At 36.4% G+C, this 63195-nt stretch overlaps 2 protein-coding genes across 4 annotated transcripts; both read left to right on the top strand.

The window, feature by feature from the left end:
* Nucleotides 1–4934: 4934 nt before the first annotated feature.
* LOC129246920 (proteasome maturation protein) lies at nt 4935–5573 on the top strand. The gene is made up of 3 exons (XM_054885665.1): nt 4935–5019; nt 5081–5301; nt 5366–5573. Exons 1-3 carry the CDS (start codon nt 5017–5019, stop codon nt 5517–5519), a joined length of 378 nt encoding a protein of 125 aa, XP_054741640.1. The 5' UTR covers nt 4935–5016; the 3' UTR covers nt 5520–5573.
* Nucleotides 5574–9138: 3565 nt separating this feature from the next.
* Nucleotides 9139–39561, top strand: LOC129246919 (lysosome-associated membrane glycoprotein 1). Of its 3 annotated transcripts, none has more exons than XM_054885663.1 (5): nt 9139–9237; nt 9384–9579; nt 34607–34987; nt 37574–37792; nt 37862–39561. In XM_054885663.1, the coding sequence occupies exons 2-5, from the start codon at nt 9516–9518 to the stop codon at nt 38197–38199; spliced, it is 1002 nt and encodes a 333-aa protein (XP_054741638.1). In that variant the 5' UTR covers nt 9139–9237; nt 9384–9515; the 3' UTR covers nt 38200–39561. The 3 variants fall into 3 exon arrangements, with proteins under 3 accessions (XP_054741638.1, XP_054741639.1, XP_054741637.1); XM_054885664.1 differs by having other exon boundaries at nt 9146–9228; XM_054885662.1 differs by having other exon boundaries at nt 9152–9579.
* Nucleotides 39562–63195: the final 23634 nt, after the last annotated feature.

Raw genomic sequence — 63195 nt, 5'->3', positions numbered from 1 at the left:
TGTAGAATGCATATAACAAAAACAAAAACAAACATATACATAATTAGTAACATTGCGTATTCTCTAGAGTATAACAAATTTTGAATTGAAAATTACTGAATAAAAAGCTAATAAAGTACCACACGAACAAAAAAAAAAACAAAAAACAAAAAACCAAACGAGAAATATTCAATGCATATTTTTAGGCAAAAGAAACTTGGAAATAAAGAGGAAATAGAAATTCGAACAGGTGAGTAAGCGGGAAGCAAAAAATTAACAAATAAGAAATACACAAAAGTTAATTAGCAAAGGGCGAGTCAAGAGTGATAGAGTACAAGAATGTGCCTTCCGAATGCACTCAATTCTATGAATATATAAACAAAAAATAAATAAAAAATCGTTAAAAATAAAATAGCGGTTTTCGGAAGGCGCCACCTTTAGCTTCTGTACACCGTGAGAATTTTTGGTGTTCTGAACTTCTGGTATTTTCCGAGAGTTTGCGTACGCCATTGTTTTCGATGGAGCTGACCCAAGGTGAAAAGATTTTTGGAGGTGTGGCCAACATCAGACCGGCATGGATGATAGGTTTAGCAGGTTTAGCAAATAACTATGGTGAAGAAGAAAAATGTGAGGAGAACTTCGGCTACCACGTCATAGGGGAATCGGCAGCCGAATTCAGCACGATCATTTCTCATTAATTCACACACTCGTCCAATTAGTCGTTGTTGAGACAGCAATAAAGTAACATTATGTTAATTTTTTTCATATATCTCTAACAACAACTTAATTTTTTCGTAAACAAACCGCTTTGCAACTTCAGTTACGTCAGCCTATTAGCTGATCCTGTCAAATTCACTGACAGCCAGAAACCGGTCTGTTTTTGCCACCGCTTCTCAATTTTTTCACAATGGTTAACCAGCTTCCAGCGATAAGACCAGCCGATTGGTTGGCGTAACAGGGTTCATGGCAAAGGTTTGCTTAGAAAAGAACTGAGATACTATATTTGTGTTCGCTCTAGAAATATACTGGTGAGTTGAAGGTATATAGGTATGTGAGGTCTCGATCGTAGTAGTTGACATTCGTTTGAAACATTAAGATCCTTTTTTATCTGACGTCAAAAATGTCTACGTTCGTCCCGAAAAAGCAGCATTTGCGAGAAGTCATTCTTCATTATTAGCTTTTAAAGAAAAGTGCAGCTGAAACGAGTCGTATATTGTTCAATATTTTTGGTAATCGCGCTCCATCAAATACAACTTGATGGTGGTTTCGATGCTTCCAAAGTGGCAATTTCGAGGTGAGTGATAAAGATCGCAAAGGGGCACCGAAAAAATTCGAAGATACTCAACTATAACAATTATTGGATGAAGACGCATGCCGAACCCTTGATGATATGTCTAAAGAGTTGGACGTTGACAGATCAACCGTCGGTAAAGGCTTGCGCGCTATGAGAATGGTCCAGAAAGCAGATAACTGGGTGCCACATCAATTGAAGGAGAAGGATATCGAGAGACGTTTGGTGACGCGGGGGATGCTTCTTCAACGCCAGAAAAGAAAAGATTTTCTGCATCGCATCGTCACTGGCGATGGAAAATGGATCTATTGTGATAACCCTAAGCGTCGAAAATGTTGGAGCCTGCCAGGTGAACAAGGTCCATCGACAGCGAAAAAACTATTCATGCTTCAAAGAGTATGTTATGCATCCGGTGGGATCAGAAAAGTGTCATCAATTATGAACTCCTTAAACCATTTGAAACCATAACTGACAATTGTTATCGACTGCAGCTAATGCGTTCGAATCGAGCTCTCAAAGAAAAGCGGTCGGTATAGGACCGTAGACATAGCTGACATGAGGTTGATTTTGCTGCATGACAGCTCCAGGCTACACGTTGCTAAATCGGTCCAGAAATATTTAGAGGGACTGAATTGGGAAATCTTGCTCCACCCGCCGTATTCCCCTTCGGATTACCATCTATTCCGATCAATGCAGTCAGGCCTTATTGGAGAGCGGTTCACTTCTTACGAGAGCATCGCAAACTGGCTCAATGAATGGATCAAGTCAAAAGAACTCTAATTTTTCGTCAGAGGAATCCGTATGCTGCCTAAAAGACGGAGTAAAGTTGCAGCTTCCAATGGCCCATACTTCACATAATATCTTACATTATTTAATTGTTTAAATAATTCGTTACTTTGGCTAAGAAAGGACGGAAACTTTTTCCCATGCATGTTTATGAATGCCTTGGTAATATTCAGATTTGTGAGATTTAAACTAACCCAACTAATGAAAACGAAGTGCCGAGTGTTAAATTATTAAAGCAGAAATTATATATATTATAAAGCCTCCAAATGCAGTTTTTTTGCGCTTTTATGTGGAAGACGCCGTGGTAAGAGAGTGTGTGGGTGTGCGTATAATTTCTTCTGTTTGGTTGTTTCCATTCTTTCGCCTGCTATTCCGTGGAGAAAACAAACAAGTGACTCTCCTTCATTTTTTTTTTTTTCGTTTATTCATAGGCTATAACGGCATAGGGAATTCGGGTCTTATTCTTGATCTTATCTTAAGTTTTTCCAACATCTTGAAGAGCCCATAGTTTTGCCCAGTTACAATAACAACCAACACAGTTCAGATCAGTTTACCAGAATACATAAAAAAATCGCTTTTTAAGCATAGTGCGTAGCATAGTGGAATGAAAGGGCTAAATAAAAAACTGAAACTAAGCCGAGGAATACCAAGTCGAGTGCAATAAATACTAGTTTTTTCAGCATAGCTGAATGAACTGAATTCCTCTTAATTAATGTTGTTTTCTTTCTCATGTTCAAGGTACGGATTGAACGGACAGGTAAAAACTTTGAAAATGGCTCAAATTTAATTTCCAAAAAAAATGATTGTAAGGTGCAACTAAATAAATTAAAACTTAATTAAATACAAGTTGCCGTTGAGATATTTGTGGTTTTGATTTTCTTTTGTTATTTCCTTTGTCAACCTAAAAACATTAGTTTTTACAATTGTTAAACAACTTTCTGGAACCTGTGATATTTTCAGCTGTACTTCCATGAAAGAAATAAAGATAAAAAAAGAGGTTGTCTGTAAAGTCGGTTTACTGAGGATAGTTTAACGTGACAACGTCATAAGAAAATATTGATGGAATGGTTGCAATTTTCAAAACAAAATTTTAATTTTATTTGTTTGATAGATATTTTGTATGGATATAGAGGAGGAGGTAAATGGAATTGAAATGGAATAGGTCAAGTTACAATTACACAAACGTGGAAAATGACGAAACATTTATCAAATTCATGAAATATATCTTCAATTTCGATTGTGCATCAGACGTTAATAAGTCAACAACACTAAGAGGCACCATCATCGATTTGCCTTTTTCAAGACACTTTACACTCGAAACACTCCCTTTCATTTCTTACTTTTTCTATCATCGTCCTATTCTCAACAGAGAAATGGTTCATTACCATGCACACATGAAGAAGGCATATGCAAATACAAGTATGTGAATTTATATGCAAATGCGCATATACATACATATATATGCTCACTCAAGTGGGACAGAGCCAGATGTCGAACGTTGCCGAACGCGGGGGCCGATTGTGCTCTTTGTCGTTCGTTCCGCGCTCTCGCTTGCAGTTCAAGCACATTAGCTTACATTTGCTTGCGTACGGAATAGATTCGTATATTTGATATGTCCATATGACTTGTATGCATCTTTACATATAGATTTGTTCTTTTTGAAAATTGCGCGAAATTGTATATGTATATGCATGTTTATATACACATATGTATTAGTATACAACATATCTTAAAGGTATATGGTAAATATTACCATACATTTTTCATATATAATAAAAATATTAATGATAATAACATTAAAACAACAGATGCTATTAACAAACTTGGTTTTATTTTAAATTCTTCAAGTAAATCAAATTAATAATAATCAATAAGAAGGCATATGCAAATACAAATACGTGAATTGATATATGTACATATGCGCATATACATACATATATACGCTCACTTAAGTAGGAGAGAGCAAGATGTCGAACGGTGCCGTTCGTTTGCTTTGTTCGTTCCGCGCTTTCGCTATCAGTTCATTCAAGGTAACGGCAATGAGCAAGGTAACGACAAATGAGCAAGGTAACACTAATGAGCAAGGTAACGACACATTTTTTCGTGCGTGCAGCCGGCTAAATCGAATTATAAGACGTTATCACGTCAATAACCCTCATCAGTCCAACTCCGGCTATGCAATACACAGTATTTTTGCGTCGAACTCCTTTCCGCGTTAAAACCATTGTACCCAAAATTAAAACATCATATGCGTGTATGTAGTAAGGACGCACAATAACCCCCATCCCCATCATTAACACTAAACTTAAATACTTAATTTTTGTTCATATTTTTGTTTCATTTGCAGACATCCGGCAACACCATACTGTTGTTATTCCACTCTTCTTCTTATTCGCGTTTAAAATTGTAAAATGATTGCATGGACAAATGAATTTGTATTTAATTTTAATAAAAGCAATTCGGATATAAGCATAAAAATAAATAAAAACACGCGTGTGAGTGTATACCTATTTGGTGAATTTTAGTGAAGTGTTAAAAAATATATAGTGTAATGTGCCAAATTATAGTGAAGCTCCCGAGGGCATTTTGAAGGCAAATAATTACAAAATTATTATTTCCCGAATAATTTGGAGTTATAAAGAGTGTTCCCTAACACCTCACTAACATCTCCACCAAGTTTCATTAATAAAAACATTATAGTTTGCCAAAAATTGCCCAATATACATTGTTCTAAATTCCAGCCATAAAATTGTCTAAAACGAGTTTTCAAATTAATTACTTATGTCAAGTTAAGTTGCGCAAATTAAGTCAAATCTAATTGAGCATTAAAACTTTTACTTTTGCCTAAGCTGGCAGCACTCTAATACGAAATGTCATACTGGTTTCTATACAAATGATTTGGCAGCACCATTCGGAATTTGTATTGTCATTCAGCACCGCAAAAATTACCAAATAACAAAATGGTAAGGAATTTATAGTTTTACGAATTTTATAGTACAAATAATTTTCTAAATATTTAAACAGGAATCTGCACCTAAAATTATTGATGCTTCACCAAATTGGGCTGCACCCGTTCACAAAAATGCATTGATGCAGACAACCTCAAAGGTGCCTGTGGATGGGACCGAAAACGTTTGGTTAATGCAAGTAGCGCGCAACAGGGAAGGACAGGGAGTGCCTCTAAAGATGGCTATGGAATTGCATGCAGCCAATCAAGTTGGCCGACTTCCTTTCCTAAATTCGAGGTGAGTGGACGGTGTTACTTCAATGGCTCAAATTAATCGCATCATTCTAATATACCACATATAGCAATATGATGCGCGATGTGCTTCTGGGTAGGGATGAAATGATTGACTTCTCTGATATACTCGGCAATCCAGAACACTTTGAATTCCACAATGAACCACATGCTACCGTGGAAAAGATGCAGGAGCGTAAATCAAACTATAACGGGATGTGGTGAAACAACATTCTCATGTGTTTTTTCATAAATATATAGATATAGCTGTAATATGCACACATTTTCTTTTATCTGGAATAGGACGTAAACAAGATTTTATACAAAATAACATTTCACAGTAAACTTAAAGCATCGCGTTGTTTACATCGAAACTAAGTCTTTCCAAAAAGGTGTTTCACTGTTCGAATATCTGCCATATATTTTGAGCCGCATAATCGACAGCGTAGATAATAGATTTTTGGAAATATGTTCGATTGAATGGACTTTCTGTACATGTAAGTCATTGTTGCTGTTGTTGTAGCAGTGTACTAGGCCCTACCAGTGTCATGTAAATTACCGATCGTCTTGTTGTTGTTGTAGCAGTATCTTCGCCCTGTCAGTGTAGTGTAGTTACCGGTCGTCTTCGTCTAGCTCATCTAACGGTAGGCCCAGGAAACTAGCTGTTTCGACGGTTTGGGTCCAGAGGTGTTAAGATGAGTGGGTTTTATAGGGCATGTGAAAAGGTGGTTAGTGTCGTGCGGGGTGCCTTCACATGCTACAGTATCCAGAACGTAATTGTGCCAAAGTTACGCGGGACTCTCGGGGAAGCTGGAGCTCTTCATCTGCGATAGGTGGTGGTTGGACTCCGATAACGGCATTCGGGGGTCGGGAGCTTAAGAAGCTGGTAAGGGTCTCCCGATGAATGTCGTTTATGGCCTGTCTGTACACTGTCTGATCCTGGAGTGGTCTGTCCGTTTTTTCCTGGATCTCGTCCACGTAATTAAGGAGATGTCTCCTGATGTGCCTGGGAGGTGGCTCAGGCACAAGCAGGTGTCTGCATGGGTGAGGCCTGCGGTAACACCCTAGCAGGAACTGCTTGCCAAGCATTTTGTTGTGCTCCTTTACAGGGAGCATGTGAGCCTCGTCGTTCAGGTGTTGGATTGAGGGCATCAGGAGACATCCTGTCGCGGTCCTAATAGTAGTATTTTGGCAGGTCTGGAGCTTCGTCCACTGCGTATCACTGGTTCCAGGCGACCAGGCAGGCACAGCCTAGTTTAGAACCGGTCGGCCTATTGCTTTGAAGGTCGACAGCAACATTTCTTTGTCTTTGCCCCAAGTGCTGCCGGCAAGCGACTTGAGGACCTTGTTGCGATTCTGTACTCTCTTTGCAATAGCGGTTGTGTGCGCTGAGAAGGAGAGCAAGCTGTCAAAGGTGACTCCCAATATTCTTGGGTTATTTACCCTCGGTATTGGGGTATCATCGACGTGCACCTGAAGTTGCAGCTTGACCTCCTTTGTCCAGGTGGTGAAAAGGGTCGCCGTAGATTTAGTGGGAGAAAGTTTTAAGTTTCTCGCAGTGAAGAAGCGAGAAAGGCGGGCGAGGTAGTCGTTTACTTTGGCGCATAGGCCATCAATGTCATTGCCCGATGGCATCGTGCAGTCGTCGGCATATGAGACCAGTGAGACTCCCTCTGGTGGCTGGGGGAGTTTCGAAATATAGAAATTAAAAAGCAAGGGTGAAAGGACACTACCCTGTGGTACTCCTTGCTTTATTTTTCTCTGTTTTGAAGTTTGGTCTCGAAATATCTCCGACGAGTGACGACCACACAGGTAGTTCGCGGTCCACCTCTTCAGCCCTGGCGGGAGTGTCGACTGTAAAATGTCATCTAGTAGGGTGGCGGGGCTGACTGTCGAAAGCCTTTTGTAGGTCCAACGCTACCGGTCGTCTTCGTCTAGCTCATTTAACGGTGGGCTCATGAAACACGCTGTTTCGTCAGGTCGGGTCCAGAGCGAGAGTAGTGTTGGGTGAGTGGGTTTAAGAGGGCTAAAGAACTAGACCTAGCCTATCTGTACTTGCAAGTTGAATATATTGGCCAATTTAAGAAAATCAAAACAAATTGGAAGAATTGTCAGGAACATTAGTTACTTGAATAACTTCGTTCCACCACAGAGAGTTCTACGTATTTAGAGCGACCCGGATTCGTTCCCACGGCAGCCGGTTCTACGTAATCGAAACGACCCAGTTTTATATCCGGCCAAGGACTGTCATTTCAGCAGCATTCCCAGTATATGTATGGAGATTGTTTATGCTGCGGCAACAACAACTCGAATGACTTGCTTTTTTATGCTGGTAGATCTTCAATCATGAAGGTGAGAATATGCCGTTACTTTGAAAGTTGTACAGTAAACGAAAGTATTCGCTGAAATTCAAATGAGGAATTATTCGCTCCCAACCGAGACACATGAAACATATAACAGCAGTAGAGTCGTAATTTTAGTTTTTTTTATATTTATTTGGTCCCTAAATATCAAATTTTGTTTAAGTTCCTCAAAGTTATCAATATTTGTTTATAGATTTTACACACTAGGGACCAAAAGTATAGACCAAATACTCGTTGTTTTTGCCCTACTGCTGCTATCAGTTTAATGATTAATTTAAGATTCAATTAATATTACAATATATTGGTGAAATATGTTGGGTGGGTGTTAATTAGTGTTATTCCAATACGAGTAGGTACTCGATACTTTATTAAAGCACTGAGTATTTTTTGTATTCAAGTCTTCATGCAAGTACTCAAGTGTGTCGAGGGGCGACCGCTTTTAAACAACTTTTTCTATCATTTGATATAGCATGCCCAGATATTCGAGTCTGGACTCTTCTGAATGGTAGTCACACACGAACTCATTGGACTACGACGGCTGCCTGCTAAGTAGAATTCCGTATTATCATTGCTAAAATTACAACTTTGGATCGTGGGTTCAAACGCATTCACTGCAGATTCCAGATTCCATTAATAAAAATTAGCCCAGAAGATGAGAAAGCTTGTTAAGGTTGAAGCTCTCAATATTCCAAGCATGTTATGATTTTTGAGAATATCGGCGAGGTCTGGTGCTTAGGTACAAAAGACGAAAAACATCCTGAAAAATGTTGGATATATAAAGCGGTACCAATTCTGGCCTTTAAGTGAAACCCGTGAGAAGAAAGGAAAGATCTTAAACACACATTTCCAGCTCTTTAAGTTATAACAAAGAGGTTTCTCTGTGTGAATTTTGGAATGAGCTCGGCACGAGAAATACCGATTACTTCTCTTCGATACTTTTAACAAGTATCAGGTGTTTTTTAAGAGCATGGTAACTTAAAATGATAATACAAAGGAAATATTTTTGAAATAAATTTTTGTTTTTTATTATAATCTGGTAATTTCATGGCATTTATTTTTTGAATATGATATCCGGCATATGTCCACCCCGGCTAAGAGAATTTAAATTTCAAAACAATGTCAAACTACAAAAATGTATATTACCGTCAATTAGACAATGGGAAAAATCAATGAAATGCATGAATTATATCTGTATAACGCATTAGTACGGATAAGTTTTTCTCTAAAGAAACTCGCTTACACGCAAAAAAAATTCTCATCTACATACGAGTTCTTTTTTGTATTGTGGTACAATACTATTATTGTATTTTATTGTAACTTCTATTAACGTTCGGTACAATTCTCTTGTGCGTGAACAAGCCCATAATTTTATTTCAGAGCGTGTTCATCACGCCAGTCCCTTGTAAACTTTTGACACTTTTTTCGTCTCCAGATGGCGCTGACTCGCTGAATCAGCTGAATCATTCGTTCCGTTCGCCAATTGTTGTTGCATTTCGCACAGCACTTAAGTACGTGAAGAAGCAGCAAGAACAAAAGACGTAGAAAATTTCTAAGAGCCTAGAGAAATTGAAGTTAGAACAGTAATAAAATTGTATTTTTACTATTGAAAATAAATACATAAAGCTACAGAATTTAGCAAATCAATTTATTACACAAGAAAGCGAACACAATTAGTATTTGGCTTAGTTTAGAGAGAATTTATTAAATTTCGTTTTCATGTAAACAGCACATATCGGAGGTATACCAAAAAAATAATCCTGCAAATCGTCGTGTTTCCACAAAAGTTACTACATAATTTCAAGTTGCTGCTGGAGTATTTATAAAGGGATAATTTGTGTAATTACGAGTGCTAACTAAAATGTTTCATAATAAATTTGTGACGTTGGCTTTCTTGCTGAGCGTTTTTAGCGCTTTAGTTTGTGGTGAGTAATTGTAATAATTATTGTAGCACTGAATGTATTTCTACCATTAATCTAAGGAATCTGCATATATTTTATAGTGAATTTCACTATATAATCTAAGTTTCAAGTAATTGCGCAAATACATTTTTCTAATTTGATTATGAGCCTGCTGTTTATGCACGAATCTACAGTATTGGCGCAGCTGCTTTTGTGTGGCTGTTCGTGGTTTTCGTTGTTTTTTTCGTCAACCATCGTCGGACCAGTTTTGCTATTGTTGCTTTTATTTTTTTCTAAACGGCTTATTTATTTATTTTTGCAATGCTTTTTTTTGTACGTGTTTTTAATTAGTCATGTAGGAACAAAAGAAAAAAGGGTTTGCGAAAGCCAGCTGTCAGCAAGTGACGATAGCGGTAATCGGGAATGTCGCTAGCCTGCACCGCCTCCACTGGTGCATGAAGTGTAGCTGCTGCTGTTATCGATAGAGGTTTTTTTTCGTTGAAATGCTGGAAGATTTATGGCGAAATGAATTAATTCAATTATAATGTTGACGGCATATTAAATGGTGCGCGTAGCAAAGATACTCTTTCATTTTATAAAGATTTACATGCAATGTAATGTAATGAGAAAGAAATTTAACAGTTGAAGGACGCTTAATCTGGTTAAATAGATAAATAGATTTTCTGTGGGGCACATGGAAAAATTTATTAAAATAAGTCAAGGGAGGTACAAATAGTTGCCTATTGGTCTTAATGATTTTTTTTTCACCGTTCAAAAGTTATTAACAAAAAAATCTTGTGTAAGGCAGCTCTTTTTTCTATCCCTAAATATGTAAAGAAAATAAACTTAACTTTTTTTTTACATAGTATACTATTATTATTATGTTTATTCTTCCCCTTATCTCATACATATCAAATCTACATCAACATAGGGGGAAAGCGTAGAGGGAATGTTTTAAGCAGTTACAATACCAGTAAGCGCTCTTATTTTTTGTTATCGCTATTTTAAAGCTAGGCAATTAGCACCTGCATATCACATACCCTCCGGAGCCAATTTCTATTTTTGCCAATTTTGTTTTGCTAGACACCAAATAACTGGATTTTTACCGTCTAATATTTATCACAGTTTGAGTGAAGTAAATAAGTGACTATATACTATGTATGTATGCATTTACGTACATAGGTACCCTGAAATCAAAACTATTTATTCTGAACTACCTCACTATCAGTTTGTTGTTTAACTGAAGTGTGGTTCCTCTTCTATTTTTTTTTCAATGACAGCGGAGGTTATTTTTTAACATGGCGGTGCCCCACGTAATGTCAATTGCTAGTCTATGTATGTATGTATCAGCCAAGTAATATTTAACGATTTAGAGAATAGTCTGCAACATTCTTATACCAGTTAACGAACTAGTTAATAATGGGGTAAAAGAAGCATTTGCTTCAGTCCATCAACTTTTATATACATATGTATTGATTTGTATGAATTGCATTGTATGAATGCATGTATGCATTCTCATTTGCAGTAATAGAATAATATTTGTACGGCATAAACTCATAATTCCTCATTTTTCAACTAGCGACCTTCTAGTCATTCTCGAACTAGTATGACTTCCAATAAGTATCAATTCATGCACTAAGAATGTTGACCAATGTGTGTGATGAGCATCAATTTGCCACTGACAAGGCGCGTGACTTTGGCATCGTTTCCGAAGTTTGATGACAGAATGTTGTGAATCCATCTTATAAAAGGTAACACTGTCGCAATTATTACAGCTCGAACTCACTTCTATCTGCAAACAAAAAAAAAAAATAAAATTTAAAGCAGATTTTTAATTTTTTTGCCAGTAATGACCTGTTTATTAGCTTTTAGTTATGTAAAATCAAGCTGAACAGATTCATCCACTGTTATGGAAAAATTAACTTAGCTCCATAAAGAAAAATAAAAGTATTTTAAAGAGTTCACTGTGTGGCAACTGATTTTTATCTACATCTATACATATGGATGTATGTACATATTTGGAGATTAAGCAGCAAGAAAGATGCTGATGTTGGAATTTATACAAGCAAACCAATTAATGAGAAAGTGGTTTCGTTTTTGTTTACACATTAATTTATTTATGTTTATGTAATTTAAGAACTAGCGACATAAACATAAAGATCTGTGTACATAAAAGTGACATTTTTGAATTAATTTGTATATTTGCGTCCATTAATATAAAAGTGTTGGCTTTATGAGCTTTGAATTTTATGATACATATTTCTGATAAAAATATTTGTCATTCCCGGGTACTGAACTTTTGACAGCACAGCATCACTTGGGAACCTGCTTTTAAAATTTAGAATCTCGTTCATCCAATTTTAAAATTAGAACGACTTTTAAGAGAAGAAGCACATTTAAAGTTGACTATAACAGAATTAATTTTTTTTTATTTGTTTTCAATTACGTGTAATTTTATTTGGATATTTGAGAAAAAATTTAAATAAATTTTATTGATATTAATTTACAAAAAAAAAAAAAATTCCATACTTAACTGGTAGAAAGTGCAAAGTCGGAACAGGGTGGTCTATCTAGCGTTTAGAATTTGATCTATAAATTGATTGTGACAGCTAAAATAGCATCCGTGATGTGTCGCAAAATTTAGTTTATTTGGCGAAATGGGCCGCTTTTTAATTGAAAGAAATTTGCCCAACGGTCTAAAGAAAGTAAAGGGTGATCATTTTAGAGGCATCGGATTTTAAATTGAAATAAAACAAAGAAAAATTCTTTGGGCAATTATTTTTAAAGACAATCTCTTTCAAATGTTGACCGCAACTGCACCGTATTTCGGCCGTCCGTAAAGACCAATTTTGAATGACTCGCTGGAGAACTTTGTAGGGTATCTCGTGAATAACTATAGTAATGTGGGCTTCTAATACCTCAATCGAAGCTGGTGTATCCATAAAGCATTTAGATTTTACCTACTGCCCCAAATAAAAGTCAAAAGGTGTGATATCATACGATCCTGGTGACCAATCCACTGGTCCCAGATAGGAGATAAATTGCTTACCGAAACGATGAAACGTTGATAAAATGTCAATGAATACTGAAAAAATTATGTATTTGTTTTGACAGTAATCACGATTGATCTGTCAAAAAAATTATATTCTAAGAAGTACCTGCAATCTAATCACCCTTTATAATAAATGCCAAAAACTCGCGAAAATGTGCTGAAAAATTTGACAGAATGGGGTATACTGTAAAGTCAGCCGCGGAATTTTTTATTATTTTTTTTAATATTCATGAGTCTTTTATTTATAGCCGAATGGAATTTCAAACGCTAGTAGCTCGTCCCGTATAAATTGTTTTTCAAAAGATCACAAAGCAACAAAAATACAATTTTGATTTAACTTCCCGAATCCCGTTCGTGCTATACCCATATAAGACCCGATTTATGTAGGGAAACATTTTGTTCGTGGTAGAAGGTCGCACGGGGAGTGGTTTTTGCTTCCCATACTGGCGATACGCTTTGTGTTTCTTATTCGTATGCTCAAATTTAAATAAGTAAACGCCAAAAGCAACGAATGTTGCCGAAAACAATTTTACCTGTGTGCCCGCGAATGAAACATCAAAAGACAATTTCCAGTGTCTCGCTTCCAAATGTCTCTGGTGTAAATCGGAACCAAGCAGTACAATTGATAATTTTTAGATAGTCCTTAACCTGCCAATGGGCACCTTTTTTAAAACCTTCGGTTGGGCACCTGGGTCTGGTTTTTTGTCGGGGATCTTTTTTAAAAGGTTATATCCATAAATCGATAGAAAATTAATTCTTAGGAAGCTACCTGGAAGCTAAAGTCGTTAGCTATAATAGAAATATGTTAAATTCAATTCAGAAATTTGTTAAAATGAAAAGGCTGGTCTGGCTAGAGCATTGTGCCTAACGTAGGGTTCATTCTTCCAAGTTTGCTGGGTTTCATACTTTATAAATGTGCGGATCGAGATATTGCTAGAGTGAATTTATAAAGTTACCAAGCAGTTTTTGAATTATCTTAATCCCAGTGCCATTTAGCAGAAAAGTTCTCTACTTTGTAGAGTCGTTTCAACAGTTTCGGATAAATTTAAAACCAAATATAGTATATTCGGGCAGGTTCTGTAATTCACTTTCGAGTGAAGTCACAGAAAACTATTTAAATTTTATGCATACATATCTATTGGTATAGATATATACGTACATACCTCTGTCCATAACCCTTTTTAAGTGCACAAATTTCTTTCCGCACATGCAAAAATATGTACATACATACATACTTTCATACTTAAGTACGTATATAAATACACATGCGATAATTATATATTATAGCTCGCCAACTACTTAAAGTCTGCGAATATTCTCGGCTTCGCTCTATGCCTCAGCCAACAAACCCTGCAATCAGCAGCAATCCTACTTATATGGACGTACGTATGTATGTATGTATGTCAAACTTGGTTGCCTTTTGGAAAATGCCTGCTCAACCATTTACTTTGTTTATTTACATACACACAAGTACGTATGCATTCCTATTTTCAATGCTTTGAGTTCTTTCGAACAATCTCTGCGGTTGTTAATCAGTTGTTAGGCCTCAATTTTCTTTGATTACATTTTCTCCGATTACATTGTATAAGTCTGTAACTACGTACACATATGTATGGATGTATGCAGCGCTTCTGATTCAACTAAAGATGAATGCAACTAGCAGCAGTCATGCAGCAGTTTAGCAAAAACAACTACACACATCCATAGTTAAAACGCCCACTGCTCGATGATGTTTTTGCTCAGATTTTCTTGAATGCACTTTGAGCTATTACATAAGGATTTTTACAATATAAATTCATATTTTTACTTGTTTATAAATAAACCGCATGCTTTTTGGACACTTTATATGTGTATGTACATACAAATATTTCACTTGTATATAGTACCTATAAATATGTATTCCATATATTTTAATCTAGTTAATAGGCAGAATTTCTTGATTTTTTGTTGCTAATCGCACTGCTATGGCTTCCATTCATCGATGCATTTTGTGCATTCAATCATTCTCAATTTAATTTAATCATTTTATGGACCAATATACTATGCATTAATTGCTGTCATTCAATTAGATCAGTTGCTGGATTCATATGAGATGATATACAAGGTGGCAGAAATTTATTCCTTCAATTTGGTTTTTGAATAACTTTTTTTTACCGAATACAAAAAAAAAACTAATTTTGAGTCACGCAAACCTTTATTTTGACCTTTCCGCGCTGCATTGCTTCCTATAGGGTGATTAAGTTTGCGGCACCTTGTACAAAATTTATCACGATATTTAGTATAAATACATATTTTTTGGGTGATTCCTTTTGCGCCACATGGATACGATTTATTTCGATATTTATACAAATACATTTTATACCGCAATGACGAGTCGATGAGCTGACTAAATCTAGTCATGCCTCGTTTAACTCCATAGTCTATAGATTTTAAAGTTATCTAGCAGAAGTTGCTAGTTGTAGTTGTAAAATTTTGCACTCAAATGGTCTATGAAATGGCACCCAAGAAAAGTGTTAAATTAGTTTGGTAGGCAGTGAATTACTCCGGGTCGTTTCGCAAAGGATGCCTAAAAGAGTTCGGAGAGACTTTGATTTGTGTACTGCCAAATATTTGGCGAAATCGAAATAAAAAGAAGTTTGAACTACGAGGCTCGATTCCTATTCCGGTTTTGCCATAACGATATAAGCGGTTATAATTTTTCTATTACATTTTTCTGTTATTGTCAAAATTGAAAAAAAAAAAATTGAGCAAAAACTCAACCTAGAAGTGAAATTGACATGCATTTTTTGTCAAACTCAAACGGAGTAAAAATATAATGAGACTCATTGTTAAACCACCAGCCGCAACTATGATAACCTAGACGTTTCCACGACAGTCGGTTCTACGTTACCGAAACGACCCGGATTTATATCCGGCAAAGGACTGTCACTCCAGCAGCATTCACCGTATGTAAGTATGGGGAATGTTTATGCTGCTACAACAACAACAACATGATGACCTGAGGATGATATTGTCGCGACGAGAGCTGGTGTAGGTTGAAACCGTCGTGCGACGCACACTTTTGAATCTTTTCAGGTTTGCCTCGCCTTTCGCTTTACAAAAATTATGACTCAACTGTAATGCTAGAGGTTAGTTGACAAATCGGCTCTTAATTACAGGTTTTGCTTAATTGCAAAAAAGGGGGAAAAGTGAAGGCTTCCAAAACTTTCAAAGCATTCTATCGGAAAATCAATTTTCCTGTGCTCACCATTCGATGAAATTCACGACAACGATAGATGTCGTCTTCGCACTAAGCAGGCAACTGTAAGCTGTTAGAATAACAAGCTTTTCAAAGCTCTTTTGCCACCAATTAATCTTGGAAGTTCTTGAGGCTCGCGAAAAGTATCTTTCATACAAATTATAGACAGTTTTCTCCCAACGCTCGAAAAGTTTCGAAGGTTTCGGCTGACATAGGCTTTTATTAAAGATTAATCCTTCATTGGTCACCCGGGTCTGGCCAGACTGGCTTTTTCCACTTTGGACGTGAATTTAAAATATTTCAATTATAGCTAACGACTTGAGCTTCCAGGTAGCTTACTAAAATTTATGGATATAACCTTTTAAAAAAGAATCCTGAAACAAGACGGAAAAGGTCAGACCCGGCTGCCCAGACCTTAAAAAAGGTGTCCAAGGGAGGCTTAAGGGAATTTCCTTTTTAGTTGATTCAACAACAAGTATCTAGCGTGGCTTCTATTTGTTGATGAATTCATATTTTGCATTTTCAAAATTGCTTTTTGTCTTCTAATATTCCCTTGTTTGAATGCTACAAATGCGCTTAGTTCTTACCGTAGCAACCCTCGCAACTTTATTATACACACATACTACCTATTAGTAAATTATACAAGTAAGTCTAGTTTCATAAATTTTTCTCCGCCACTGATTGTTACATAACTGTGTTGCGGGCTGCATTTAAAGGTCATCACTGTGGTATTGCACAACACTCGAACTCACATAATCATAGATGTATGTACGTATGGATATGTGTAATATTTAGCGGGAAATTGTTGGCATGCACAATTCGGGCCATCGAATGCCACACCCCACACAGCTGCCATGGCATTGAACTAGAACTCTGGGCGAACCACAGCTGAAATGCAGTTTTGTGGTTTGTAAGTTGGCATTAGGCTTCACACACACTAGTATATATGTATATGCATGCAGGTACAAGGTCCTTCAAGTTGGAGTTTCTTTGCAACACATATTTTGGATGGGAGTTCATTATCTGTTTATTTGACATACATACATTTATAGTAGTGGGTCCGCTCGAAGGTGCGGTAGTTTTTGATGAACCACCTATCGTTAATATCGATACAATAAAAAAATGCCGAACGTTATTGCAGGCTCTGTTGAACAATAATAACCACTGGAAATACCTTTTGGCGAAATAACGAATCCTATAGACAGGCCCGACGAGAGGGGGGGGGATCGGGTACTTTTTCCCCCGGGCCCGGAGTTTTCAGAGGGGCCCGGACTCGGGGGTAATTCCAAGAAATTTCCTGCTTGAAAAAATATAGTAAATAATACTTCTACCAGAGTTCCGTCACAGACTTTTTTTGGTGTCACCATATCGAATGTTATGATCACGATTACGAAGAATAAATATAATATGGTGATACAAAAGTGTATATTATTGAGCTCTTATTAAAATGGAACAGTTTATGCTACTGATTTATAAGTTAATTAATAACACAGTCCTGCGAGGGTGAGTTTCTAGAATGGCTGTACTTGTTTCTTGTAGTTTTTTATGCGCTGAAAACGAATAAAAAATTTTAACTTTTTGCAGCTGCGTTTTTTATTTCAGATCTGCTGAAGAGTTTTCTAAAATTCATTTTAATCGATATTTCATAATTAATTCTATCAAAAATTTTATCAATGAGTTTTTCAATGTTTAAATGTTATATTACAATAACATAATACGCATTTTGATAAATAAAAAAAATTTGAAGAGGCCCGCATCTCAAGTTTCCCCCGGGGCCCGAATACTCTCTCCACGGCCCTGCTCATAGATCTACAATTTCCATAGATGATTTCAATTATTTTTATGCAATTCTCGAGTAAAATCGGAACTTCTTTTATTAAGTTGCAGATTTTCTAATTAACATCGAATTGAGGCTGCTGTTGCTAACAAAACATTGCTAAAAACGAAACTTGAACTTAAAAGACCCTGTCCATATGCCTTTGCTTATATACTTTTATAGTGCATAGACATACATATGTATGTATGTGCATGCAATCTTCACATTTACTATATGCCAAGCGAGTGTATTATTTATCTACATATAAATATGTTCATTAGTGCTTTTGTGGGTCGAAGGCGTCAAAATTAGTATTTTTATTTATTTATTTTTATTGCGTTTTGTTTTTATAGGCGTATGTCTTTGTGTTATTGTTATTCGTTTATAGAGCTTTGTTAATCGCAATTTTTTTTTTATTTTGTATCAATTAACAGGGCAAGACTTTATTAGTAGTCGAGTTATGCTAACTCAATAATTTCCAACTATAGAATTAAAATAAGTTAAACACCTCCAGTTTATCCAGCTTCCTACCGCGATTAATATTCTAATAAAAACAATTGTTCGAAGGCGCCTTTGAAAGCTTCGGGGAATATACATTCGTAGGGAAAAAAATATTGCTCGATAATTTTGGCCTTAAGCCTGACCAGGTTATATGCGACATGCTGTTATGTTGTTGTTGTAGCAGCATAAACATTCCCCATACCTACATACGGGGAATGCTGCTGGAGTGACAGTCCTTGGCCGGATATAAATCCGGGTCGTTTCGGTAACATAGAACCGACTGTCGTGGAAACGACATACTGTTATGATTTTTGTTTACTGTAGAAAAGGGTCCTCAAGTGCAGGTGCATACTTGTAGTTGTTGCATGAGCAGACTACATGCACAACTATGTATGAAATAACAGCACTGTCGTATGGAGTACATTTTAATTGAAAAAAAGGTTATTAACCCCTTAGCCTACACGATATCTACCAATTGCGCGAGCTATAATACGCAAGAAATTCGTTCGCGCGCCGTGCCATTCAACTGTTCAGCCGTGTACCCGAACTGGCGCAAAGTGTATACTTTTCGTAACATATATATTTCAATGCAACGAAAGGAATTGTGAAATAATAAACAATGTTTAGGTACAAATAGTAATTTTAAGATGTCTAGGAAGTAATCATAATCAATTGATCACAAAGTCTTTACCACGAGTCAGACTCGTTGTTTTCGCTTATGGCACAAATTCTTTACCACGAGTCAGACTCGTGGCTATAGGCTAAAGGGTTAAGTTATTAAAAATGTTTGTCTTTCCACACTTCACCGCTAACCTCAAACTAATCTAATCTAAACTCACTAAACTCACTCTCTTGGTAATCGCGCTTGATACGCACTACATAAATTCAGTATGTTTAACTTTGGGCTAAGAAGACTTGGAAAGTAGCCGGCCGGTCAAATTCATGAAGGTCTCAAAGGCAAAGTTTCCGACAAGTAGAAAAATACATTACAAAATAAATAAATAATTGTTGCGTACACTTCTTCCACTTCCTCTGTGAATGCCCTGCCCTATGGAAGGACAGAATGTTAACCCTGGGCAAACCGCTGTTCGAGGGTCTCAAACAACTGTCTGTATTAGATGTCAACAACCTAATAAGGTTCCTAAACCGCACAGACTGGGTATAGTCATGCTGTAAATAACTGGCAATCAAGTTGGTAAAGAAGATGTGGCAACAAAACGGTGCGGAAGCGCTAGTTGGATTCTGGATGAATCACCATTCTAGCCAACCAAACAACACTTCTGTTAGAGGTTTGGCCGAGCTCCCCTCCTTTTTGTGGCGTGCGTCTTGTTGTTCCACAAATGGAGGGAGCTACAGTTTTCAGCCGACTCCGAACCTCAGATAATTTTTTTATTAGGAGCTTTTTCATGGCTGAAATACGTTCGGAGGTTTGGCATTGCCTACCGATAGGCGACCGCTATTAGGCAAATACATTACTATTGGGTAATTCACAAGGTTTTGTATGTTCTAAAGTTTTTAACATTTAAGAGGACTCAAGGACTGCTAACACTGCTTAAAGTACTCGAAAGCATAGCTAACTATTTTTTAATTGTTGTTCCCTCGACAGTCAGTTCTACGTTACCGGAACAACCCGGATTTGTATCCGGCCAAGGACTGTCACTCAGTATTCCCTGTACGTGTATGGGGAATATTTATGCTGCTACAATAACAACAGACACATTTTTTAACTGTGAAAAATCATAATAAGTCCTTTTCGGTAGTTTACGGACCCCCTAAATATACATTTAGCCGTTTAAAGATTATAACATAAAACAATACGACATTTATGATATCTTTGGGAATATTCAACCTATCCAAAAAATTAGAATGCGTTAAATATGTACGTGAATTAATCTAACAGTATAGGTATAAAATACACCGTATGTTTTTAATAACATTTTCATCCAGAAATATAGGGTGTGTTTTTAACTGCATGAAAACTATCGATATTGATAACAATGGTTTGACAGCTGAGAATGGCAAACTGACATTTGTGTTTAGTAGTATTCGGTAAGTCATCATGCATCGGCTAACGCCAATGCTTAAAAAGTGTGAAATTTTTTTGTTTTAATAAATCTGTTCGCGAAGTTCATAGAGCTCTGGCGGCAGCATTGGCGGCATTTGTTTCCAAAAATATCGATAACAATGGTTTGACAGCTGAGAATGGCAAACTGGCATTTCTGTTTAGTAGTATTCGGTAAGTCATCATGCATCGGTTAACGCCAATGCTTAAAAAGTGTGAAATTTTTTTGTTTTTAATAAATCTGTTCGCAAAGTTCATAGAGCTCTGGCGGCAGCATTGGCGGCATTTGTTTCCAAAAATGAATCAGTTAAACAGCGACGACATTTGGTTCCAACAGAAATGCGCAATTTGCCATACAGTGCACCTAATAATCGATTTGTTCTAATATTCAAGCCACCATTGACGCCATTTGGCCAGATTTATTCGAAAAAGTAGTCAAAAATGGGATTGATCGTAACTCGTAGATTCGGCGGACATATTCCAGATTTCATATTCAAAAAATTAATGCTATGCAACTATCTATCAAATTATAATACAAAATTTATTCCAACAATATTTCTGTTTTGTATTATCATTTTAAGTTCTAAAGCACTTAAAAAGACACCCGATGTATTAAAATTGAATTGACACCTAACTAAAAACTTGAAATTCATATTTAATGAAGTTAATAAAAATTTTACGATATTGATAACAAACGACAGTTTTCTGAAAAAGCGTTCATCTAGACACAGTTATTAAATAAAAATAATAACTAAATAAAAAACAAAATATTTTAGATAAATTTTGTAAAAAAAATTTTTCAGTGAAGGATCAACTTTTATAAGAAAACTTTTTTATTAATTTTTTTCTAATTAATTCTTTTTAAGTGTTTCTTGTAATTTATAATTTTTTCTCAATCGTTAAAACACAAATTTCGAAAATGATTTCAAGCCAAATATATTTAAAACTTTAACAGTAGCGGGCTGACACCTTTTTATGCAACAAATATTCTTATAGATGTATAAAAAAATAATAAAAAAATGTAATAAAACTCTATAATGACGGCATCAAAGAAGATTAATTTAAAAAGTGGGGGAATTATTCGGGATTTTTAAAATTGGAAATTATATTTCAATAATTGCTTCAGAAACAACGTCTTTCCATTTAACCGGACTGATCCATATCTAAACGTGACTGGTTACAGCTACATGGCTACTATATAAATATATTTGGATATACTCGTACTTGGCACAATGACGTTTTAAAAGTAAACATTTACATATGCATACATATATCATTTTTATAATAAACCGAACAATTAGTTTTTTCAAAGGAATTTTACTGATAAACAAGACATGCAAAATTGTTGTATTTTCCCAATCGCTAAAACTGATGAATTCATTAAACAACACAGGCAAAAAGTGCTATACGGGCGTTCGTGCCTTAATCAAGTTTCTTTTATTAATAAACAAAAGTTGATTTTCCTGAAATCTATTTAAAAAATTAGACTTTAGAAAATGTGTTCATATTCGGAAGAAGTTCCATTTTTAGCATAAAGCGCATATGGAGGTAACTTCTTTAATCTTATTCAGATTAAACTCTTTGTGTTGGAACACTACGCAGTTCAAATAATTGAAGAGATTTCTAACAAGACTCAAAACTTGGATTTAATATATGGCCACTTAAGATATGAAAATATTTTGTCGAATGGAAAGAAAATACAGGCAATACTGTTTTTTTATTTCTGTAGTATTGGAGGATTTGGTAATTGATTAATTGATATCGCGCCGATCACTGGTCGCATAGTGCCGGATTTGAATATTTGCTTCCCGAAAAAATATTGGAGTATTTGCTATAGCATGCCCCAGAAGGCACTGAGTTCATCCCAGCATGATAGGTTATCAGGTTTGGCCATTAGCTATGGTGAAAAACGAAATGGAGCGAGTAACTTCGGCTGCGTAGACTGTGTTAATGTCGTATATCACCAACACCATTTCAGTTTTTTCGTAATCAAACTATTAACATGACCCCGGTTACGTCAGCTCATCAGCTGAGTTTTTCAAAATCCTTGAGAGCCGTTAACGGTCTGATCTTGGCCAGGCCTCTAAAATCTTCATCAGGGAGTTCATCTGAGAACTGAGAGTCGGTATATAAAAGTTCATCAAAATAATTTTAAGTAAACTATAGTTGTTACGAGGGCGGGTCAATAAGCCCGTGACTTTTTGTATTTCTGACCTCTTTACTGAAAAAGAAATACTGCGCCTGTCAACAGGCATCTGTCAGTTCACTCCTGTCAGTTCACTCCTGTCAAAATTTGAACGTGCTGCGTCAGTTAGTTTGTGTTTTACAGCTACCTTTATCAGATTACCCAGTAATTCACAGTCGACGACAAACGCAATCGTGTAACAACTTCACAGGAAGGTTTGGCGTTGTTTAATCGCAATATGGAGGAGTTTTTGCGCCGTTTTGTAACCGTGGACGAAACATGGATCCATCACCACACACCAGAGACCAAACAACAGTCGAAACAGTGGGTTTCTAAGGGTTAATCGGCTTAATAAGCACACGAAATTCAGTTTTTTTCATTTTCTCAAATTACTGGGTAGTCTGATAAAGGTAGCTGTAAAACACAAACTAACTGCCGCAGCACGTTCAAATTTTGACAGGAGTCAACTGACAGATGCCTGTTGACAGGATCAGTATTTCTTTTTCAGTAAAGAGGTCAGAAATACAAAAAGTCACGGACTTATTGACCCGCCCTCGTACAAAAAAAAAAGAAGTAAAGCTTTTAATTTTATTATATTCAATATACTCGTATAATTTGTGGAAGGGTTGGAATTTTCTTGTTCTTTTCTCATATGAAATATGCAACATAGCAACATTTTCAATAAGGCTGCCGTATGATAAGGTAACATTTTTTTCGAGAAAAGAAAACACTATAAGAGAGAAATGAGGCATACTGCCACTCTTCTCTTTTTTAACGCATAAAATCTTCAGTATTATAGGATAATGTGACTTGGTTTTATTTATATATTTTTTGCTGTTTGTTATATGAGGTTCGTCGCCTTATAATCGTCGATAAAAGAAATACATTTTTATAAATTGGTGCATATGTGTTTGTACAGTAATAAAAACTTTAACACCTGTAAAATATCTGTTTACATTTTTTGGCGTTAAATATATTTATCATTCTTCGAGTCGCATTTGTGCAATGCCGAAATTGAGTGGTGAATTTTGTATGACTAACTGCATACTTAGAGTAGCACTTAAAGGTAAATGCGCATTTAGAGCTAAGCATGAATGTAGATTATCGCTACTTTTTGACACGGATCTAAACTTTTCTTCCATATTTGTCATATGCCATATCATTTACGAAACTAAAATAAACAGGCATTTACACGTTCACAAAATAATGTACAATGGCAGTCAAAATGCAAACAGCGCCACTTATTGCAATGTTGTTTTGACTATTTTTTTGTTTTTGTTTAAATGTAATTTATACTACAAAAAACCATATAATTCAAAGCTTCAAATTTTGTACAAAATTGAAGAAAATGCAAAACCTTTTCATGAAAGTTTCAAGCTTTTTAGTCAGAATGTTTAGAAAAATTCTGAGTTTGCATTTTTTTACTCTTTTGAATTTTAGTATAAAATTTTGCATTTCTGTACATACAGTTTCGATCACTGAAATAGTAGTGCCCACTAGCGAAATGTATAATTCCATTAAAATCGCAAATTATGTGATATCGATATCGATTTTTTTTTAAATTATCATCCTAGTGTATGCTTTAACTATATGCAAAATGTAACCCGTTCAACAGCAACGGTTTAACTTTTAAAAAAGCAAGCAGTGAAATAGTAGCGCAGAGCAAATAGTGTCACAAAATTTAATTTCTTGCAAAAATAATTAATTTTTTCTAACAATAAGTAAGTTTGATCACTTTATTTATTATATGTTTAGCGGGAATAGCAAAAAAAAAAAATATGTTTACAACTTTTAGTGGGACGAGGTGTGCATTGCACTGACGAGAAACGCGAAATTCTCAAAGCCCTTATTAAAAATGGGAAAACGTACAAAGAAGTGGAAAAAACTGTTGGTTGCTCGGCCACCATGATACGAAACGCCATTACACATCAAAGTAAACCGGGAAAAAGGGGCGGCAAGCATAAATTATCAACGACTACCACACGTCAAATTATTAAATATTCGAAGACTCATCCCACAATGTCAGCTGTCGAAATTTTACGCGACCTGAAGTTACCATGTAGTGTGCATACAGTAAGGAGACGGCTTCGAGAACATAACCTCTATGCTATAAGTCCACGTAAGGTTCCGCTTAAAAAAAAATCATGTGGTACGTAGATTAGATTTTGCCAAAAAACATCTGGATTGGCCTATTTCAAAGTGGAGGAACATTTTGTGGACGGATGGAATATGGAATATCATCAGCGATATACTGCAAAGACGTTGAAGCATGGATGTTTTTCATATCATGGCGTGGGGCCAATATATTGGATAAAAACTATTATGGACCAATATGAGTACGTAAAAATAATGAAGGATGTTATGCTCGCATTCGTCGAAGAAGAAATGCACTCAAATGGGTACTGCAGCAAGATAACGACCCGAAGCATACAAGTAAGTTGGCAAAGTTGTGGTTTCAAGACAATGCAATTGAGGTCATGGAGTGGCCAGCTCAATCTCCTGACCTCAATCCCATAGAAAAAAGCTGTGTGGGATGCAAACCAAAAAAATAACAGTGATTTATGGGATGCAGTGCTCCGCGCATGGCAATCAATACCACAGGAGAGATGTCAACATCTTGTAGACTCTATGAGAAACCGATGTGTAGCAGTGATTAAAAATAGCGGTCATGCTACCAAATACTAAATATTTATGCGAAGTCTTAGTAATAATATTAACAATTTAAAACATATTTAATAATTTTACTAACTTACTACTATTTTGCTGCTCGCGGTAATTGGCATGAAAACACATCTTACGTGAAATTATTTTTGTCATAGCTTATATATGAACAATTTTTTTCCCCCTACACGTACTCATGAATTTGTCCCTTAGTTTTGCAATAAAATTAATACAAATATTACTTCGGTTTACTTGTAATTTCAAGAAATATTAGCCGTAGGTTCGCACTACTATTTCAGTGCTCGCAGCTGTATCATCTGTACTTATGTATATTTTTCATTGCATTTGTATTTGCATATTTATTTCTCTACATCTGTTTACATGCATGTGTACATATATATGCATGTATCTATGTAAATACATTTTTTATCATCAACAACAAAGAAAAATGCTGCTTTTTATTGCTGTCAAAAACACACACAAATTCCCATTTCAGTACAGAAGCTCTGCACTCGATTTATATACTTACATATGTAAATTTAAGCTAAAAAAATAAAATTTTATTTTTATATTATATGTACATACATAGGTTTACATTTTATTTAATAAGCAAGTAACGGGGTTTTTACCCAATCCGTACATTTTTTTCTTACTTCAATTATTACATATCTTTGCTTGTGTTGATTTGCTTTTGTGCTCACCCACTACAATTCCTCTTTATTTGATTTACTTTAATTTTATTCGTTTTACATATGTGCGTATGTATGCAGGTATTTGTATCAGTTTCAATAAGTAAATTTGTTTTGTACTTTCTATAGATAGTTATCACAGTTGTCTAGAAGTACAGGCTATTCAAAGTTTAGTCTACTCCTAAGATAAGATAAAAAGTAGGAAATGCAAAATAATGCTCTTAGTTAAATGTTATCTTCAGATTTAATGTTGTGTTATGTCTTATATCTGTTATGCCTCGAAACGCTGTAATAAATTAGGCTGAGCACACGCGGTATCAGGTACAATGCAGAGATGCTCAACAAACATAATCGGGCATGAGTCCAGGTGTACTTACACTGGGACTCAATATTTAAAACTGGCTTTATTTTCTTTGCTCCCATAGTCAATTTGGTACTATGTTTATATATAAAATATATATGTTTATTATAAGAGGCGTCTTCGATTCGCCAAGCGTTAGCAAGTGGCGAATAGATGAAGCAACTGGTTGTGTTTTGGTAGCGCTGGACAAGAGCTGCCAAAAATTACAATTGTTTGGAAACACTTAATGAATATTAGTAGCGTTCATACAGGTAAACATTTATTGCTTCAACTTCTGTCAACTCCCTTCTAGTACTTCTCAGTGTTGTTATAGACCAAAAACTAACAATTTATTTATTTATTACTACAGTTAATGGTACAGACATTAAGGAAAATTACAAATGCAGTCTGTGTCAGAAAAAATTAACCGCGATTATTCATGCAGTAAGAAAGATATATATTTAAATTTTTTTTTACATGAAAGTGTGTACAAAACTATGAGTCGCAATTATTCAATAAACCGTGTAGACTTCATCGTTGACGAGTATAGCCCGGAATGTTCTCCATGCTTTGAGCCAGCTTTTCTGCGTAGCTCGCCGACAAATAGAACTAGATTTTGAGAACTTGACGCACGCGTTGCTTTAAATCATGAACTGGCTTTGCGGCAAAATGCGTTTTCATAGTTCCCCACACATTTTCAATGAGGTTGGCGTCTGGGGACTGGGAAGGCCAGTCCAATACTGTGACACCATTTTCTTGTTTTGTTGTTTCTCAAAGTGTTTTTCTGAGAACAGTAGTTTTCATGATGTGTGACGGTAGGATATGTTCGGCACCTCCTTCAATCGTCGTTCGATGGTGTTGATACTCACATCTATTCTCTTTTTAGCAAGAACTAATCGTGTTTGTCGTAGTCTCAAAGAAGGGCTCCGCTTAAAAAGTTGGATGATCACTTTATCCTGCTTTTTTGTCGTCACTCGTCGTCAAGCCGCGCTCGGAAAAGTCATCAAAATTATTGTACACTGATTCCACTGATTCCACATCACAAAAAACTTTTTGATTTTTCAATCACTTTTGCAGCCTTTAGAATGCGTGCATAAAAATACCGCCTCAAAACGCTTCGCGTATTTCTCACTAATTTTTATTTGGTTGCGTTTACGGAAAAGCTTCGAACGACACTAACCTGAGTTAACACTGGCGTCGTAGCCCTTGAGTGGGATTATTATGTAGCAAAAAGCAGATTGAAATATATCTTGAAGTTACAAGAAAAAAACCGGTTATTTTCTTTTGACACAGACTGTATATTTTTTTCTTAGTATAATATAATGCGCTTAAGGATAAATTACACAATAAATAGTGCTTCAATCTATTATAGAGTATTGATTTTGAATCCGATAAGTCCAGTTCTAAAAAATGCGAGAAATAATTGAACTCTGACAAAGCTCTATTAATTGGAGAATTAGCATTGTAAAGTGTTTTATATAAAAGCCTATACGAAAAGTATCGAAACTGCGAAGGTTTCTACATGGCACAATTAACCCAAGAAGAGACGAGCAGTCAATTTTATCCGAAAAGAGGTCGAGCAGGAGTGAACGAGGCAATAGAGATCGTCTGTTATTTAATGTTAATAAGCCAATTATGATACTTGACAACGAGAGTTATAAGATGGCATTGGTTTAGAAAATTTTAAGGAATGCAAAGCAAAATGTAGGAATATTTTCTCGCGCAAGCGATTTATATGAACAGCGTCACAAAGTCTCCAGATATCAGCAGCGTATTTCAATTTACACCGAACAAATGAAGAGTATAGAGAAATAATCGTAAATGTAATACGTGGTTTGGGCAACTTTGAAAACGTCACTCTACAACATTTTTTGATGTTAAGGAAGAGGCTTAAAGCTTATTGATCCAGTTATTATTATAGATTCGAGTCGTCAGAAATACAATAAAATTACAATAAAATAAAGCTTATCTTTAAAGAGTTTAGAGACCGTTTCGAAATCGCGAAATGAACATGATGTTCAAGACCAAAAGAAAATTCGCAAAGTTAAACGCGGTCTAATGAAACTCTCTTCGACGAGAGTTGGCAGCATTGGAAATAACGAGTTATACTAGTTTTATGAGGTACTCGCTACCGGCAAATCTTGCTTCAAAGCTTTGTTGTTGGTTTCACATGCAATTTTTTCGTCAAGTGAGCAGATCCCAGAGATAGCGAGTAGAGAGGTAGCGAATCGAAGGCACCTACATTCAAATACTTTTGTTTTTTTATTTACTTTGAAAATTAAAAATGTCAGAGAAGCAAAAAGTAAGTTAATTTCGAATAAAGTTATGTATTTAATAATATTTTGATATACACCTGTGTTCACAGTAATAGTCGCTCGGCATATTGCAAATTGGCTATTTATTTAATTTTTTATTTGTTTGTATTTTTACTTTTTGTTTTTTAAATATTTCATACTTAAATATATATAATTGGGGCGTACACCTGTTTTTGGGTGTTTGGCCGAGCTCCTCCTCCTATTTGTTCCACAAATGAAGGGACCTACAGTTTTAAGCCGACTCCGAACAGGAAACTGTTTTTTATGGCAAAAATACATATTTCATACTGCAACAAAAACCATATAACTTAATGATTTGCACTTTGTATGAAATTTCAAAGAATTAAAAAATGTTCATAAAAACTTCTAACTTTCTAATGGGAATTTTCAGACAAGTTTCCAGTAAGCCCACCGAATTTTGAAGTTTATAGTGGCTCGAAATTCGCATTAATTTTTAATAATTTTTGTTGAAAAAACGACTTTGATCTAACTCAATTGGATTCGGATACTTTAAGCATCTTTTATTGTTTATTATATAAAATTCTCTTTTAATATCTTGAAAATGAAACTTTTAAGGTGCAGAGAAATTCGTAAATTCCATTATATTTTAATTGCTACTCATTCGACTATTTAAAAGAAACTATGGCTTTTCTTAAATCTCTGTTTAACAAATATAGCACCCGCTCATTTTCGACCACGATTAGGCGCCAATGAATCAATTTCGTTTCGTTAACAAGTAAAAAAGCTTAAAATAATTTCGTTTAGCTTCACAGCGGAATTAGCGAAGTGAAATCTAATCGTTAACGTTGAAACGCAGTAAACTGAAACTAAAACATACCAATGCTACTGAAATACATACAAACATATGTACAAAACGCATTATCTCTTTGATCGAGTCATGGCTATACTCCAGATATGTTTCGAGAGCTGGATCAAACGCTGGCGGCATAAGCGTTGCAGTTGATGGGGAGTACTTTGAAGGCGATAATCTCACTTTTGAGGAATAAATTTGTGTTTTGTGCTTTCTGATTATATTTCGGGAATTTTTTCACCAAGGTGGTATGCTAAAAATATAATAATTTTGCAGCTAAAAACATCTCTCCTGAAATCGTAAAGCATTGAGTCAGGGCTTTGCGTTTGTTCTGCCTTATTACTACTTCGCTTTATTATTATTATTTATTTTATTATCATTTGCTCAACTCTTTTCATTTTGCGACACACTCATTACCTCCACTCATCCATGCAAATTGCTGAGGCCTTTTCATTGTTAGTGTCAACAGCCTGGTTTTGCATTTCATTGTCATCACCAGCAGTTGCACACCTTATCTGCGTGGGGCTGTGCATACGCCCTTCCGTTTTGCATTTTCGCTATGAAATAAAATTATCGTTTTGCTTTTTGCTGTGCTTTTGATCTGTTTTCATTTCTTCGATTTTCATAAAACTCTGTGTTGCCATTGTTTTATATTTTTTTGCGGTGTATCTTGTCCATGATTCACCAAAGAACCTACTTATATCGACCGTTTCTCGCGATTTCCTTGTAAGTGTGAAACGCAAATTCTATGGGAAATATTTTCTTTTGCTGTCAGTTTCACTTATGGTAAAATACGGTGGAGGTTTTGTTTTTTTGGTTTTTTGGGATCCGTTTTTCGTCTGACTGTATGGGCTGAAACTTTACTTCCGGTGAGAAATTGCCTTTTTCAAGTTTCCAAATTAGGTATTTGGAAAATTTTCAATTAAGTGTAAATAACTTAACATTATGACATTTGCAAATTACCATGAAAACACAGCAACTAAGTGTTCTTATATCTATTTAACAATCTAATTTGCAAATGCTTTGCTGCCAGGTCATTTGCACTTAATTGCGAAATCTCTCAAACGTTGTATTAAGCCACTTGCTATTCAAGTGGAAATGGAGTTTTCTTTATCTGGCTACTGAATAGGCATGCTTCCCTTGATTTGGGTCGCTTCGGCCGCAGCCATTGCACATTGAAATAGGGAAGTGGAGAATCAATTCCGTCCTTTCTTATTCTTTAACAACTTCTACAGAACGATCTTGGACCATTGGTGCAATAGCCTAGTGCTTAGTGAAACATCTGGATGGCCGAAATTTTCCAAGTACTAAGGCAATATTGCGTACTTGTTCAGCGCTCGAAATTATTCTGGCCACGTGTGGATCGGAGGCGCTCGAGGGATCTTCTAAGGTAACAAAATCTCAGCTCTCGAATGTCGTGGGTGCCCTTACAGCAGACTGTGCGCAAGGTATGCATACTGTGAGACTCGGCAGTTGATTAGATATTGGATTTCTTCAGAAGGAGGCGAATACTATTGATATTCCCATTGTGTAAGCATAAACAAAGGAAAACGTCAACTAAAAAAAAAATAAACAAAAATTATAATAAAAATTAATTAATAAAAAATAAAATAAATTTAAAAAATGTATTTCACTTTAAATAAATAAATAAGATAAAATAAAAAATAAATTTAAAAAAAAAGTTAAAAAAAAATTAAATTAAAAAAAGTTTAAAAAAATTAATTTAAAAAAAAGTTTAAAAAAATAAATTTAAAAAAAATTTTTTTAAAACAATAACAAAAATTAAAAAAAAAATAGTAAAAAAAAAATTAAAAAAAAATAAAAATAAAAAAAAATTTAAAAAAAAGAAAAAACTAAAAAAAAGAAAAACTAAAAAAAAGAAAAAAATTAAAAAATAAAATAAAATGAAAAAAAAAAATAAAAAAAAAACAATAAAAAAAAAAAATAAAATAAAAATAAAATAAAATATATAAAAAAGTAATAAAAAAAATGAAAAAAAAATAAATAAAAAAGTAATAAACAACTAAATAAATAAAAAAGAAATAAAATAAATGAATAAATTAAAACCAAAAAAAAAAAATGAATAAAAAAGTTATACAATATACTATAACAAAAAAAAAAAAACCAAAAAAGTAAAAATAAAAATGTATTATAATAAAGTATATCTGGTGGGACCAGCTGGGTGTTGTGTATTATGAGCTACTGAAACCGAATGAAACGATTACGGGGGATGTCTACCGACGACAATTGATGCGTTTAAGCCGAGCACTGCGAGAAAAACGGCCGCAATACGCCGATAGACACGACAAAGTTATTTTGCAACATGACAATGCTCGGCCACATGTTGCACAAGTGGTCAAAACATACTTAGAAACGCTCAAATGGGATGTCCTACCCCACCCGCCGTATAGTCCAGACCTTGCGCCATCCGATTACTATCTCTTCCGATCGATGCAACATGGCCTGGCTGACCAGCACTTCCGTAATTACGATGAAGTCAAAAAATGGATCGATTCGTGGATTGCGGCAAAACCGACCGAATTTTTCACAAAGGGAATCCGTGAATTGCCAGAAAGATGGGAAAAAGTAGTAGCAAGCGATGGACAATACTATGAATATTAAATTTGTAACCATTTTACGTCAATAAAATTTCAAATTTCGAAAAAAACCGCACGAACTTATTCATAGTCCTATTACAAAAAAAATAAATAAAATAAAAAAGTAATAAAATAAATCAATAAATAATTAAATAAATACAATAATAGTGAATTAAGTAAGAAAAAACGAGGTTGTCTGTAAAGTCGGTTTACTGACGATAGTTTAACGTGACAACGACATAAGAAAATACTGATGGAATGCTTGCATTTTTCAAAAGAAAATTTTTAATTGTTTGATAGATATTTTGTATGGATATAGAAAAGGAGGTAAATGGAATCGCAATGGAATTGATCAAGTTACATTTACACAAACGTGAAAATTACGAAACATTTTTCAAATTCATGAAAGATATGTTCAATTTCGATTGTGCATCAGACGTTAATAAGTCAACAACACTAAGAGGCACCATCATCGATTTGACTTTTACAAGACACATTACACTCGAAACCCTCCCTTTCATTTCCTACTTTTCCTAACATTGTCCTATTCTCAACAGAGAAATGATTCATTACCATGCACACAGGAAGAAGGCATATGCAAATACAAATATGTGAATTTATATACATATGCGCATATACATATATATATATGTTCACTCAAGTAGGAGAGAGCCAGATGTCGAACGTTGCCGAACGCGAGGGCCGGTTATGCCTTTATGTCGTTCGTTCCGCGCTCTCGCTGGCAGTTCAAGCAATGTAACGACGCATGAGCAAGATACCGACGCATTTTTTGGTGCGTGCAGCCGGCTACATAAATAAAATAAAATGAGGAAATAAAAATATATTAAATTAAAGTAAAATGAAATAATAAAAAAAGGTAAGATAAAGTAAAAAAAATAAATTAAAAGATGTAAATAGGAATAGAAAATACAATATAATGAGAGCACAAACAAAAAATCAGTGTAAAATCATCACGTTTCATTTCGAAAACATGTCTTGCCTTGGTGTGAAGCTTTGAAATACGGGAGTTTGCTAGTCGGCATTAAATTAATCTTGAGCCTAAGCGTGCATTTTGCGGTGATGAATAGTCAACTATGTACATACATGTACACACACATACACATATAGACATGAACGTACATACTATACATCTGAGAAAAGGGATTATTTACAAGTTTCTATTGGCTTTTTGGTTTATTCGCCTTTGCTCTTGTTTATAACTTCATTTCAAATAAAATCGAATACCTACATTAGCTGGCAGCTCAATTTACTTTAAAGCTCGCAATAACTATTCATACACACACACACACATACATACATATGAGGTAAACAAGTCACACTTCAAGTGAATGATATTTATACTTACTTCCATCCATACATATCTACATGCGCTTTGCATTTATCGCCTTTGCGTTTTGCATTACGTGACTCATTGTTTTTACTTTTTGCATTTACCAGCACTTTGTTTGTTTGCTTCTCCAGATAGTCGTTGGTGACGATTCGCCTGATTTCAGTGTACCATAGTAAAAATTTTTCTGACACTATCGGAACAAATTTGCTTACAATGGAAATCGAGACTTGAGCCATGCTAGTGCTGCTTTTTTGTTTTTGTTGCAATGATCTTTTATTTATTTTGTCGATATTTAGAATGTAATATAATTTCTTGAATTTCACAATTGTAGCATTATTTTGTTTGACAAATTGGATCGACAGTTGTATGTCGCCTGGGAACGGCGGTAAATATTTTTTTTACCAGAACTGCATTTGTTCCAAATAAATACCTTGCGTTGTCAAGACCTTTTTTACTCTTTGTTCCAGTGAAAAATAATATTACAGTATTACTAAAGTTATTTATTTTCATCAAATTAAAAAAAAAAAAATTATTTATTGCGGATTATTCCGTTCTTGGTGATAAGAGAGAGTTTTTGTTCGCGGATTATTCCGTTGAATGATTGCAAAAGCGTTAATGAAGGAGTATCTCGTCTCTATAAGACAGGCTGACTAAATACAATTCTAGAGCCCATTTAAAATCAGGGATTAAGTAGGCCGGTCAACTTTGCTCGCCGTTGATTGGTACGACACAAAAGTCGAAGTTATAGGCTTGTCAGTATATTGCCTTTAGAACAGCCACTGAGGTGTGTCACCACATCCACGTGTGGTTTCTTTGTTAAGGAACGTATTAAAATGCTCAGCAAGCAGTTGCTACTGGATTATTACCGCAAATACCACCTCCTTGAGCTGAAATACGAGCTCCAGTAAATGGTGCACCTACCGCTGGACCCGACTTACTAGCGACACTCAATCAATCTGCGACTTCCGTGGATACTCTATTTATACCTTCATAAGCATTCGCTCCACGAAGGTTGCTATCGAAGACTAACAATCGTATAGCTTAAGTTGTTATCCCACTTATGGAGGATAGACAGCGGTATACCAAAAGTGTGTCAAAAAACAGATACTTCGTTTCTTGTGATACCGTACTCAATACAAAAGGGAGAAAGAAGGAAAGAAAGGATATGGATGGGAGAGTGGGTTACCTTTGAGGGTTATGGAGAAGACCGAACGAAATTCATCAGGAAACGGAATTCCATCTAGTAGAGTGGAAGTTCAAGGGACTGCAAGGTCTATGTATATATTAATTATTATTTCATCAACTGCGCCAGTTGGATTTAAAATCAACTGTTTACCTAAGCTTCAGCAAACAACCAGTTTATTTTCCCTTTCGTAAATACTTAAGTCAATGCAGATAATAAAATATTTCTCTTTCTTTTATTTTCATTATAGCCGCTCAACTCGATGTGAGCTTGGACAAGGCCAACTTACCTGGTACTGCTGCACCATTACCTATTGCTGAGCAAGAGGAAGGTGTAGAAAAACCCAAGCCAAAGACGACAACTGTTCCCAGCACTAGCTCGAGTACCAGCAGCACAACAACAACTACAACGACGACGACAACAACACCAGCACCGACAACACCGACACCAACAACTTCGACCGCAGCACCGACTACCACAACAACACTTGCACCAAATACTACCACGGTAGCGCCAATAACAACAACACCTGCACCAGCTCCATTCCCAGCACCAGAGATCGGCAAATGGAATTCCAGCTGCATTATTTTACACTTCGCCGCACAGTTGAACTTTACTTACGAAACCAAAGGTTAGGCAAGTCGTTATTCAATAACAGTTTTTATGCTGTTACATATAACAAAAACAACAACACGATTTGGAATGATTTTGAACATACGAAATTTTGTTCTTATGCATAAATTTACAATGGTTGTTCGTGGAATCCTAACGGACTCTATATTGAAGTAGAGACGGACTCTACATTTTGTTCACGATGATAAGAGGAATCGATTTAGCCTCATCTTTTCGACTGATTCCACTCTGGGACTGCTAAACGAATTTCATCAAGGTGGAGCCGCGTTTGTGCCTTTGAGATACACCAGGTACCTGCCGCCAGGTTCCTCTACTGTTGGGGTTCGTCTTAAGGTGTTTGTGCTTGTCGTCTGTTCGTAAATACAGTCACCTCTACAGGAGATCTGCTTTAACTTGTCTTCTTTGAATAACGCATCCGTTGGAAGTTCTAGCTTGGTCGCGTTAGCCTTTCCTCCGGTTTGCGCTCTCATTTCTCTTTCGAGTTCAGCTTGCCTTGCCTTACCAGGTTATCTGGCGATGGTATGACGCCGAGGACATTTGCGAGCTCTTCTCTTGGGAATCAACTTATATGTCCAGCGGCCTTTGGAAGAGAGAACTCATCTATTTTGCCACTTTGCTATCGAGCATGCGCGTTCGCTTATCTTTTCTTCAGTCGTCTGTTAGTGTCCACGTGAGTGATACAGTCGCTTAAGTTCCTCTGCTCGTATATCAAAGGGAACTTTACTCTCTAGAACGCAGATTGCATCATCCGATAATGTTCTGCACGCACATGCTACTCTGAGCGCGCTATGTCTGTTAGCTTTCAGTACCTATTTTGAGCGTCCCGTTCGTTGTCCTGTCCATGTTGGTGCGGCGTATAGGAGAATAGAGTCAGTAACTGTTAAAAACGTCCTTCTCTTACATCCTTGAGATCCTCCAACTTTTGGTGGTATACGTCTGAACCTTGTCAACACTCTTCTTAAAGACGTTCCAACACATTCCAATGTCATAGTGGAGAATTATTGGCTTAACTACCGTTATTTAGAATCAGTATATAATTCTGCGCTTCATTCCCTATAGACCAGCCAGCTGCAGGAGTCGCATTGTCGTTGCTTTGAGCGTCGTATCTGCAACTGCGAGCTCCAATTTAGATTCCATCCAGCATAAGGTCTAGACATTTAGTTCTTTCCGCTATTCAAAGGGTGTTTCTCGCTAGGAATATCTGTGAAAGAAAATGTGTGTTAGTCTCTTACTAAAGAGTGTTAGATTCACTTGTCTGTGGATTCACTCCTTGATTGCTACACCAAGCAGATTGTCCGTTGAGAGATCTCAATAGAAAGGTGGAAAGTTTCTACCCGAGATCGGCTAAGGCAAGACCTATCAATCAATATCCTCAAGTGAAGGAGACTGTTGGCAGCCAGGCTCTAGAGCAGTGGCAAGATTACGTCACCCTGAGGTAGAAATATAATTGAGTAGGTTGGTAAACATCGGTTAACCCTCCGTTGAGCACCTGGGTCTGGCTAGACTTATTCGACTTTGGATGCGAAATTAACATATTTCCATTATAGCTAACAACTTGAGCTTCCAAGAAACTACCTAAAATTAAAGTTTCTATCGATTTATGGATATAACCGTTTTAAACAAGACGAAAAAAGGCCCAACGGTTTTCGGTTTTAAAAAAGATGTCTAAAGGAGTGTTAACAACTGTGTCCACAACTGTCTTAACAACTATGTAGTTAAAAAAAAAATGCAAGGATGCGATATTTAAAACCAATTACAAGATCAACTCCTTATAGAAAACTACGAATATTTAAAACAAAAAAGCCACTCTGCCATAGAGCAACAGTAATATTGGTGTCCGCTCGAGCATCGGGTATAAATTTAAATATGGGTTTGGGGTTAGATTAGGTACGGTGTATCTGGCTGATCTGAATATATCGCTCATAGACCACAAGGATCCGTAGTTTCTGATATATATAATTGGCACTTAGACCCCTTTTTGGGTGTTTGGCCGAGCTCCTCCTCTGTGGCGTGCGTCTTGATGTTGTTCCACAAAGGAAGGGACTTACAGTTTTAAGCCGACTCCGAATGGCAAATGGTTTTTTATGAGGCAGAAATACATTCGAAGGTTTGTCATTGTCTGCCGAGGAAAAACGTTTTCTTCCGTTTGATTTTTCATGCACGGAGCTTCAAAGCTGTGCATTTCCGAACGATAGTTACGTAACAACCGTTCGGCGACCGTTGATGATAAGTGGTTCACTAGACAGGGCTAGTTTACTGGGGTGGCAGCCCTTGGTCGGGAAAAACCCGAGTCATTCCGGTAACGTAGAACCGGCTGCCATGGGAATGGTTGTTTTTGTAGCAGCGGCGACCGCTCTGTAGCTCTGGCTTTTATTTGCTTGTTTCGCTCATGTTGTTGTTGTTGTTGTAGTAGCATAAAACATTTGACACACTTTTGTAGGCAATACTGCTGAAGCGTCAATGCTTGACCGGACATAAATCCGGCACATTCCGGTTATGTCAGATTGACTATCATGGGACTTACATCTAAATCATTATTTTACTAATTCTTAATACTTCATTATTTCTGAATTTATTCGTACAGACAACAAAACTGCTACCCGTCTCTTCAACATCCCCAAGGATGCCAAAGTCGAGGATTCCAACTGCGCTAACATTTCACAATCGATTCACATTATTTGGGGTCCAGCTGACGCCATACACTCGATGGTCTGGCAATTCGATATCGTTAACAAGTCTAGCGAATTAAAGCAGATCTTCTTCAGTCTGCCACTCACCAGCGATCATTTCCCTGACGCCAAGGGTATGTTGCAATATAATTAATTACATTTTCTGCATATAGTTTACCACTAATTTGTTTTTGTTTTTACAGATAACCAAACTATTCAGTTGATTCATACTGGCGATGATTTCATCACACCCGCTAAGATGTCCTACCACTGCACACGTGCACAAAAATTCAACCTAACCGAGGTAGTGCTGGACAATACCGTCGTAGGCACCATTACACTGAGCAATGTGCAGGTCGAGGCATTCATCACCGACAAACGTGACACCTTCTCCACTGCCATGGACTGTGATGGCCCCAAGACAATGGACATTGTGCCCATTGCTGTGGGCATTGCCATGGCAGCACTCATACTGATTGTATTGATCTCGTACTTGTGTGCGCGCCGTCGTTCCACATCGCGTGGCTACATGAGCTTCTAAGCGAGACTGTTGGATTACTAAAAAAATCAGCAAGCGAGTGGTGGCGTTAGTGACAGTAATTATGTGTAGACATAGGCGGCAGGCGTTTATTTTTGGGGGGGACTGGCAGGTTTATTCGCAGTAGTGAAAATTTAAAAAAATTGGGTTAATTTGAGAATTTTTTTAGGGAGAGAAACAGTAAAAAGATTGAGTTGCTGAGTTTTGATTTACTTTGTCACGGAAGAAACAAAAAGTCAAAAAGGGAAATAGGAAAAAAAGGAAATAAATTGTGTGTAAACAGTACATTAAGATATTCACCAAACAAATATAGTAAACAAATAAAACAAAAAAAGTCTCAACACGAACGCGAAAAACAAAAAGGAAGAAACAGATGAAAAAAAAAATCGCTGCAATTAGTAATTTTATTCCAACAGACTTTTAACGAACACTTAGAACAACAGACACCGTAATAAAACATAAAACCGTGTGCAGTTACACAATTATATATTTACATATATTCAGGCGGATCAAGCAATACTTTAGCTATGCACGTCCGAGCTCTGTGACTTAGAACTTTTTTTGTTTTTTTTTTTTGTGTATTCTTTATATGATTTTCTTTCTATCTAATATTTTTCTAGATCTTACTTCAAACGATTTAGTGCTTATTTTCTATGTTTATTCAAACTCTGCATTTGCAGCTAAATTCTATGTTTAGCAGGAGTGTAAACTACACTCTTTCAAATGCCTTGCTTTCGATAAATGCACTGATACGAACCTAAAAATATATTGTTTATATCCGTACGATAAATGCAATACAACTAAATATTGGAAAAATTAGGTATATAGATTCCATGAAAATGATCACCGATATCAAACAAATGTATATTAATCAGCAATAAACACAACAAACGTGCATAGGTTCATATGTTGTTCGTTCCCAAGACTGTTGCGTGCGTCTATGTTACCGGAATGGGCCGGATTTGTCTTCGGATAAGGACTGTAACATCAGCAGCATTCTCCGAAAAGCTATGGAGGTGTTTTATGCGACTACAACAACAACAACATATGTATAAATAGTATTTATAATTAATTCTACACTCTATTAAATCATTCTTATTGTTCTACATTTACCTACAAACATATATACTATAAATTTTAAAAAATTGGCTAAACCTTGTATGTAATTTACTATTTCTATGTAATATTTGAATATATAATATTTTTTGATTTCAATACGAATTACATATAAATATGATAAGTAGTTTCCATTGCATGTGGCTGCATATCGTTTTATATATGTACACAATTTTTTACGCCTGATTAATAAAGATGAAATCGATGAAAATTATTTTTAAACTACATACACAAATACTTGGCATGTAATTTTGTTTTTTTATTATAAAATTTAAACATGGCCTTAAATAAAATGAGGTAACTGAACAAAAAAAAAAAATACTTCTAATTAATTTCATACAACATATGTACATCAGGGGTTAGGGGTAGTCAGAATTTAAAAAAAAAATTGGATTTTTTTTTGCATTTTTTTAAAGCATAATATCTTAAAAATAGTGTGAAAATGTGAAGTGAATCTGACAAATATAGGGTGGGCCATGTAAAATTTGCTTTTTGAATCAGCTATCAAAAAAAAACTACTCAATATTTTTTCAAACTTTTTTTTTTTATATTGAAGATTGAACATTGTCATTTATGAATGAAAAATAATATCGTTCAAATACTGCCACGACTGGCTTTACAGTAGGCCATTCGATCAACCAAATTTTTAAGCACATTTTCGATTGTTTTGGCTCCAATTTCATGAATGGCAACTTCGATTTCGTGTTTTAAAGCATCAATCGTCTCTGGATGGTTCGCATAGCATTTTTCTTTAACGGCTCCCCACAAAATATAGTCCAACGGGCTTAAATCACAGCTCCGAGGCGGCCTATTGATATCGGAATTTCGGCTGATTATTCGGTTTTCAAAAACGGTAGCGAAAAGTTCGAGTGCAACTTTGCCAGTGTGACAAGTTGCACCGTCCTGTTGAAACCAAATGTCGTCCATGTCATCCTCTTCAATTTTTGGAAACAACTCGTTGCGCAAGTCACGGTAACGCTCGCCATTTACTGTAACCGCGGCTCCTCGCTCATTTTCGAAAAAAAATGGCCCGATGATGCCGCCGGACCAAAAACCGCACCAAACAGTGACTCGTTGTGGATGCATTTGCTTCTCTACAGTAACGTGTGGATTTTCTGAGCCCCAAATCCGACAATTTTGCTTATTGACGTAGCCACCGATGTGAAAATCAGAAAAGAAGAAGAAGACTCACCACTTTGGAAATAGGTTTTCAATATTTCCCAATTTTGTTCAAGCGTAAAACGTCCCATTTCGTAAATGTCAAACCTTTAAGTAAATTATGAACACATTTGATATGCCATTTGTGTTACCATTCTCAAAAATATAGGTGGTTGAAAAAGCAAACGCTATAGGGCCCACCCTGTACTTTTCGAGTTATTCAATAATTAACGAAGGGCGCTCGGGCGCTCCGGAGTGTTCGAGAGCAAGTAGCAAAACTTTAAATGCGTTTTTCTCAAAACTATGTTTTATGAACTGGTGATCACTGTAACTTAAAAACCGCTTGTTAGATTTCAATAAAATGTATACTGCTTTTGAAAAACATAAAAACCTCGTGACTGATCGAAGGATTTTTTTTCAAAAATTTCGATTTTTTTTAAACAATTAATTGTCGGGTTTTTTCTAGAAGTTCTGAAAAATATTTCCTGTTGCCGCCATATTGTTAGTTTTGAAAAAAGAGTTCCATCAGGCACAAAATTATCTATTAATAAAACTAATTTCTCTTGCTCGATTGATTTTAGATGAATCTGCAAGGACTTGTGCTGATCATCGTAAGGGACTTCTGGAGAAACGGGCTCCATACAAACAGCGGTAACTTTTACAATTATTAATTTTTTTTTTTTTGAAATTTTGCTAAAGTCAAGTCGAAGCATGATGTAGGTATTAATGCTATGTTTTTATTTTTGTAAAATAAAGCAATTGATTAGCAAAAAAAAAAATTATTGGAAATCATCATTTTTTCGGGCCTCTGATTACACGTAACCCCTTAAGTTAGGTTAGGTTAGGTGAAGCGGCTGTGCTTCAACCAGTTAGAGGCTCCTTGTGATATTGCCGGAACTATCCTATCCTTACTCATAACACATCGGCTGAAAAGTCCCGGGCCTAACGCATAGATGACACTACTTTTATTGCATTCACCTCTCTTTCAGTTAGTACTAACCTTAGAAAGGCAGCTGTTAAAATTTTATGATATTCTATTCAGTAGTTCGTGAGTTATTCTGCTAGAAGTGACGTTACGCTTGTTATTTTCAAAACAATGGATCAAAAATTAATTAATTTCGTACTGCTTCTTGATGGGGGAAAAATACCGTTCAAGCGAAGCAATGGCTTCAAAAGTGTTATGGGGACCCCGCGCTCCATCAGAAACAACAATAAAACGGCGGTTTGCTGTGGCCGCACAGGCACCAGAGAATGTTAATGGAATGAAAATAGTAAAAATTTAATTGGTCTAATGTCGAGGTGAGAGATGTGTTGTGTGTTGAGGTGAAAGATGTGTGGTGTTTTCAATTTTTGTGTGGGCAAAACTCAGTGGTGTCTATAAAGTGGATGCTCTAAAATCCCTTACTACAAATCTTTCAAATCTCAATTGTACTAAAAAAAGTTAACAGTAACATTTGCACCTTCTCATTCCATTAACGTTCTCTGGCCAAACACACAAAAAAGGGTGTACGCGCCAATTATATATAATATATATATAAACACAAACACCAATTAGAATACAAAGGATTGGAATACTCACGTGGAATATTTCGTTTTTTATTAAAAAAATTGTCGCTTCGCTTCTGCTTGAATTGACAACCATCAGCTGTGGAGCTAATTTTTTAATATACATTTGGTGAATGAAAAATGAGTTCAAAAATGAATAAATGCCAAAACTTGTTTTACGCTTTACTCTCACTCGGATTCTAGAATTTGCCAGAATATTTTTTGGGACCTTTATGTAAATACACTAAGTGAAATAGCTATATAGGAGACTGAATAAATTTTTTTTTATAATAAAATAAACAGAAGTTAAATCTTTTTACCTTTCGGCAATAAAACATGTTTAAGGACTTATTTCAGCCCTTTACTGTAAAAATTTCATAATGTTCAAGGGCGTGAGAGGAAATAGATCTATAGGACAAAACTAATATTAAATTAAATCTTAAGAAAACATAATAAAATAATATTTAATAATTTTTATGTCCTCCGTTATTTATTGTAACTGACACTTGACTGAAGGACACTAAGGTCGATTTTCCAAAACTAATATTATCATGAAGAGGTTCTGTAATGGATTTAGGTCTGCACTAGGTTAGGTTAGGTATATTTGTCCTTAGGTTACCATTGTTGTTGGACTCGTGTTAAACATAGTTCGTGAGACATGTCTTGGCGAGTTTTAATAAAGGCCCCTATTATGAGTTGGATTTGATCTTCGATATTCGTTGGTTGTCGAAGATCGAATGTCAATTTGGTATTATGAGCGGTGCAACCCTATCGAAATTTTCGTTGTTTACCGAATTTAGAGTCTAATGCAATTTAGCTTTCGATTGTGTAGCGTATTGTGGGAAAACTTGTTAAAGTGTAAGTTGTTTGCGATTATTTATGGCTTTATAGTAACCAAATAATAAGTATATACTAATTTTGTTAGTTTTATGCAGGTCGAAAGTCGTGAGTACCAAACAGCAATTAGAAAGGCTAGTTTCATTAATGGAAGAGAATCCACAATTCGCAAAGGGATTTGCACCAAAGTTCAAGCAGCAAAAAATGGGAGGAATTTACAACGGAGCTGAATTGCTTGGGACCACCAGTTAGAACGGCACCAAAATGGATTAACAACATTCATTAACAACATTTTTATTTCCTCTTGGCAGGTATGGGCTGAAATACGTAGAGGAACTGAAATACATATATTTTTCGAATGACGAATAATTGAATAAAGAAAATTTATAACAAAAATAAAACAGAAACTGTGGCGTAAAGGTTTTTATATTTAATACTTTTTAGATTTTTTTATAATATTCTAAGAATTTCATTTCTTATGTTTTCTGCTTCTCCGTTATTTGACTCCACTTCAATATCTTCAGCATCATCGTTGAGGGTAATTTGTGTTGCTTTTTTTGGAGAATAGTGAAGAGCTCTTGCCTGCAGCAAACATCTAAATCGATTTTTCTGGACTCCAATTGTTTTCTCAATGATACTTCTCGCTTTAGCATGTTATTTGTTGTATGTCCTTTGTGGAGACACTTCTGAGTTTCTGGGAGTTTCTGAACGGAGTCATTAAATAAGGTTTTAGAGCGTATCCAGCATCACCTCAGACAGACAAAAATTATTAAAAACGGAGTTTCAATTGGTGTTTATTACATACCGAGGAGCCAAGTATTGCGACGGCCATTGAGATGTTGCTCCTCTAAATGCGCTTTCAATGGCGACATCTTGGAAGCCATGGAGTCATGAGTAGCTCCTGGATTTTTCGCATTTATAGAGGTGGAAGCCATTTCTAGGAGGTTGGATGCGCCCCTCAACTGTTTTCTACTTCTAGCTAATTCCACTAATCTTTCATCGTCCGATGAATCGTCGAACCACAACTACGTTGTATTCATTTTCACAAAAAATCCTTTTTTTAACTTTTAAAAATGTTTTTAGCAAAGAATTTCAACACAATCGGTTTTTATTTTATTTTGATTTGCTGTATCAGCTGAGAAAAAATAATCTATTGTAAATGCGTCGAACGATCGAAATTCACAATAGTCCTATTCTTCAACGAATGAGCACCATAATACCAAATGAAAATTCGTTCGATCAGCACTTTCGACTACGGTCGAAGATCGAATGTTGCTCATAATAAGGGCCAAACAGTTTAAACTTTTGTCAGTAACATCCTTCAGAGATGAAAAGAATACCGATCAGAGCCAGGTGTAATGAGTTCTGCTTAAAGCAGGACTGTAGCAAAGGAGGTGTTCTAACGTACCCCTTTCTTCTTCTTCGCATAAGTTACACGCGTCGGTCTCGACCAATAGCATTTTAGCTGCGTTGTATGGAGTCGGTCAATGCCCCTTACTCCAGGTACTCCAACCAATATTTTACATTCCTTTCTTGGGGGTGATAGAATAATGTTGGTTGTTTTTGTGTTGCAAGTTTCTAGCATTATTTTAGTAATTCTGTGGGAGGTCGAGGCTCCCCATATAGACAGCGGCTCTAGACTTGGTTCCTCGTCTAGTTCCGTCTTCAAAGCTGAGAGTGAGGGATTTATGCTCGACGTATTCAAGCCTTAGCAAGCTCGTCAACTCGCACATTTCCCTCTATTCCCTTGTGCACCGGTACCCAGTAAATTGTGCCCTGTCTATTCCCACAGAGTAGGGTTAGACTAACGGCGGACCACATTAGTGCAGGACTATTTTTTGACGAGAAAAACTCCTTTGTATGCTTAGCGCTGTTCTGTTGATACGTCCAAGGCTCACCGTGAATTTCTTCAGCAAAATTCAATAAAACATTATCCAAGACCTCTACGTCATTTTCTGCGTTTATCTTATGTGAAATCAAATAAATTTCGGTCTTGCCACAGTAGTTAAAAGCAACCCAGGTCATAAGAAAACCACCGTTGAAGTTTCGGTAATGACGTCCTTTGCCTTGGCTTGCGAATATCTCTCCAATACTTCTGAAAACTATCAGATCCATCGGGACTTAATTTTTTTTTCATCGCTAAAAGTGATGGATTGCTATTTATCATCCCAGAATTTATAATTATCGTTGAATTCGAGTCTAGCTGCTTTGTGTGGGGTGTAGCTTCGGCTTAGCCAGTCTATTTTGATATTTTAAATGCAAATTTTCACTCGCAATTTGCTGTATTTTTCTCTTCGTAACATTTAGAGAAAGTTCACATCTTATTTGGTTAGGGCTGATCGATTTATTTCTCTTTTATACCTGCCGTCAATCGGAGGCTTTGGACCAGTTCTTTTAATTTTTCCATATCAATCAGAATTTTTGAAAAAGTTGTTGATGGTATTTTTTTTTTCGATTTACTTTAGTGCTATTTTGCGAACTGAAGCTCCCGATTCATTATAGTTAAAATTATTGTCCCTCATGAAAGTTATTTATTTGCTAATAAAAACTACTCAACTTACCTAATGGAATCTTTTAAATTATGAACTGTGAATAAAAATATCACGCAATTGCGATAACAAGAAATTAAATCTTTAGCTCTAACTATTTTCTTTTCTATTCCCGGCGAGTTCAAATGGAAAAATGCATACCCGCAACCGAACTACACAGTCTCTGTCTGCCTGACATATCCACGATTAATGACCATCCCTGATTTTGTTGGCTACTCCTCATCCATTTCCACCCTTTGAGAAAAGCTTGATAGATTTATTTTCCCTCAAGTTCGCCCTTATTTGAAGAGTATTTGTTTTACCATACAAAGAAAAACTCATCGAAAGTCTAACGCCGTAGAGTTGATCTAAAACTCCGTTATAACGCACTGTCCCTAGCGCTACCTTTAAATTAGTTTTTCGTCGGCAGGGTGATTTGAGCACTAAGCTCTGCCATCAGTTCCTGTTTAAGTGCGGTTTTTCGGTAGCTGCATCACCCACTCGCACCCTCCAATTCACTCTTTTTAATATGCATGTAAAACCACGTATCTTCTTGTTATTGTTGTCGGGCATAAAAATTCGCATGGAATTTTAATAAAGTTACCCGTTGCGACAGCACAACATTTCAATTGACTGGAATTTCATAGCCTCAGCGTAACCATAACAATTTGATTTGATGTGGTGCAATAAAATTGGAAAAGTGCGGCAAAAAAAGAGAAGGAGAAGAAATGGGACAAAAATGCAAACCACAAACAAGGCAAACAGCCACACAATTTTTCGTAACCCTACCAAGGCTTTGGCCGAGACTGCCGATATGCTAACTACTGTAATTTCGAGTGGAAATTGTAACGGTCGAATGTCCCACATGACATCAGCAGTGGGGTGGGTGGGAATAATAACTTAGGGTTGGGCGCCTAAGAGTATGTAATAAAAATCTCGAAGTATATTGCCCTTTTGTTTTTAATAGCGGCAAAGGCTGATGGGACGAGACATTTGACTACCGAAAGTGATTTGAAAAGGCACATTGAAGGCAATTAAATATTCATGAGAATATGGCAGTGGAATAATTATTAAGCTGTGACATCAGCGGCTCACCAGTAATTGTTCCATGCACATGAAATTCTTTGTTAAATTTTAATGTAGGTTCATTGCTTGATTGGCGATATGTATATGTAAGTATATATGATGCCATTTATGCCCAATATCCTATTCTATTAGGAATTCTTGAAGTTTCGGTAATACATACTTTAAAATTGAGAGAACAACAACAATTGAAAGAACAGCTCTACAACGGAGGAATTGAACAGTGCATAAATTTTGTTCGAGAGGGGGGAGGGTGACCAAATAATCATATCATTTATTAGTGTTGCATTGAGTACTATTTGTACTCGAGATCTTCATGAACGTATTTCGGTGGCTATCTGGTACGTGGTTAAAATGTTTACTTGCTTTTCTTTGAATAACTTTTGTACATCGGAACTACAATCTTCGGCCTGTACAAAATGTAGAGTTGTGATCAAAATCTGATGTTTAACCAGCTCTCAGCCATTTTGAAGGAATCAGCTAATTGGCTGACAGTGATTTGTTTACGAAAAAACTGTGATTATATTGGTGATATGCGAAAAATATGAACAAAGTCGCTGCTCATGTTACTTTGTTGCCGTTTGTTGTGAAATTAGCGGACAGAATTCTGTTGTCGAGTCCCCGATGAAGTAGCAGTCGAAGTTACTCTCACAATTTTGCTTCGAGTGACCAAACCTGGTAATCTATCATGCTTTTGGGTCTAAGATTCAAATGTATTCACTTCCGGGAGCCCGTTACTTATTCAAAAGCAGTCCAAAATATTCGACAGCTACTAAAATCACTGAAAACTCGTTCGCGGCCAAAAAAGGCAAAAACAGATCGAATTTTCGAGATATGTAGCGGCGTTACTTTTGGTCTTAAAGAGTAATTTGTTAAAATAATGGAAAGCTTTTAAAGATGCATTTTCCACTCGTTATAAAAGAGCAAAGAGTCTGATACCAGTAAGAGTTCAATACTTCGCTCCGATATTTTTGCAATTTCGATACTTCCTTCAATAATTTTAACGAGTGCAGGTAATGGGTATGTGGCGGTAGCGGAACAACACTATTTTTGATTAATCTAGATTCCAATTCCGTGAGCGGTTAGTACGAGCATTGCCGTCTACAGATTTTGCTGCTTTTTTTTACATTGCAAAAGTGCTAGTGCCATTTTCCTTGCTAACTGTTGCCATATTCCATTAGCGAGTTAGAAATGTGACTGATTAGACTAGTGAGAGTGTGGAAGACGGTTATTTTTAGGTAAAACGCGGGTCCTCGATGGGGTCAAGTTAGGTTTTGGACCTTTCGTAATACCGCAGTGCGAGTTATGCTTTGCCTCCCAATCAATTACTGCTCATCATACATTTTCTCAGATGGCTTACTTTTTTGGATCATTGATCCGAACGAGGTTATTTTGTATGGTTTCTTCGTCCTTTAAATTCTAATAACTTGCACAGGAAAAAATAGAAAGCTTCTTTGTCTTTCACTTCTCACTGCTGTTTCGCCATTCCGAAAACTTTTTCTATTAGTTTAGTTTTTCTAGTATTAAATATTTTATATTTATTAATAAGTTGCAGAATAACTTGGTGTAACACCGCATTTAGTATCCGGAAGGATCATTTCATCATAAGCTTATCAACCTTGCAATTGCTCTCCATGTCGAAATGGCCTATAATCCATGTAATGTCAAATCCAAATAGAATGACGGCATTTCAGAACTAATTTGAAGCTAGTCTTATATTAAGACTAGAAAATGAGAAGGTAATAGCAGGGGAGGACCAGTTGATCAAGTGATAAGCGGTTCAGTACCAATGAACTTATTAGTCTTTGAGAGGAAAAAGTTTAGGGCATTAATTAAGCATTAGGACACAATCAGCAGCGCAGGAAATAAAGAACGAACCGATAAGGCTATGGCGAGACCGTTGGAGGAACGTAACATGTTGGAGATGGACGGCCGAGCTAATGAAAAACTCAGCACATGGAACAGTAGGAACTTAGGTGAAGTCAATTTTTATACAAAACCCAAAGGCCGCCGTAGCCGAATGAGTTGCTGCGTGACTACCAATCGCAATTCAGAGAGAACGTAAGCTCGAATATCGGTGAAAGATCAAAATAAAGAAAAAGTTTTTTTTCTTATAGCGACCGCCCCTCGGCAGGCAATGGCAAACCTCCGAGTGTATTTCTGCCGTGCAAATGCTCCTCATAAAAAAGGGGGTCGTTCGAAGTCGGCTTAAAATTGTAGGTGCCTCTATTTGTGGAACAACGCACGCCACAAATAGGAGGCGGAGCTCGTCCAAACACCCAAAAAAGGGTGTACGTGCCAATTATATGTATATATATATATATATTATATATCACCAACAAAATTTCGGTTTTATAAACAAATCGTTGTCACGGTTACGTCAGCCAATCAGTTTATTTCACTGAAATCGCTGAGAATCGGTTAACGATCTGATGTAGGCCACACCTCTGCATTCTTGCAGAGAATTGTAGAGTTGAGGGCAGGCTTAATGAAACCATAGCCCATGGCGTCGAGAATTACCATTTATTCAAAAAGTCTTACAGCTCAGGTGCTCTGGGAAGAGTCATGCTCTTAAGTACGAAAATATGTTGTTGATGTAGTTCCGCCAAAAATTGCCTGGTCTGGTGTCAAAGAAGTTGTGGAGCCAGATTTTAAGGACCTCTTTGTTATCGAAGGCAAAGCTCTTCATATGGTTGGTCAGGGAGCGGAAAAGATGGTAATCGGTCGGTGCAAGGTTCGGAGAATACGACGGCTGCTGAAGGACCTCCCATTCGAGCTCTTGGAGTGCGGCTTCCACGACTTGTGCAAAATGGGGCCTGGCGTTGTCGTAATGGATTATGGTTTGACCACGTCGATCAGGTCTTTTCAGTCGAATAGTCTCATCCACGCGTTGCAGCTGGGCAATGCAGAGTTCCTTGTTGACCGTGGCATTCTTTTCGAGCATTCTCCTAGAGCCATCCACTTCTTTCTTTGCTTCATATTGATGTATAGGCACCACTTCTCATCTACCGTAACGATTCGGTACAAAAAACGCTGTTTATGACCGCGTGTTGCTCGATGGGGGGCGAGATGCTGAGAAGTAATTTTAAGGCAACTTTCTTTGTTTGCTTCATTCAACTCGTGAGGCACCCAGGCTCCCAATTTTTCGTTAAATCCAATTGATTGAAGATGTTTGCGAAGTTCGAAGTTTGCAGTTCACTTTTTCTGTCCATTCATGACTGGTTTGGCGACGTTCTCCTTCAAAAATGATTTGACACGTTCTTCATCGAATTCAGAAGGCTTTCCGCTGCAGGACGTGTCAACGACGTCAAAGTCACAATTTTTGAACTTTGCAAACCATTCCCGTGCCGTAAACTTGCCTATGACACCTTCTTCATACACGTCGCAAATGATCTCGATGAAAAGCAAAGAAGAGCAGGCGTCGAAAATTTTGATTTTGGCTTTAATTTCTAAGTCTCAAAATTAATAAAAAATTAAATAACTCAAAAATACTATAACACTCAATAATTTTGTAAAGCAGAAAGGGTTCTATCGAATGAATACTCGTACTTACCATTTGCAAAACAGCAAACAAATCGTTGTAAAATAAAAGGAATTATAAAAACGCTACGAACTTACTCCCCAACCCAATACAATTAGGATCTATTATGCTCTTTTACCAATGCACGAAGATTTTTTTTACATCAATTTTATTATTATTATGTTTTTTTTTGTATTTACACTGTCAACCGTTTTGTTAATTTAGTCGGTGTGAGTCGTTTTAATCTTCTTCTGATATTTTCCGTTGGGACTATTTTTCGCATTTATTCGTTTTGGTGAACTGATAGACGCTACATTTTGTGATTGTTTCTTATATTGGTCCATTTCTTTGATTAATTTGATTTATTTTTTTTTATATTTCATTCATTACCCTTTTGAGATGAAAAAAATGAAATTCAGAAAACCGAAAAGTAGGAAATCTAAAATGCGAAATCTGCCTGAATTGCCGGACCTAAGTTTCCATATAACTTTAACGCTTAGATGATTCTCACTTGGATGAAATCGCTGGAAAATCGAAGAAAATTAAAATTTGCCTCAATGCCTTCACAAAATTACCTACATACACATTTGCTTACACACATATTTGTATATTTATCTTATAGCCAAAGCAACTCAATAAAAATGTTCACAATAATTTTAATTATTATTGCTTGATTACACAAAATAAATGATTTTTTAATGCACAAAGCAGCAAATCTTACAAAGTATTGACGAAGAAATTGGTTTTATACCTACAAAAAAAAAAAAAAAAATAATAATAATAATAAAAGTTAAATTGTGCAATAACTTAAAAAAGATAGAAAAAAATAAATACGAGGAAGTAAAATGAAAGAAAATTCAATTTCTATTGACGAGCGAGAACTTCATTTTCGTGGAGTAGGTTCATATTATACACCCTTACGATAGTGTGTGTCCACTAGGGTGATCATTATTTTTATAAAAACTTCTTACAATTTATGGCGTACATCTTAATGCTGTGCCACAAATGGAGTGACCTGCATGGGCGCCTACCTGTGAACAATAGATGATTCTTCTTGCGGAGTTCTTTCTGGGTAGAAATGCATTCGGAAGTTGATCGTTGTGAGAAGAAGTTTTTTGAGTGTTAGCTTTCGTTGTTGTTATTATTCCCAGGAGCTTTCGCTTGTTTGCACAGAGAAGATGAAAAGTTTAACCGTCGGATGGTATAAAACAAGGACGAATGTTCCCTTGTTTCTATATGAGGCGTTTCTCTTCCGCCATCACCACAATAAATTGTATCCCCAAATACAAGTGGTCTGTTGCTTTTGCGAGTTGTGAATAAAAATACATGAGGAAATAAAATACATGAGGAAATTCTTTACATTTTTAAAAACCGTGAAATGTACTTATAGAATGGGTAAAATATTACCCTACTGAAAGGATTTTATAAAAAAAATGTGCTTATGTTCGGCTCTTCTTCTTAAAAAAGTTAAATAAAGTAGTTGGAAACATTTCTGTGAACAGTTTCACAGTATCTAAGGGAAAGAAATGTCAAGGAATCTTCATTGAGTGTAAGGAGTATCCATATAAGTATACGATCGTCTTAGCCTTCCTAGAGATTGGCATGAATCGATATCAAATTATATAGAAACCAGTTTTTCTAAAAGCGATCGCCCTCGGAAGGCAATGATAAGCCGCCAGGAAGTCATCTGCATTAAAGTTAAAAGCTTCAAAACTCTAAAAAGGCCACCTTTACAATACAAAATATTGAAGGAGAAGATTTTGTTAACGATGTGTATACCAGGGTTGCCTTATAAATATATACATATTGCACCCAATAACGAAAACACAGTAAAATAATTATCAAAATGGCTTTATTGTTTTTCAAAATATTTTTCTTGAAAGTCGACACACTTCTGCATTCGCTTGAAACAATATTCAAAACACTTTTACACTCAGAAGTGGATACCTCCAAAATGAGCTGTTTAGAAGTTTTAACATTCAGCGCTGAAAAACATTGGCTTCGCATTTTATTATGTGCCAAATCAGAGCTGTAAGGCGGATGATCCATTAACCCGATCCTTAGAGTGCTCAAAAACTATCTTGGGTGAGCCGACACGTGAGAGTTCGTATTGCCTTGGTGAAGGATAATTAACCTTAGGCGGTTAGAATTCCTTAATCCTCCGAAAACTTTAGCAAACAAATGGCTGTGCACTACTTCGAACTGACTAATTTAAGCTTCTTTAATGGTACGGTTACGACATGACCAGATTTTCCGAGAAAACAAGCAATTATTTGCTTTGAGGTGCTTCTCCCACCAACAACTTTGGTCTCGTCTTGAAACATCCACACTGCCGATTGCTGTTTTGTTTCCGGCTTATATACATATATATTAATAGATCCAAGATTTATCACATATTACGATGTTATAGATTAGCTTTTAATCACAACGGCTGAATTTATTCAACATTTCTTTACACAATCGACACGAGTTCTTTGCTGGACAATTGTTAAATTATGTGATATCCCACGAACGTCCCTAAAAATATGATGAGCAGTGGGCACCTGCCGACGTCGGCCTTACCCCCCGGTACTCAAAAGCGTATCAAATCAATGCGTTGATCAGCGCCCCAATACGTTGAAATTAAATGGTGATTTTTAAGAGCTATAGGAAAGTTTTTCAAAAAAACACACATAAAATTCAGAAAACTGCATGACATTTTTATTCAAATCGATAGTACAGTCCATATAATTTAATGTTTGACGATTATTTCATGCAAATGTCGACCGCGACTGCGCTTCAAATGGTCCATCCGCTTAGTCCAATCCAGATATAAATGCTTTAATGTTGTCTTCCAATGCAAAAAATAATCTAAAGGCGTTATATCGCACGATCTGGGTGGTCAATTGACAGGCCCCGAACGTGAAATAAATTGTTCTCCGAACTCGCTTCTCAACAAGTCCATTGTTACGCGTGCTGTGTGGCATGTGGCCCCGTCTTGCTGAAACCACATGTCATGCCAGTCAAGCTCTTGCATTTTGGGCAAAAAAAAAATGGATGTCATTTCACGGTAGCGCTCACCATTCACAGTTACGTTGCGATTCGCAGCATCCTTGAAGAAGTACGGTCCAATGATACCTCCAGCCCATAAACCGTACCAAAATCGACAATTCTGCTTATTTACGTACCCATTAATCCAAAAATGAGCTTCGTCGCTGAACACAACTTTTCGATAAAAAAGTGGATCTTCGGCCAACTTTCCAAGAGCCCATTCACCAAAAATTCTGCGTTGCGGTAGGTAGTTCGGCTTCAATTCTTGCACCAGCTGTATCTTGAAAGGCTTCACACCTAAATCCTTTCGAAAAATTGTCCACGTTGTTGAGTAACAGAGGCCCAATTGCTGCGAACGGCGACGAATCGATAATTGATGGTCATCATTAACACTGGCCGATACAGCTGCGATATTTTCTTCAGTTCGCACTCTATGTAATCGTGTTGGTGGTTTGATGTCCAATAATGTAAATTTGGTTCTAAATTTAGTCACAATAGCTCGAATAGCCGCTTCAGTGGGTCGATTAAACTGACCATAAAATGGAAGAAGCGCGCGATAAACTTTCTTAACAGAGCACGCATTTTTATAATAAAATTCAATGATTTGCAATTATTGTTCGTTTGTAAGACGATTCATGGTTAAATTATAGACAAAACTGAAGATGTTTGACAGTGAAACAAAACACGGAACGTGCGACAGCTGTTTAAACCAACTGTTTAAAAAGATAATAGCTAAAAAATCCACCGATACTTACGTTAACGATTGGTAGTATGCAATGGAAACACCTCTGCCGTACTCTGGCTCCGGCACCCAAATGCAAGGCAACTTCACATCGAGCTAAAAAGGCTGTACCACTATAATGCTCCCCGATGGGCCGTCCTCACGAACAAGTCGGAGCGAACTCCGAGGGCTCATAAAGATTAGCCATCGGTTGAGATATTACTGGAGAAAGAAAGAGAAGGAAGTAAAAGTAGGGGAAGGTAACAATTTTAAAGTTCAGTTCGAGAATCACTCCGTGATTGTAGGAAAATTCTGTAGACGGCTAATATTCAAGGCTGCTTTATTCACGAGAAAATGAAAACTCAGAAATTTATATCTTATCGCCGACAAAACAATCTAGCTGAAAAGAAGATGACTTGTAATGGTGCCAAGTTTTAGATTCCTATTCGACTTTACCTCCTAAGACATCTACTAACGGGTGATCAGATTGGAAGGACTTCTTCCAATTGGGGTTTTTCTGCGAGATCACGAGTGAGTTGTATCAAACTAAATCCATAATTTTTTTTAAGTATTTACTGACATTTAATTATGGAAAGACATACGCCTCAACAACGTTTACAAATCGTATAATTGTATTACCAAAATCGGCGCTCTGTGAAAATTGTCATTGCGTGTTCAGAACCCGAATTTAGTTTAGCGATGAGGCTCATTTTTTTCTTAATCAAAATTACCGAATTTGGGCTGAATTGAACCCGAAGCTATTTAAGAACAGCCATCGCGGACTATACATTGAAAACAACCGTCTGGTGCGGACTATGTGCTGCAGGAATCATTGCTGAGGCTGACGCCAATGCAACAGTGAATGGCGAACGCTATCTTGCCATGATGAACGATTTTTTGATGCGGGAAATTGAAACTTGGTTTCAACAAGACGGCGCTACTTGCCATAGAGCCCCGTGAAATAATGGATTAAGTGGACCAGTGGATTGGCCACCAAGATCGTATGATATCAAACTTATGGACTTTTATTTGTTGGGGTATGTTATGTGAATAAACCAGATTCGGTTGAGGTATTGGAAGCCAACATTACTAAAGTTGTTTACGAGATATCGACCGAACTCCTCCAGCGAGTTATTCAAAATTGATGTTTACGGATGGCTGAATTAAGGCGCAGTTGCGGGAACATATGAAAGGAATTATCTTTAAAAAATAAATGTCATGAATGGTTTTACATAAAAATAGTAAAGATTGCCCAATCACTTTGAATTTTATTTGTTTTATTTCAATTTTAAATCCGATACCTCTAAGTTTAACACCGTTTATTACTGGGCGCTTTGAATTGTTTCGTTGAGCTACTCTTTCGGCCATCTCAATTCAACTTTTTACCAATATGACATGTTCTGGTATTCACCAACAGTTGTTGACTCACAGGTTTACCGAGGTCGAGATTTACTCGGTAATTCTCACCAGTTATTTTCCATAAGAAATCATTTCGTATCAATTTCTTTTCGAAATATGGGTATATAAGCAATACGCGTTGAAAATGAAGTTTTTTACGAGAAAGGCTGCTACTCATTTGCCGTCCTTAACACTTACATAACATTATATCATAACAGTATATAACATTATTATTACACAAGTCTCACCTTAATGTAACTCCACAGGTACATACATATGTACATACTCGTATGCATACATCGTAAATATTATTGTAGGGAGGAGAGAGCAAAAAATGGATTTCCGTGTTTACAATGTTAAGACGTTGAAGAATAATAAATCCCTCGTAATGTTTTTGTTAATACTCATACAAAGCAATGAAGGTAGAAGGAAAGTTATGAAACGATTATGGAAAAAAATAATGTATTTTTAGACATAATCGCATGAGACCAATAATATGAAAATAAAATTAAAGGAAATGCGGAGAATATGAAAAAATAGAAAAATATTTACATATCAAACAGCGAGCACACGAAAAAAGTAAAAGTAAAGAAACTTTTTCGACTTTGATGCCATTGAAGTGGAAGAAAATGTGGCTGCCTTGGCAAAATTGCTTTCACTGACTTTTATACGGCTAAGGGAGGTGGATGTGCAGCTGCGTTATATCAAAAAAGAAAGAGTTGATATGCGATGCATTTGATTTTAATGAATCAAGGGATTAAAAACTATATAAGTTGGCGGATTTAAATTAAAAAAAAAGAGATTTTGAAATACAAAACTTTTATAGTGAATTGAGGAATTAAATATTTTTTTGATAAATAAAGTAAGACTGGGCATGAGGATCGCGATAAATATTAACCAACTATTGTCGTGAGTTACATGCAAGTAGTAAAAAAAATTGCAAGAAATCTGGAGATAGTGTTTCAATACTTTTACATATTCTAAGCGCGAAAATTGCTTAAATATTCTATTTTGAATTTAAGCTTTATTGGGCCGTTGCGTACAGCCCCGACCATTTTTTTTTGCTGAAAACTAAATGTTTTTATCTATCTTGCAAATCTTAAAACACTTTAGTATTTCTATAACTTAGCGTGAGTCGTGCATGACTACCATTCGGAAGCACCCAGATTCGAATCTCTAGGCGTGAAACATCAAATGATAAAGAAAACGTTTTCTAATAGCGGTTGCCCCTCGCTCTACAAGCAAAAGCTCTGAAAAGTTCAGCCGCAAATTTTATAAAAACTTGTTGTAGTATACGCTCAATTCTTTTTACGTAAAGGGCTTGAAAGGCGGCAAATAAAAGCGGCATATTCTAAACGGGCCCCAATAAATGCTATGTACAACTTTTTAAGTAACAATTTTGTATAAAAATCTGGAAAATGTGTAAAACTACCCGAACAAAGGCCAACGTAGCGTAAGCATTCGGAATTAAATAACCTATATGGCTCCTGAAAATCAGTTTAGAGTCGAAAAATACTCCTTGATATTTAATTTGGTCCACAATTTTCAATTTATACCCCAAAGTATTAAAGGTATAATTTATGGTCTTTGATTTTCTTGATAAAACTACTTTCCTACTACTACCACTTACTACGATTTTTATCGCAGCAGGAATAAACTTTGTTTATCTCACATTGCAATAAAACTGAATCCTCAACATTCGATATGGGGGAGTAAATTTTAAGATTATCAACATAAAGCAGAAATTTCGAAAAGTGAAAACATGAAGTGAAAACCAAGTAATGTAAATGGAATTGGAGATGCCTTCCTTGCATTGCTGTAAGAGGCTATTGATAAGCCAGGAGGGCTTAGTGAGGGAAAATGAAGTTACCATAAAGACAAAAGTGAAGAGCCTGTATGTAGTCCTTACTTAGTGCAATTTCCTGTAAAGGAAGCTGAATTGAGTGCAAGGAGCGGTTCTCATTGGAATTAGTGGGATATCACGGACCATTTCAATCCAAGTGCTTAATGCGAAGTTGAAATTTGTTAGCTCTAGACATTGCAAGCAAAGTTGCGGGGCTAAAAACAAGAGAGGTGGTCTAAAAGTTTAGTCTATAAAACTCCACCGCGTGTTTATATTTCAAAGTATTGCCATCGTAGCTGAATAGCTTGGTGCTTGACTACCATTCGTTAGAACCCGAGTTCGAAACCCCGAAATAGTTTCACCTAAAAGTGATCTCCCCTCAGCAGGAGGCGGCATAAAAAACTGTAAGCCCCTCCATTTGTGGAAAAACATCAAAATACCAAAAATAGGCTGAGAAGCTCGGACAAACATTCAGTAAAAGGTAAGGCATTTTGGCCTAGTGGAGTCTTCTTACCGTGGGCAAGCAATTAGAAATGGTGATAAGAACTATTTTTATTGGTAAATAGAGTTTTGAAAACTTCGATTGTTCAGACGTATTTTTGTATGACGAACCAAGCTGGTCTAGTATTAGTAATCTTCATTCTCTGATAGTAAGCAACTCTGTAACAGCTCAGCTGATCCAAGGCACAGCAATTAAAAAACCGCTAATGAGTTGGTGGAGGAGCTTAAATAGGTTTTTTTAAGGGAAGAGGTCTCCATGCGAATAAAGATCTTATCTGCTATATTATATGGAGCAAAAGTATAGGAAATAACCATATCTGATAAAGTGGCCTTAGAAATGTTTCAAAGAAAACCACTGCGGAGGATTTGTGAATGGACCTGTATGAATTACTGACCTCAGACACTATAGATAGTGGAACAATGTGTGCCTCACAACGACATTAATATAGTAATTATTGGAAAGATCAAGCGGAGCAGGACATGCACTCATTTAAAGTCATAAATTAACTTCAACTAGCACCAGAAATAAGCAAACGATTTATAAGGGGAGATATTAATAGCTGGGGGGGAATCGGTTAAGAAGTGAATCTAGAAGACTTCAATGTATGATTGAAAAAAAGAAAAACGTATGTGAACACTGCTGAAAACTGTGAGTCACCATTGTATAGTAATCCTGGAAGCGAGTACCAAGCGTCGCATATTTCTTATACTTTCACCCAAAATTACCCACTTGGAGACTTTGCTGAGTTAAATTCGAAGCTTCTGGGAAATTCTGAGCATCCCTGCGCTACTAAACCTACAGCCAGTATTTATTATCCAATCAATATTTTCCAATCTTATTCTTCTTTGTACAAGCGCACGACGCATAAAACTGCGAATTTGTAACTCCCGTATAAAGTCGGCTTTTCCTTATGGCTGTGAAACGTGAAATGCGGCGTCTGCTGATACAAGCTCATTACAAGTTTTTGTAAACAGATGCCTTCGAAAAATTCTCAAAATATTCTGGCAAAATATTATCTCAAGCGCTGACTTATGGACCAGAACTCAGCAGAAGCCAATACTATTAGAGATCCGAAAGAGAACTGGGACTATATTGGCCATGTTCTATGCAGAGGAAATTGTGACTTAACAAGGGCCGCCATTGACCATTGGAAACCGGAGACGTGGAGGACCAGCGAATACCTGCAGATGACTGCTGGAGCCAGAAACCCATGCAGCTTAGCTGGAGTGAAGTTAAGAGATTGGCGCTAAACATACCCGAATGGAAGAAATTCATTATGGCCCTATGTTTCACACTGGAACTCTAGGAATTTAAGGTGATGATGATCCCTCGATATACTCAAACTATTTTGATCTTTTATCAATTTAGTCCGAAACTACTATGGTGAATTCAACTAAAACTGTGCCGAAGCTATCCAGGTTCCTGAAGAAGTATATGTATGATTTTCTCTTACACACTTTTGGATATTTGGCCGAGTTTCCTCCCTCTATTTGTGGTGTGTGTCTTGTTGTTTCCACAATTGAAGGGACCTAGAGTTTTACACCGACTCCGAAAGGCAGATGAGAACCTTTTTCATGGTAGAAGGAGGTTTGTCATTGTCTACCGAGAAGCTATAGCTATTAGAAAAAACCTTTTCTATCAATTGGTGTTTCGTGCCCGCGGCTTCGAACTTGTGCACATCCGGATGGGAGTCACGCACCAACCCATTTGGCTGCAGCGGCCGGCCGGACTACATCCAACGGAAATTTGAATTCCACTCCTTCACGACATTTCCACATGAAATATTTAATAAATTTTGCACCTTCCTCATCTCTAAAAAAAACTTTATAAGAGGGTCCGGTCCTGACGGCCATATATCACGTTTGATTAAAAGTCTCCATAATTTCCGTGCTCCTCGTTCATCTGGAGCTGGTAAACGTAAACTCGAAACTCTTCAGGTGATCAGATTAATCTAATTTCTGTTGGTAGGAGCTCTAGCTTGTTGTGGGAATACAGGAAATCGACAGGAACTTTAATACTTAGATTTGATTCCTTGCATACTTTTCTGCTTCCTCGTTTCCTTAGCTCAATAGATTGACGCTTTACTACATATTGAAAAGATTGTAGATATTTCCGTTTATTTAAAATTCACATCATTAAATTGAAAATTGGTTGGAATTTTCCTACCCAAAATCCGAATACCGCAACCAAATGAATGCCGAGTGGTCTGCTGCAATCAATCAACAATCAACCAGCGAAAGAAAAGTAACAACATATCAACGGCAGCCAATAATCACAACAGTCCAGATTCGAAATTTCGTATTCAAGCGCCATATCCCGTGGTTTTCGTCAGGAAGTGCGAATTTTTGTTGACACTATTTTTGGAATAAAATTTTCATGCGCAAAAAATTTACTTATTCCCATACTATATATCTATACAAATATATATACCACGTGCTAAATATATCAATAATATTGTTAAGGAAAATATACAAACACATTCCGGTTTTTGGCAACAATTGTTGACTACCAGAGGCTAATTTGAAACCATTTGCATTTTCGTACCAGCTGCGTAGGTTTTGTGGTTTTTACTCATTTCCATGGGCGCGTGTGTGTGTGTGAACGTGTTTCCGTACACGTATGCATGTAAATTATGTTTTCGATGTTGTTTTCCGGTTCGTGAGTTTTCGTATAGTAATTTGGGAAAATTGTGTCGAGCGATAGTGTGCGCCTGCTGGTTAGTCCGGAAGGCAGCGTTTGGTTGATGCAATACTCGGAGCGGAATAAGTAGGTGAATTTCATTAGATCCATTGGTGTGAGAAAAGCGATAATTTTGTAGGAAAATTTAATTCTCTCCCAGTTGTAATTCACTTAAGGTAGCTGAAATATTGAGGACCTTTTAATATTTCGTCGCAATAGAGTAATGAAGTAAAATTTAGATATTTATGAGAATTTATGGGCGTTACAGACCCATTACGCTTTTTTAAAGGTTATAATTGATAAACGCAAACTTTTTTGAATTAGCTTTTGTAGTTTGCTCGTGTTTTTCTCAGATTATTTGAAGTCTTCCGTTATGGCGTGCGAATATTGAGAATTCGAGACCTTCTGAAGTTTAGCGAAAAATCTGGTGACCTGAAGTGGTGATTTCTAAAATTGAATTTTTTTCCTTTAATACTTTGGAGCATTGTTGCTTTACTAAGTTTTAACGAATTATGCAGCCTTGGTAGTCTAGCGTAAGTGCACTAGCCTGCCATCCCACAGGTGGTAGGTTCGAATCCTACATAAAGCACGGTTCTCGCACTTTTCCAAATTTACCTACTTTCCCAATATTACCTACTTCCACAAATCTCATTTCTCAACCCCACAAACTTATCCTTTCCATCCTTACTCCCGCACAATAGTCAGCGCATTATTTGCATTGTGGCTGCTAAAACAAGCAAAAAAACGAAGAAAAACACACAGTTACACATTGCATTAGTGGCGCCAGCAAGAGGAAGCGGGCACCAAATTTAGCAAAGTCCTCAACCATCTGGCAGAAAAATGTGAAACATAGATGGCGCTCAAAGCAGTAAGAAGGCGTTGTTCCTAAGCAACGAAAGGTGGGCATACTCACTACTTAGGGCGTAGCGGCAGGCTAATCACCTACCCTGCCCCAGAAATCAAAATAGATTAATGAAACCAACGCAAGACTGAGTTTTGTAGAGGCTCTATGCTCCCGAGAAGAGAAAACAAGGGGAAAAAAGTTTTAACGAAAATCAATTCATCTTGAGCTCCATTTAGCTAGGGTTTCCGTGGAAAAATTTACCATAGCTACATACAGGGTGGCGCAAAGTGAATCATCCTATTGAGGGATTTATAATTTTTTCAAATGGCTTCTTACGCCAATCATATTTAGAGCGCGTAAAGGTCAAAATAAAGATTTTCATCACTCAAAATCATTTATTTTATTTAATAAAAAAGTTATTCAAAGACAAAATGGGATGGTTAATTTTTGTCTCCGTGTATAAATGACAAGTATGTATTGGCCCTTCTGAGCTCGATCCACTGTGGCTTGGAATTGTTCTCTCCCACGCTTCTATTGCCATCCCATTTTTTTGTATGATTGAAGTGGTATTTGTCATAGACGAAATCAAACCTCTTAGACTTGCCTTTCGAACCTGTTAGCAAAGATCTCAAGTTCAACAACAAATTTATAACTATTGGAAAATGTTGAAATTGTAACTAGATGGCAACCCGAATTCCTACTTAATTTAATTTCTTAAGTCAGTTTCTTTTACTTGTATAAATTTAAGTTTAATGTGTAATAGAACTTTGAAACGAATATCACGTTTTTCTTTTCGCTCATATGGTTTTTTGTCTTACAATAACTCTCAGCAGAGGTGGTCCTCAGATACGTTGGCCTCTTGTGTGTTGTTCAACTGAAGCCAAGACTTTCCAACGCAGAGAAAGCCTACCTCATCTTATCATATCGAAAACGGCTTCTCGCTACCATGTTTTCAAGTCTACTTACAGAATAAAAAAGGCTAGCTTAAGAAGTGAGTGGTGAAACCACCAGCTTTATCGGAATTGATATGACCAGTAGCAATGACATGTGGAGGATTAATCCGTATAAAGATCTGCGGAAGGCATATGAGCATTTGTCTTTCCGTTCTTTTATGATTGCAACCAAGTTCATAAGACTGCGCCAGTCGTTCCTCTCTCATGCTAACCGGTGCCAATTAGAAACACCAACTGAAACTAAGTTCTTCTCCTTGATTTTCTAACGCGGAGAAAGCCCGGCTCATCTTCTGTCACAACCAGCGAGCATCGCATCCAACCGTATGATGTGATAAAACAAATGGAGCCGCTAGATATTTATTCGTTAAAATTTTTCTATGAAGAAAATGAACTTGAAACAGTTTAGCACTCTTTGTAGGCATACCCAGCTTTATTGTGAAAATATGGAAGGGGCTAAAAAAGGGTGTTTTCTTAAGAGCTTGAGAACTCAAATTATTAATAAATTTACAAAACAGATGTATTGTTGGAATGCATTTTTTTATTTTAATCTGGTAAATAATTTCATGACAATTTTTCAATAAACCTGAATAATAAATCCAATCAGCAAAAATATGACTCAGACGATTGTCATTTGGTTAAAAAAACATCCGATGTACAAGCTGAAGTCCAAAATAAATAAGACTGAGGTAAAATAGAAACGACAGGAGCTTTGTTCTGATAACTTCGAGTTATTCAAAATAGTCCCCTCTGGCCTCGATACACTGTTTTGTGCGTTCAAAAAGCTTTTCTAAAGAGTGTTTCAGGTCATTGACCGGAATTTCCTTCAGGATATCGGTACAGGCCTTTTGGATGGCCTCTACGGACCCAAAACGTTTTCCTTTCCGGGCCAAATGCAATTTCCCGAACAGGTAAAAGTCACAGGGAGCCATATCAGGTGAATATGGTGAGTGATTGATGGTTAAACTGCGATTACATTGACGGTTTGGCCCGTTGGCACGAACTCCTCGTGGGCAATTCCCTTTGAATCGTAAAAACAAATGAGCATCGACTTAATTTTTGACTTCTCCAAACGTGATTTTTTCGGTGGCAGCTCGTCTGGGGCCTTGCATTCGACACTTTGACGCTTAGTTTCTGGTCCATGTTTTTTTTTATTTTTTTTATAACAAAAAAATTATAAATTATGTTTTGAAGTATATTTTATCTTAAAAAACTAGAAATTAAAAAAATTTTAATTTTGAATTT

This window comes from Anastrepha obliqua, chromosome 5 (genome assembly GCF_027943255.1).
Source record: "Anastrepha obliqua isolate idAnaObli1 chromosome 5, idAnaObli1_1.0, whole genome shotgun sequence".
NCBI classification, from domain to species: domain Eukaryota; kingdom Metazoa; phylum Arthropoda; class Insecta; order Diptera; family Tephritidae; genus Anastrepha; species Anastrepha obliqua.
This window is presented reverse-complemented; position numbering and strand designations above follow the sequence as displayed.

What these genes read in the sequence shown, in the direction of transcription:
- LOC129246920 (XM_054885665.1), top strand. An exon ending in CTTCCTTTCCTAAATTCGAG is followed by an intron (nt 5,302 to 5,365) that starts GTGAGTGGACGG and finishes TACCACATATAG; the next exon opens with CAATATGATGCGCGATGTGC.
- LOC129246919 (XM_054885663.1), top strand. Translation starts at nt 9,516, where the DNA reads ATGTTTCATAATAAATTTGTGACGTTGGCTTTCTTGCTGAGCGTTTTT. An exon ending in TTTTAGCGCTTTAGTTTGTG is followed by an intron (nt 9,580 to 34,606) that starts GTGAGTAATTGT and finishes TTTTCATTATAG; the next exon opens with CCGCTCAACTCGATGTGAGC. An exon ending in CTTTACTTACGAAACCAAAG is followed by an intron (nt 34,988 to 37,573) that starts GTTAGGCAAGTC and finishes TTATTCGTACAG; the next exon opens with ACAACAAAACTGCTACCCGT.